The sequence below is a fragment of the Schistocerca gregaria genome, chromosome 3, assembly GCF_023897955.1.
Source record: "Schistocerca gregaria isolate iqSchGreg1 chromosome 3, iqSchGreg1.2, whole genome shotgun sequence".
NCBI classification, from domain to species: domain Eukaryota; kingdom Metazoa; phylum Arthropoda; class Insecta; order Orthoptera; family Acrididae; genus Schistocerca; species Schistocerca gregaria.
The window spans coordinates 773,658,526-773,730,614 of NC_064922.1; the positions used below are offsets into that span (position 1 = coordinate 773,658,526).

Here is a 72,089-nt window from a genome sequence, read left to right on the forward strand (position 1 = left end):
CGCTCTTCAAACATCTTCCAGCTTATGCTTTTCAGATTCCTTTAAAGCTCTGCCCTGAATCAAACAAATCTGTGATCATTTGTTCACCACTTCTTTTGTGAATGTTTAACATCACGTGTTGATTGTATTTCTTATGTGACAAAGCTACAATATTCTGGAATGGATCTAACGAGTTTTATAAGGAATTTCCTTTGTAGGATGATTATATTTTCTCAGTATCCTGCCAATGAACGAGAGAGCACCAGCTGCTTTATCTACGAACGATGCTGAGTAATCTATTCAGTTTGTATCCCCATAAATTGTTGCACACAGGAAATTGAATGAGTTGACTTATTGCAGATGACACGCATTATAATAGTGTAGTTTATACATTTGTTAAGTTCAAAAATTACCAGTTCTGTCTATTTACAGCAAGCTCCCAGTATATATAATACTCTGAAATGTATCAAGTTGACATATGATTTTCCGTCAGCTATTGTCAGATAGTACCAGGTGGATGTAATTGAACTGCAGCTACTCAAGGAGGTTCAGTGTGGTGAAACGTGGTAGATATGCTATTGCATTAACGCGGAACCGATTTACGCTAAAAAGAAGAGTTCCAATGTTGACCATCAGTCTTTCTCACTTGTTTGATCTTTCCCGCCCACGTACCGTTCCTAATCCATTACATATGGAAAAATTTCTATGTATCTTGCTTGCATTCACCGGGCCAGATTTGCACCTAGTGGCCAAAATTGGAACAATTTTTTTCAGCGTAGATCGGTTATGCTTTAAAGCATTGGAATGTCTACAAAGTTTCGCTGTCATACGATATTTACAGCTCGTACTGTACATCTGTGAGTAGCTGCAGTTTAATTATAATGATACATTACTACATCATCTAGAAAAGATCCGAATCGCTGTTCGTACTGTCTGCCAGCTCATCAGTGCAGAACTTAAATGGTAAAGGTGCTATCACAACTCTCTTGGACACGCCTGAAGTTACTGATACATCTGTCGATATTTGGCCAATCAACATGGTGCACCCTCCCTACATCGAATCCTCAGTGGAATCACAAATTTCCTATTGTTACCTTTGTTAACAACTTCCCGTTAGTAAACGTGAGTGGTTTAACAATGGACGCAGGCACAAAGAGTTTACTGGTATCCAAATCTACACCGCTGATCATTTGAACTGGAACATGACGAAGGTAGCATGCAACAAATTGGCATGATGTGCACTACTCGCATGGATAAGTAACCAATTATCATTTCAGCGCAGCCTTGCAAATTAGGAGAAGCGCCATCAACATTATGTGTATAAGGAGAGTTTAATAAGCAGATTACTCATTAAGAAATGGCATTGTAATTTTGTTCGTTTGTCAGAAGATGACATTATAGCTCGTTTAATAAGGAGAAGCGTTGCCTAGTACGTGCCGGAAGTCGTTAGTAGTAGGATGACGGTCTCGAGACTGCTCTGACCGTTCCACGATAATGTCGCGTTGGTTTGTATCACAAGACTATTGTGCGAATATGTAATTAAACGAAATGGTGAAATTAAATGATGCCGGAGATACTTATAAGACGCCATTATGGACCCCGGATGATCCACACGACTAGCGGCGGGCATGATGCACACATTGCTTGCTCGGCCGTTCAGGACTGCACAGCCATTTCACGTGCTTTGAAACAGGGAATGGGCTTGTTTACGGCAAGAGAAGCGTGCACACACGGGCAGTGGATAGGCTATATTAACAAGCTCATCCGAAATTTTTGCCAAGAACCTAACGGTGTTCCCAAAGAGTAGGGTAGATACAGTTAGTAGTGGCGTGTTTGTTGCTATTAGAAGTGGTTTATCTTGTAGCGAAATTGAAGCAGATAGTTCCCGTGAGTTAGTATGGGCAGAGGTAATTGTCGGCAACCTGAATAGATTAATAAATGGATCCTTTTACCGACCTCCCAATTCAGATTATACAATTTCTGAAATATTCAAAGAAAACTTGAGTTTGATTTCAAACACGTACCCGACTCACACAATTATAGTTGGTGGTGACTTTAATTTAGACTCGATATGTTGGCGAAAATATATATCATCAGTTGTTTATGTCTACCAACAGTTATTCTGACACAATTCGATGTGGTGCACAGTTTCTTCGGAATGCTGAACACTTAGATCTTTTTGTGCGGTGATCGACTAAATTTTGATTTTTTGTGTTCACTTGCAGCCCAAAGTTCTCTTCGAGCTGTATTTGAGTCGAAGCCTCGCAGTCCTTCGCCGATTATCCATGAAGGTGACCTAGATTTTCAGGCTGTAGGTCTAAGATCTTGTTGTAAGGGAGTTCTGCGTTTTACAGTATTTTACATACGTTTTGTGGCTAATGGTGGTCGCCTAATTCCAGAGCGCTCTGTGTTTGCTAGGAGGGGTAACAGACACATGGGGTGCCCCGAGTGTTCTAGAGATTATCCACATTGTATCCTTCAATCGGACGTCCAATTTAGCTATGGGTGCACATCTCATTCAGACTGATGAATAATATTCAGCCTCCCTATAAATTGGGACCATTGCTGAAGTCGTCACTGTGCATGCCCCACAACCCCACGTAACTTCAGTTACTTTTGAAAGGGTAACGTTGCGAGACTTCTGTTAGGGTCATCTCGCAGATGTGAGCAATACGTTACAGTGAAATGTAGTTTCACTCCAAAAGTATTTTTTAGGCTTATCGTCATTCCTAATGAATTTTCTGTTTGTATCGGTATTACGAGGGGCGTTCAGTATATAAGGCAACTGATGTTTTTCTGAAAGTAGGTTGATTTAATTCCCCACTTTTTTTAATTACAAAACCCTGTTTTTCACCATAATCTCCATTCAGTGTAAAGGCCTGACGGCACCTTATTGGGAGGGCCTGTATGCCCGCATGATACCACTCTACTGGTCGATGTCAGAGCCAAAGTCTTGTTGCATCAATAACCTCCCCATCATGCACGTACTGCTTCCCGTGAAGGCCATCCTTCATTGGGGCACATAGATGGAAGTCGGAAGGTGTGACATCCAGTCTGTAGGATGTGTGAGGAAGAACAGTCTCATGAAATGTTATGAGAAATGTCTCTCAAAAAGTGCCAGCCTCGTAACGGTCAAACAATTCCATACATATAGTCCTTTGTTGATATTCATGGCGCTGTTAGTTGGCGAGGAACCCAGCAGGCGCACACCTCTGTGTACCAGACCTACTGTCACAACAGCCAGGAAAGACATGCAGTTGAGCAGCGAGGTGTTTGATTGTAATCCGTCCATCACCTCGAATGAGAGTGTCCGCACGTTCCAACATGTGCAGGAGTCACAGCTGTGTGCGGTCGGCCGGCTTGTGGGAGGTCACATAGGAGGGCGCGACCTTGTTATGATGATGACAAGTACCACGCCCACCGAGTCACCGTGCTTTTGTTCACTACCGGGTGTCCGTAGACACTCTGCAAGTGCCTATGACTATCTGGGATGTTCTGGTTTGACGCGAAAAGAAACTCAATGGCAGCTCTCTGCTCGGAACACGCGTCCGCTATTGATACCATTTTGAAGGTTACGTGTAGCACAGCTACTATTGGAACTTCATGAAAATATGGAGCTTGTAGGGAAAACAATCGACGATCTCCCACAGCAAATTTCGAAGTTTTTTGAACCGAAATTAATCTAGAAAAAAAGAGTGTTACATTACTTACTGAGTGTCCCTTGTGCTATTAGGAGATGAAGAGGTTTGCCCAGGACAGACTTCCGTGGAGGTCTGATTCAAACCAGTCTTCTGACTGAATACCACAAAAACGATAACAACAACATGTATATTTTTAAGGTGCATTACGGTGCTGGTCAGTCTGCTATGGCTGTGAGTGTTCAATACTTTCAGATCTACCTTCAATATTTTGTCGAGTTAGTAAAAAATTTTGCCATTTATGTGATGGCCAGGTTGTCTGCGGATACATATTTACGTGAACTGGTGTCTGTCGCCTGAGCCGTGTAGAATCTGAAAAGAAGTACCCTGAGACCATTCTCTTGGCTATTGGTAAGGTGAAGTGAAATTTTGATTTTCCTATCCTTGAACCTAATAATTTTTTTACTAAAGTGGCTGTTTGCATTTGATAACTCTAGTTATCTTCAATAGAAGCCCCTTGAACCAAACTATGATTGATGAATTCACCGGCTTCAAGTTGCAACGAACGACATATCCTAATCAGTTATCCTAGTTCGACTCGAAGCCCGTTAGGGTTAGAGCCTCTGTCGCCGACAGAAATATCAGCTTTGTATACGAAATTTTGCACCCTGTACAGTCCAGAATTATCTTCAAATTGAATCATGCATTCCTCTCGCTGTACTGTGTTGGGGCAATAAGGAAATTTTCGGTAGGTTCTATCCTCCCTGTCGGTGCATTTTAATGCCCAACAGCAAACATAAGATACGACCAAGTAGTCGAGCGCGTTAACGCGCCACTTCCAGGATTCTGGGAGACGGGCCTGCTCCTGACGAGATCCGCCTCGTGGACTAGCGACTCAGACGGATGAGGCAGGCAACGTGGATGCCGTTATTAGGCGGTTTCCTGCATCCGACAAGATAATACTGGGCTGGTATCCACGTTCCGCCTGATATACTAGCAACGTAAACATTTATAAAACGTTCTCACATTTGAACATCAATTAAAACAGCTTTTAACAAGGAGTGCCGCTAATATGGGGTCAACAGATAACATTGTTCAAAACAGATGTGGTACAACACTAGATTTTGCGGCTTTTCTGCCCTTGGCCTTGTCTGCACAGGGGCAGACATAGCGGCCCTGTCTGGAAAAACAGCAGCCACACAGTGCTGGCTGATACGCAACAGTATCAAACAATGTGGATTAATACCGGCGCAATCAAGTCCTCTCCAGTACTGGCTACCTGCCCTAACCCGCATCCCACCTTCTAAACTGAGGAGAAAGAACATTTTCTTGGGGGAATGTAGGAAAATCTGCAACAACCAGTAGCTGCAGATATGTGCTGTCCGAATCAACAGATTCTTCTGCAGATGTCGGCCACTCAGAACAGCGAGCAACTTGGTGGACCATAATTTCATGCTTCATGAAGCCTGGACGCAAGAATGGTATAATAACACTTTCATAGAGGTCCACAGATTTCTCCAAGCCAGCAGCAAACCAGGGGAACTTGATATGCCCAAGAGACCATAGAGTACACTCAACAGGATCCGGATTAACCGTGTGAGTTGTGGTGATTCGTTATACAGATGGGGGAAGACTACAACTGCTAAGTGCACGTGTAGATTTTTAAAACAAGCTGCCAGACACTCTGCTGAAGACTGTTCTCGAAATTTGTAACATGGAAATCTCACGGACCTCTGGGAAATTGTAGCGAAATGCAGGAAGATCTGCAGCGGATAGGCATTGGTGTAGGGAGTGGCAACTGACCCTTAACATAGACAAATGTAATGTATTGCGAATACATAGAAAGAAGGATCCTTTATTGTATGATTATATGATAGCGGAACAAACACTGGTAGCACTTACTTCTGTTAAATATCTGGGAGTATGCGTGCGGAACGCTTTGAAGTGGAATGGTCATATAAAATTAATTGTTGGTAAGGCGGGTGCCAGGTTCAGATTCATTGGGAGAGCCCTTAGAAAATGTAGTCCATCAACAAAGGAGGTGGCTTACAAAACACTCGTTCGACCTATACTTGAGTGTTGCTCATCAGTGTGGGATCCGTACCAGATTGGGTCGACGGAGGAGATAGAGAAGATCCAAAGAAGAGCGGCGCGTTTCGTCACAGGGTTATTTGGTAACCGTGATAGCGTTACGGAGATGTTTAGCAAACTCAAGTGGCAGACTCTGCAAGAGAGGCGCTGTGCATCGCGGTGTAGCTTGCTCACCAGGTTTCGAGAGGGTGCGTTTCTGGATGAGGTATCGAATGTACTGCTTCTCCCTGCTTATACCTCCCGTGGAGATCACGAATGTAAAATTAGAGAGATTCGAGCGTGCACGGAGGCTTTCAGACAGTCGTTCTTCCCGCGAACCATACGCGACTGGAACAGAAAAGGGAGGTAATGACAGTGGCACGTAAAGTGCCCTCCGCCACACACCGTTCGGTAGCTTGCGGAGTATGAATGTAGATGTAGATGTAGATACTACAGTAGATGTGATTAAATACACAAATAATAATATGACTAGAAACTTGTAAATTATGTATATAATTAATTTGTATCTCTAAAGTGATCTTAATTGTCCTACGACAAAAAATAAAATAATAATGATAATAAGACGGCTATTGCGATTGTCCAGTGTCTCCCGGCGTACTTGTTGATCGAACAATCCATGGGTGTTCTGGAGGTCCATAGTGTCTAACGGGAGTATTACAGTATTTCACCTGCAAGACAAGTCGCCGTTGCCAGGTGCGCTGACGTACTGTGCGCCCTCTGCAGCTCAGTTCGTCAGCGCAAGTTGTCGACGGCAACATGTCTCATCTCCGAAATATTGTGCCCTGTGCCCGTTCCGAAATAAAGAAAGAATGATGTCACCGTTTGTTTTACAATACTATCCATGTTTAGTTACCCATCTGGGTAGCCCAAATGTTCGGTAATCACTTAGTGCACAAAAGTACGAATAATCAAAGCACCGAAATGGTGAATGTGTGACTTTCTTTAGCCCTTTCTTCAACCAAACGAATCAAATCTGCGCTCACAATACTCGGTCGATGGCGATCCTTTTTATCATGGACACTGGACAGCCCGTATACTGCATCATTGTCTTTCATTACCTTCACTGGTTAGGTTTGGCCCATAAAATTGACTAATTTTGCGATGGGTATCACTAGCTCGAGAGATTTTGCTACAGGAAACGCTATTACAGAACATAGCTCACAACTTACAGGGTTGGTGATTGCAGCACACATTCTGAAAGCAAGTGGCACGTAGAGGAGCGGTGACTTTGATTATCCACTGCTCACAGCATACTGGTTGAAGGTGCATTCCACCGTGAGAACGGCGCCTTTTTTTCCTATTTATACGCGTGCTACACCAAAGCGCAAGTTACTTTTTGAGTAGGCCGCTTGATTATAATAATAACGATAATAATAACGATAATAATAGATTTACATCATTCATAAGCTATATACTATTCTTGTTCGGGAATTTGTGTCGCCAATTCGTATTTAGAATCGATTTTGTAAGTCGAAGAGTGTTATATTCAAATTTGTGTGAATTCACATGGGATTTAACTGCTGAGGTCATCAGTCCCTAAGCTTACACACTACTTAACCTAAATTATCCTAAGGACAAACTCACACACCCATCCCCGAGGAAGGGCAAGAACCTCCGCCGGGACCAGCCGCACAGTTCTTGACTGCTGCGCTTAAGACCGCTCGGCTAATCTCGAGTGGCAACACTGTTATTTCAGACGCCTCTCACATGGGGTACAGATTCTGATCAAACGCCACCTAATACGGGACCAGACGCATTTGTATTTTAATATGTGGCTCTTGTGCTATCCCTAGAAACAGGGTTGTCTATTCCTCTGTGCCTAAGATATTCATCTCTTATCTTCGCTGACGTAAAGATTTTCACCATTTGCCCTGGCGACGGCCCCTCACGAGGAACTACCACCCGGGTCAGATGAACCAAGCTATAGAGGTGTTACTCCTCTCCCTCTTCCTTCCACCGGCTACGGTGGAGCGTTTGGACAGAAATCGAGAAACAAAAGTGACATGAAATCAAAAAACATCAATGACAAGCACAAATGAAGTTAATGGAGATGTGATAGGGATGGAAATAATGGAAAAAGAAATGTGAGAAAGAGAAAAATGTTCAGAACAAAAGTACACTACTGGCCATTAAAATTGCTGCACCACGAAGATGACGTGCTACAGACCGAAATTTAAACAGGAAGAAGAAGCTGTGATATGCAAATGATTAGCTTTTCAGAGCATTCACTCAAGGTTGGCGCCACTGGCGACACCTACAACGTGCTGACATGAAGAAAGTCTCCAATCGGTTTCTCATACACAAACAGCAGTTGACCGGCGTTGCCTGGTGCAACGTTGTGATGCCTCGTATAAGGAGGAGAAGTGCGTACCATCACGTTTCCGACTTTGATAAAGGGCGGATTGTAGCCTATCGCGATTGCGGATTATCATATCGCGACATTGCTGCTCGCGTTGGTCGAGATCCAATGACTGTTAACAGAATATGGAATCGGTGGGTTCAGGAGGGTAATACAGAACGCCGTGCTGGATCCCAACGGCCTCGTATTCTAGCAATCGAGATGACAGCCATCTTATCCGCATGGCTGTAACGGATCGCGCAGTCACGTCTCTATCCCTGAGTCAACAGATGGGGACGTTTGCAAGACAACAAGCATCTGCACGACAGTTCGACGACCTCTGCAGCAGCATGGACTATCAGCTCGGAGACTATGGCTGAGATTACCCTTGACGCTGCATCACAGAGAGCAGCGCCTGCAATGGTGTCCTCAGCGACGAACCTGGGTGCACCAATGGCAAAACGTCATTTTTTCGGATGAATCCAGGTTCTGTTTACAGCATCATGATGGTCGAATCCGTGTTTGACAACATCGCGGTGAACGCACATTGGAAGATTGTTTTCGTCATTGCCATACTGGCGTATCACCCGGCGTGATGGTATGGGGTGCCGTTCGTTACACGTCTCGGCCACCTCTTGTTCGCACTGACGGCACTTAGAAGAGCGGACGTTACATTTCAGATGAGTTACGACTCGTGTCTCTACCTTTCATTCGACCCCTGTGAAACCCTACATTTGAGCAGGATAATGCACGACCTCATGTTGCAGGTCCTGTACGGCCCTTTCTGGATACAGAAAATTTTCGACTGCTGCCCTGGCCAGCCCATTGTCCAGATGTCTCACCAATTGAAGACGTTTGGTCAAAGGTAGCCGAGCAACTGGCTCGTCACAATACGCCAGTCGCTACTCTTGATGAACTGTGGTATCGTGTTGAAGCTGCATGGGCAGCTGTAACTGTACACGCCATCCAAGCTCTGTTTGACTCAATGCCTAGGCGTATCAAGGTCGTTATTAAGGCCAGAGGTGGTTGTTCTGGGTACTGATTTCTCAGGATCTGTGCATCCAAATTGCGTGAAAATGTAATCACATGCCAGTTCTAGTATAATATATTTGTCCAATGAATACCCGTTTATCATCTTCATTTATTCTTGGTGTAGCAATTTTAATGGCCAGTAGTGTAAAAAGTTTCCAAGGTTTCGAGGAGAAAACAATGGGAAAAACACGTTCAGTAAGGACAGAAGAAAGATGAGAATAACGTATGGTGGGAATGAAACAGTAGTGGAAAGAAAGAAAGGAAGGAAGCAGAAAAGAAAGAAGATATAAATAGAACATAAACAGTAACAGGTTTATACTAGACGTCCTCCGATGGAGTACACAGATTTTTATCCCGCTGGAACTATGACGTCAGCAAGAGCATCCAACCACCACCTTATCACTAACATTAATTCAGCACACACAATAATGACGCCCCCGTGGATAAATGGGAGAAGGAAAGAAGTGTAATCAAAAACAAGTTTGAGGAAACGGGCTCTACACTGGCCGCGCTTTGGGATGGGCACAGCTGCTGAGTCCTGGGAAGACGGGCCGGCTAGCTCCGCGGCCAGAGCCACCCCCACCCGGTGGCTCTCTCCCGCCCCCTCTCTGCGGCCCGTCTCCTTGACCCACAGCTACGCGATTCGTCCGCAGCGCCGGGAACGGCGGCAGAAAAACCTGCCGTCCAGCCGCGGCCCAGATGCGGCGCGCAGCTTGAAATAAGGCGGCGCCAGTCTCACGCAGGAGCGCACCGTCTCAGCAAGCAGCTTCCTCCAGCCGAGCGACGCCACTCCAGCAAGTAAGTAGCGGGCGCGCCGCTCGGGGGCTGGAGCTGCGCCGACAGGTACTCTGTTTACTGGCTCCCCAACCGCTCACTCACCACCGCGAAACCTTACAGTCTACTTCGGAAATACGATCGTGGCCTCTCTTAGCGAGAAACAACTGTAAGGTATAGTTTTATATCTATTTAATAATAGGAAGTGTGTTAACACTCTGTTCATGTTATATGTTAATGACTTAATCGGCAATATTAATAATAACCTCCCATTATTACTGTGACTTAAGCGTAGACACAACGAAATTCATTGATACGGTACAAAAGGATGGGTTTAAGTCATTATTTTATTCTACCTTTAACATCAGGGATCAACACATTTCCCAGTATTCGGACTGGAAGTCAGGTATCAGTGAGAGTTATTTTTCTTCACTGGTTTTTCCTTCATTCTCATTAAATGTCTAAGTTACTATATGGCCCACATAATTTTGGCCAAGTATTTCTTCGACAAATACCGAAACCCAACTGACCGATAGAAATTTTTATCTGGAAAGCTACCACAGGGGGGAGATACTATCAATTCTAATTTTTTCATATGTTTACCTCAGTATTTCAGTTGTTATGTACAATGAGTGTAGCCCTTCCGAGTGGAATATAACAACAAAATGTGCCCAATTTTCCGGCAAAAATTTGAAGATGTGAGCACCTAATAAGATTCTTTGTATTAGAAAATTGAAACATTTTAAGGTAAACGAGTGTGTGCCATTTATGGTAAGAATGAATGCATCAACTGTTCCCATTGCATGTGCCATCCCCCAAATCCCTCACCTACTCCCCTTTGGTCACAAGGTATATTCTGATCTGAGAGGAACTATATTTTATATTATAGCAAGCATCCCTGTAATGAATGTTATTTACTTTTCGTATTGTCACTGTTCCACATGCTTAGCTCATTTACATAAGTTATTTACTCCAAATACAATACTTACGTCAATACAATACTTACTTCAAATGCAATACTGAAAGCTTGCTATAAAAAGCTTTATTTCTGAAGGAGGATATTGTAGTGGTGTGGATATTTCCCATTCTCTTACAGTCAATTTTAATGCCGAAATACGTTGACAAGAGTGGCCGAGCTGTTCTGGGCGCTACATTCCAGAACCGCGCGACCGCTACGGTGGCAGGTTCGAATCCTGCCTCAGGCATGGATGTGGGTGATGTCCTTAGGTTAGTTAGGTTTCAGTAGTTGTAAGTTCTAGGGGACTGATGACCTGAGAAGTTAAGTCCCATAGAGTTCAAAGCCATTTTTGAAGAATTCGTTAGTCAGGAAACAGATATTTTAATCACCCATTAAGCAGTCGGGAATGATGAACTATTTCTTGCTCGCAGAAAGTTACGTACTTTTCCACTAATTGTCAGAATCGTCAATGACTGGCTCTGTCATCCGACTTCCGATGATTCTGTGATGGCAGTGGTATTCTATTTGCCACGCGCAATATTTCCCTGAAATCTGCAGCTCAGCAATACATTTATGTGACTAAGCAATACATTTAAGTGATTTGTTGGTGCAGGGGCCATGATATTCCAAAGCCAGACGTTACATATCTTAGACATTTTTTCCTTGCATTAAAAAAGTAAACTTGTTTTTTCCATCGTACCAAACCAATTTTAAAAAAGATTTCAACAACTCATTGGATCTTAGACTACATGTGAAGGCCTATAAAAGACCCATGTCTTACGTTCCTGTTCCTCTTGGAATTAATATCCCAAATTCTTTTCAAAAGAAACCTTTCGAGTAACCTCATGAAGCTGCACGCACACGATTACAATCTATTTCGCCGTGGAACATATTACACATGAAAAGACGATACTGATAGCTCCGAATTATCATGCAAAGTAGTTATACTTTAAAATTTTAGATGCTATCAGGGTATCTTGTAGGTAGTAATATGTGTAATTGTGTATTTCGGCAGAAGAAACAAGGTTAGAATAAATGACCTTTCGACATCTCTGAAGGTGCAAGCCTGGATCAGTTCGAAGAGTTTCGTAAAGCAGATCGATAATGGCTTTGTCGTACAGTCGTCCCACCAATCAACTAAAATCATTTGAATAAACTACAGAAACGCCACACATAAATGTATATTTGCCGAAAAAGTGTTAAAACCCCCTTACTTCAAATAAAGAGTCGTGCTAATCGGTTGCAACATCTCTGGACGAAAGTGAAGTGGCTTAGGCAGACCACAAGGAACAAAAATTTTAATAAATATTGCTGAAGAAGGATTCGAACATTAGTCCCCAGATGAAGGTCTCATTCTCTTAAACGGTCAGTACGTCCTTGAGGAAGCTATAATAATTTTGGAAAACCACGAGAAACCTGTATCAGTATGGGCGGGTGGGAATATGAACCGCCCATTCCTCCGCGTAACGGGTCCGCTCTCCTAGCCACAGCAACAACTCGCTGCGAAGGAAGAGTAGCATGCTTGAGTACCTAACGAGTGTGTTTCACGGTTATCGCTCAGATGCTTTGAACAGCGGAAATAATCAGGGAATCGAAATGATGCTGCGAAGAAACGCTTGGTCGTTGGTATTTCCCGAGGGCGAAAGCCTCCACTGGCAGAACTCGGCCGGTTGCTTTCGAACTAGTCCCGAGAAACTCGCAACGAGGTTATTAAGTGGCAAAGTTGTGCAACGGAGAGCGGCGGAGGTGGGCGCGGGCGACCGATGAAAGTGGTTTGTCCAGACGAACCGGCTGGACCACGGCGCTGCGCAGCGCCGGCGAAAGCAGCGGGCGAGCCGCGAGTGCGAATCGCACGCGAGCAGGCGCTGCCGAGGCGAGCAGCAGTCCACGGGGGGAAAGGCTTCCTCCGCGCGGCCAAGGACCTCCGCACTCCCGCACCGCGACCAGGCGGTGCTTCCGGAAAAGCGTGTTGCAGAAGTAAGACTGCGTCGTTCCAGGTAACTACCAGCGTAAAGGTGTAGGCTCTATTTATGGGAAAGACTGTGGCCTCTGGTCCAAGTGAACCGATCATTGACTAGAAATGGTTAGTTTGAATACTAGGGCACCATATTCAGCCATTAATGTACTTCACGTACACAACGATGGAATTTTTATGGATGTCAATGCACCACGCCACCGGGCCTCAACTGATCGCGACTGGTTGGAAAAACATTCAGAACATTTCGAACGAATGGTTTGGCCACCCAGATCGCCCGACATGAATCCCATCAAAAGTTTATGCGACATAATCGAGAGGCTAGGTCGTGCACAAAATTCCTGCACCGGCGACACTTCAGCAGTTGTGGTCGGCTATTGAGGCAGCATGGCTCAATGTTTCTGCTGCGGCCTCCAGCATCCAGCTGAGTCGACGTCACGTCGAATTACTGCAGTATGTCGGGAAGACGTAGGGCCAAAACGATATCAAGAAGTATCGTTAGTAATGGCTAGTGCATCGACCAGTGACCCTAAATGCGCCACCTGATTCTATCAGGGAGGTGGTAGTGTCTTAGTCCTGCAAAAAATTCTCGCAGTCGCACTGGTTGTTCTCTGTGGTGTGATAAACTACAGCTACACTATTTTTTTGGGCCATGATCGCAGTATAAAAAATCAGGCAGATAACCGGTTTCAGTTGTTGAACAACTATCTAAGACGTAAGAAAAGTCAAGGGAAGAATTGCCAATTAGATAAAATCACATAGCTGAAAGCTCAAGATGTAAAAAGGTTAAAAATTTTCTGGGATTAAAAATGACACAGGATAACGTACCACACTAGTGTTGTTCACTGAGGTGACAAAAGTCGTGCGACACTTATTAATATCGTTTCGGACCTCCTTCTTCCCGGCATACTCCAGCAATTCGACGCGACGTCGACTCATCGTGTCGTTGGAAGCCACACCAGAAACAAGGAGCCATGCTGCCTCAATAGCCGACCATAATTGCGGTGCAGGATTTTGTGCACGACCTAACCTGTCGATTATGTCGCATAAACTTTTGATGGGATTCATGTCGGGCGAACTGGGTGGCCAAACCATTCGTTCGAAATGTCCTGAATGTTTTTCCTACCAATCGCGATCAATTGCGGCCCGGTGGCGTGGTGCACTATCCATAAAAATTCCATCGTTGTTTGGAAACATGAAGCACATTAATGGCTGAAAATGGTGTCCAAGTATCCGGACTAGCCATGTCCAGTCCATGATCGGTTCAGTTGGACCAGAGGCCACAATCCTTCCCATGTAAATATAGCCTACAGCTTTATGAAGACACCATCATCTTGAACAATGCCTAGTTGACAGCTTGACTCCATGGCTTCGTCGGATCAGCGCCATACTCGAACGCCGTACTCGAACCCTGCCATGACATCTTACCAACTGAAGTCGGGTTCACGTGACCGGGCCATGGTCTTCCAGTCGTCTCGGGACCAACCGATGCGGTCACAAGACTAGGAGAGGCGGTGCAGTCAATGTTGTGTTAGCAAAGGCACTCTTGTCGGTCGTCTGCTGTCATAGCCCATTAACGCCAAATTTCACCGCACTGTAAAAACGGATATTTTAGTCGTTCTTCCCACATTGATTTTGAGGTTGTTCCAAACAGTGCTTATCTATCGGCACTGACTACACTACGTAAACGGTGCTGCTCTCGGTCATTAAGAGAAGGCCGTCGGCCACTGCAATATAAATGGTGAGAGGTAGTACCTGAAATTTGATATTATTTGCACACTCTTGACACAATAGATCTCGGAATATTGAATTCCCTTACGATTTCCGAAAAGGCTTTGTCATATGCGTCTAGCTCCAACTAGCATTCCACGTTCAGAGTCCGTCGGTCCATGTCGCCACAATCACGTCAGAAACATTTTCATACAAATACCTTGAGTACAAAATAGACCTCCGCCAACGCCTGCCCTTTTATGCGTCATGCACGTCTTACGTTGCTGTGCCATGACTTTTCTGAACTCAGTGCAATGTACACTGTGAGACGCAGTAAGGATGCATTGTGGACAGGAGAGCGCCAAGTGCTCAAAACGTGCCCGAAAGCAATGTCAGCATTAAACGCAGCTACCACGAGACTGAACGCTGTGTGACCTTTTACGCTGTCTGCAAGAGGTTCCAAATCCAACAAATTCGAGAAAGTCATAAAGTTTTAACTATCACTTAAAACAGTAAAGTTACATCATTAATTTTCTGTTTATTTGTAGGCACAGGTCTTCAGTCTTTGCAAACACTGAAATTCATGCACTGCAGTACCGTAGCGCATCGCCAGACAAGCCAAAAGAAAATGGCGAAGCCTACCGATAAAGTTTATTATCGTGCTGTAATTTGCGTCAGTTGCAGTGGCTGTCCAGATGCCTTCTGTATTAGCCTGACAAAAATGCAAAATTTCCGCAAGAGCCGAAAAAAATACCACAGTAAATTTCAGTTATTAATTGACTGTGCTATTTCGTATTGACTCGTTTTCCGGCGTTTTAAATTATCTTGGTGCCACAACTTCAATGTGGTACACGGCTGCAGGCAAGTAGCCGCAAATAAAAAATAATTACCTGGGAAACTTTATTTTATCGACACGTAGCTAGTCACACAGGGAAAGCGAAGAGGTCGTCGATTATTATCAAATAACAAATGGGAAATAACCCTTTTACTTTTCCTAGATCTCAAATCGTCGTTCAACGACTACGACCTATTCTTTATACAACGATGGAGGCAAATTGATAGTGAATTATATCGGATCGCATATCTTCGTGACTGACTACGCCAAGTGTCAAAAATGTTTGGGAAGCTAGTGAGTTCGTCAAATAACCAGAATCAGGCCCGGCTGCATGACGCAGGATTTTCCACGACTTCACAGTCTCGAGAAGCCTGAGTTATAATTCAGGGCTCTGCTAACGACAGTCCGTTCTAGACTACCTGAAGACTGTTCTCGACACTGCCACTTGTCGAGCAGCTACGGGTCTTCCTTTGGGGAGCCGCCACCACCATCATGGCTGAGTAATGGTCGGCCAGACCTGTTCTCTTTTTTCCGTTTGATTTTATTTTATTTCGAAGAAGAAAAGTTAGGTTTTAAAGTCGTATCGACATCGACATCAGCAGGCAAAGAGCGAAATTTCGGTTTGTGAAAATGTGGAAAATGAAACCAGGTTCTTTCCGAACGAAACGCCTCGACATAAGCCTTAACCGAACGGTGACATCAAATAACCTACGTCGGGTGGTAGTTGGATGTGATTTTGAATAGCGCTCGCACAAAAGACTTTTCTGGGTCGTTTAGGCTAAATGTTGACGAAACGTGTTGGATTCGTTGTAAGAAAAAAATAAGTTTCGAAAAACAACCTTTCACTGAAGAAACAAAAGGACAGGAGAAAAGCACGAGCAGAAGAAAGAAGATGGAAAACTGACGGGTCTAAAGTAAAGAATATCTTGATTCTAAGTAAAGTAAACAGGTAGGATTTATATACGATGATGACCAGGTAACAGCACGAGAAGGAAGACGTAGCAATGACTTTCTGTCGCCTCGTTGGCTACTTCCGCTTGGTGTGTTAAAAGGAACAGGGAAGAGAGATCCTTGGTGCGTATTATATGAGCGGAGGGATTCGTATGCCCTGACGGCAGCTCGCAGTGTGGCACTACTCATTCATCATTTCCCGCCGCTTTCCCAAGAGCAGTTTCTAACAAATTTATTACGTAGTTTCTCTGCTGTCGTCACTCCACTCAGGAACAAAGAAGCAGACTCGTAGAGAAGACATTCCCTGAGAAGATAACGTGAAAGAGGCTAACAATGAACTTCCTGGCACAGATACGCACTTAACGCAACCACCGCCATCTCAGACTAGGCAGAGCTCTTTGTGATACAGAGTGTCTCAGTTCACAGATGCTGCATTTCGCTTAAAGGACAGAGCTAGATTGTTCTGTAGTTAAAATACAGTGGGTTGGCGCTATGGAGGAACTAGGTTCAGATCCGTGTCAGACTGTTTTGATGTGGGAACTGAGTGAGTCCTGTAAACCACTTCTTCAAGGTCTCTCGATAAGTCATCATCGTGTAATCTATTTAGCGAATAGCCTAGAATGGCCTCGTTGTCGACCATGCTATTATCTACGACGGCTTGCTGAAAAGTAGTGCCTCCTAATTTTATGTCAAAATTTTTAATGATTATTAAATAAAACAACGTTACTAACATTCTGTGTCTTAATTCTCCAAGTCTACGCATTTATTTCTCAATATAGGCACCCTATCAACGAACAATTTCTCCAAACGAGTGACCAGTTTGTTGATACCGTACTGCAGAATGTTAGAATTTGTTGACGGAGGCTCAGCGTCAGCTCTGCTTGCACCGCTTCATCACTATCAAAATGAAATCCCCGAAAGTCCTCTTTAATTTTTGGAAGTACATGAAAATCGGATGGGATCAAGTGGGGGCTGTAGGGCAGATGATCGATGACAGTGGACCCAGGGCGACGCTCTGTTGCAGATGTCTCAGCGTATGTGTGTGGTCTGGCATTGTCATGTTGAAGGATATTGTGTTTCATGCGGGGACCAATTTTCCGAATTGGAAATTCGCTTACGGTACGCCGTTTCTCATGCACGTTACTCACCACCATGCTACACTCTGAAATTCGGAGCAGTGTAGCGGCAGAGGGATCCTAATAGGTGGACATACAGAACAAGTATGTTGAATCTTATTGACGTTTGTGCTAATTAAAAATGGTTTAAGAGCTTTCTCATAAAACATTGCGAGGCATTACTGTTCAGAACGTCGGCGTATTTCATACACTGACAAAAGGAATCCAGAAATTATGTTTCTCTTTAGTTTAATTGAGCAACGGCCTTGCCACAGTGGATACGCCGGTTCCCGTGAGATCACCGAAGTTAAGCGTTGTCGGGCGTGGTCGACACTTGGATGGGTGACCATCCAGGCCGCCATCCGCTGTTGCAATTGTTCGGGGTGCACTCAGCCAATTGAGGAGCTATTCGACCGAGTAGTAGCGGCTTCGGTCAGGAATACCATCATAACGACCGGGAGAGCGGTGTGCTGACTCCACGCCCCTCCTATCCGCATCCTCCACTTGAGGATTACACGGCGGTCGGATGGTCCAGGTAGGCCACTCGTGGCCTGAAGATGGAGTGCTTTTTTTTAGTTTAATTGATTTGGACGAAGAACAAAGGGAGATCCTCGCCGCGCTCTGAAGATAATTGAAATTCACTTTCAATTGTACCTCCCACCCATATTCAGGAATAAATACAACGGTCACAGCCACAATGACTGGAGATAAACACATGCAAATGCTTCGTGATTCTTTTAGTGTGCTAAGGTATTAGCATGTAACGATACCAAAGATTTGTTTTCTGATTCATTAGGAATTTATACAGAGAGATACAAGATAGATCAGGAAGCGGATTACTAGGAATTTGAGAAAAATCGAAAGCTTTTCAGATGTAGACCGAGATAGTCGCACTGTTGGTGTACAACGACATTTCGTGCTAAAATATCGAAAATCACTCTTTGTCAACTTCCGGTTCAAAAAAAAAAAAAAAAAAAAAAAAAACAACATGGTTCATATGGCTCTGAGCACTATGGGACTTAACATCTTAGGTCATCAGTCCCCTAGAACTTAGAACTACTTAAACCTAACTAAGCTAAGGACATCACACAACACCCAGCCGTCACGAGGCAGAGAAAATCCCTAACCCCGCCGGGATTCGAACCCGGAAACCAGGGCTTGGGAAGCGAGAACGCTACCGCACGACCACGAGATGCGGGCAACTTCCGGTTAAAAGACTTTTATATATATATATATATATATATATATATATATATATATATATATATATATATATATATATATTTTCGAGAGACAGAGAGAGACGGATAGCTTTTGTCCGAGCCATCACAGTGATCAGTAGCCTTTTCGTCTTCGTAGCCGAATGGTCACCGCCACTGACCGGAATACAGTTACCGGCACTGCCTGGGATTTTTCCATGAAAGAAGAGTGGAACGATGTGTACATCACCTCCTAATATCAACTGAAGGGACACTTGTATAAGATATAGCGGCTCTTATGTGTGGAAAGCCTACAACGACCGGGATAGTGGTGTGATGACACCATGGTCCTCCATACTGCAAACGCCTGACGCCACATGGCTGAGGACAACACTGCAGCCTCTCGACATCGCGTGGATCATGATTTTTTTTTTTTTTTAGTGGTGGTCTCCGTAAGGAATAGAGAGAATCTCCCGTCATGATAAACATTCCGGTGCAGACTCAGTGGCCCAGAGGCTTCTATATTGTCGAGGACGTATTTAATGACCAGGTCTGCCGTTTCAAAGAAATGGGATCCTAAATACTACTGGTTAACACCAAGGAGAAGAATAAAAGACTGATGAGTGCAATATGCTCGGATGTGTGAAAGTTGCTTGTCCTGAGGAAGAGCTGACGTGCAGTTGGCAAGAAAGGGAAAGCCGTAGATGGCGCTGTCGTAAGAGTCCGTATGAGCTGCGCGTATTGCACCACGGCGAGTTGCGCAACCGCTACCCCGCCCACCTGCTGCAGGACGACGCCACTACCGCCGCCCTCGGCCTTCGCCCACTTAGCACCGAACTCAACCATTTTTCCGCTCTTCATGGTAGCTACTATTCTTCACACTTCGTGGATGGTACTCAATGGTAATTTAATAATGGTGAACTGATACGGAAAGTGATCTGTGTCTCTTGCTAAACTTCATTACTTAGGATTAGTTTCACGAATGCTGCTGCTATGTAACAGAACTGACGCAAATACCTATTTGGAATTCGTAAGAAGTTAAAAGACACTGAAAGAGCATTGAGGGAGGTAGAACATTGGGCAATAAACAGTACAACTATACGGTCGACGAGTGAACTTATATTTGGAGGAAGCGGGGAGCCAGTTTCGACTCGGCCTATCCTTCTTATGATATCTGTTGGTTTTACTTCAGAAGACTGTCCAGAATGTTACGTGAATAAAGCCGGTTCTGTTGCAGTATTTTCTGATTACAAGGACCAAAACGTTGACGTGTCACACCTCCTACTCTCCCCCATTGTCATAAAGCTTCTCCTTATAGGAACTTAAAGAAACAAAGAGAATGGAGGTGGTGATTACTAAAGGGGTGAGACAGTATTTAAGGTTTACAAAACTAAAGGTAACTAGTTATATTATCCATGATCATAATTTTCAGCAACTGTAGGATATATTTCAGAGTAAAATTCAGTTGACAGTAGGTAATATGTTATATTTCGCTTTACCTGTTTATACAAATTAATTTGTCAATTTCAGAAGTCTACAAAGTTAGGGATGTTATAAATCTTCAGACCTTGGCTATACGCTTATGGAAAGCTAAACCAGTAGTGACTACGTTTGTGTAATAAACTTCTTATACTGTGAAGCTAAACCAACATCAAATAAGCTGCTGTAATACACTTCTTATACTTTACATATGTGTACAGCCAAAGTCTAAAGAATTTTAATATTCATTATTGTGTAGGATTCTGAAGATGAGAAATTAATTTGTTGAAACTGGTCAAACAAAATAAAAATAAATTTACAACAGGCGCTGGATTTCGTTCTGAAAGCTAAGTTACTCTCATGGCGCTAACACACTTTAACATGTACATTTGCATCGTAATAACTCACATTTAATTGGGAAAGATTTTTGCTTTCTCTTCTCCATTTTACTTCCTCATTCACAAAACAAAAGTCAAATAGAAGGAATTGTACCAAGCAGTCGAACAACCTCAGACAGTGTCTTCCAGCTAACAATGCAATACGATTATTTTCATTTTTACCGTTTATTCTCCATGAGAGATACCCGAATACTCGATACACTCTGTGATTTGTGGTAGGCTTTAGCAGTTTTTGGCAGTTGTAATCAGAATTTGTCCGTAAGAGCCTATGTTAAACCCGAGCTAAAAATTAAGACTACTCTGTAGTCAAACAAGGAGCATGGGCCAGTATCCACATATATTACAAAAGTAGATGTACATCTACATCTATGAGTGTTTGTTACACATCTCCTCCTGAACCACGAAACCAATTTCAACCAAACTTGGTACATGTATCACGTACTGTCTGGAGAGAATCCGCTGTGGGGTAAGAACCACATACTTAGCTATCAAAGGGGTGGGGTAGGGAGGCGGTGAAAAAGAAATGTATCGGCCGACAACGAATTACTAGATTTTATTCGCCCATTATTTGAGACTGAGAACAGTTTGTGACTTGGAACGAGCTTTACACATAAATTTAAAACCTTTGCGAAACTTTATCTCGGCGAAGGAAGTTGAAGTGTAGCAGGTAGTGAGGAAGAAGGAGGAAGGGGACAGAGATAGGGAGAAGAGGAGGTGGACAAAGGAAGGGGGAAGAGGAAATTGACAGAAAGGGGGAAGAGGCTGAGATGGGCAGAGAAACGGAGGAGGAGGAGATGGACGGAGTGATGAGAAGATTGATAGTTGGAAGGGGAGGAAGTGGTTAACAGAGTCATGGGGGGGAAGGACAGAGGGAGGAAGGATGAGAAGACTTATTTCTAGAGGTAGACAAAGTTAGAGTGGGAACAGGAAATGAATTTTGGTGACAGAGAGTGAAGGGGGGGGGGGGGGAGGAGTAGAAGGACAAAGGGGAAAGGAGGAGTTGGACTAACACGATACTGGAAAAAATGTGAAGAATTAATATGGGAGATGGGGAGCGATAATTTTGATTCTAAGTACGTTGAAAGACATGACGCATGAGCACTGTAAGACTTTTTTTTTTCTCATCAGTCTACTGACTGGTTTGATGCGGCCCGCCACGAATTCCTTTCCTGTGCTAACCTCTTCATCTCAGAGTAGCATTTCCAACCTACGTCCTCAATTATTTGCTTGACGTATTCCAATCTCTGTCTTACTCTACAGTTTTTGCCCTCTACAGCTCCCTCTAGTGCCATGGAAGTCATTCCCTCATGCCTTAGCAGATGACCTATCATCCTGTCCCATCTCCTTATCAGTGTTTTCCACATATTCCTTTCCTCTCCGATTCTGCGTAGAATCTCCTCATTCCTTACCTTATCAGTCCACCTAATTTTCAACATTCGTCTATAGCACCACATCTCAAATGCTTCGACAATTAATGATAATGAAATACTGTCTAGAAGACCATTCCACTGACAGTACTGACGTGTTGCGTAGACAGTTGCAGACGTCGTGTGGCAGCAAGCAGCACTGTTTGTGACGCGGTGGTGTGTGTGTTTGTGTTGCAGCATGAAGGGATCAGCGAGGTGGGCGCTGGTGGCGCTGGCGGTATCTGCGTGTGTGGCAGCTGCGACGGCTGCCCCTGGATCATCCCGGCAGCTGCTGCAGCTGCAGCTGCAGGAAGACGCAGCGCTGCAGGTGCAGGTCAGTCTCAGCACGCTTCTCCGCTCTCGTTCTTCGTTGTTTGATCTGTAATTGTTTCCTCACAGCTGTCTCGATGACGCTGACTTGACAGTTCACAGATTTCGATTATTATGTGTAATTATCATTTTACGAAAGTAACACACCAAATAGCCATCTACCGCTCATCATGGTCTCCTAAAATCAAATAATCGAAATGCGATGTTTTTAAGTGTCAACAACTGTGTATTGCTTTCAAAACAAGGTACAGTTTCTTCTGATGACTCAAAAGAGTCGAAATAAGTCTTCTGTCATATGTCAGCCAAATGTAGCTAAGTCAGTTGTGGATAAAAACGTACTTTGCGACGTACATCGTGTGTTTTAGTCTCATAATGTAAAACTGCATTGAAAGTTAACAGTCTTATCTGTTATTTTTAATGTTGGCGCTAGGAACGCTTTAACCTCCGATTCCTAATGAGGCGGGGAAGTACCTCCGTCTAGTAGAGAATTTACTTCAATGAAAGGATAGACAACAGACAAAGAAGGCCAAGTATTGGTAGACACTCTTACGAAACGTACGTCCTGTCACTGTTTTCCATTGTCAATTTGTCGTTGAGGTTAGGTAAAATGTCGTAATAAAAATAATGAGGGCTCTAGAATCCTTAGTGCGTTTAAGAAAACGATAACTGCGGAAGGATGTGAACACATGTAACAGTACTATGTACAATGGAGGAACAGTTCGGAGACGATTATTGTATCAACATGGCAATGAATTCTGTCATAGCAGATGTTTCTCCTAAGAGGCGTCAGGAACGTTTCCACAGCTCGTCACGTCTCTCATGTGACGCTTTGCGCCAGCAGAAAGTGTTGGTTTGTTTCCTACTGCAAACAATATTATTCGTCAATTGGGATTTTACTTGCCCAATCGATAGAGCACTCCAAAATTACTCTAGTACGATATTCGTTTTATCAATATGTGTTAACAGGGGCAGCAAAATGCGAAGAATAAGCAGGAACCCAACAGCGACTGAGCAGGGCTGCGTGCTTGGCGGTAGCTGTTGGCGCGGGCCAGAGTAGTGCTGCCACTGGTGGGGTACTGGTTATTCTTCGAGCAGTCACTATTAACACATAGCCAAACATCGCACAAAACTAATACGGCATCGCTACATCGAATAGACACGTAGAATTACACTTTAAAATTCATTTTGTTTATAACAGGAAACAATCTCACGCTTTCCGTCACTACTAGGCATCTCGTGAAAGACTTGATGAGCACTATATGTTTGGGCTGACTCCAGCTAAGCAATGCGAAAGCGAAATTGCAAATATCTGATGAAACACCAGAGAATACGCCTGACAACTATTAGGAGAGGCACGCTGTAGAGCAGCATCTGTGAGGAAATTGTTTTTGGACAACGTTCCTATAATGAATTGGCCTGCCCATTTAACCTTATCCGAACCCAACTAAGCGCCTTTGGCATGAGTTATAACGTCGATTTCGCTCCAGAACTCCAGCGTATAACATCAGTAAGATTCGGCTCTTGAAGAAGAATGGGCCGTCATTCCACCAGACGTGTCATTAAGGGTATCCCAACAGAGTTCGAGCCGTCATAAAGGAGAAGTGTGGGGCACCTCATATTTACGTTCACTAGTAAGTGTCCGGATACTTTTGATCATATTCATGGGCAGTTCCATTCATTATACGTGGATCCATTTGAAAATGTTCCGTACCTCCCGCCAGGTAATGATCAAACTTCCTTCAGCCCACTCAAAATTGGTCCGTATGGCCCAAGACAGAGTGATTACAGCTAATCTGTAGTGACACCTTGCATAAAATAGGTCCATAGTGAAACATAAATGTTAAATGCTAGCAAACTGTCGGTGATAGGTACTTGTCCAAGCAGAGGGCCCTGCGGCGCTTGTAAACGGAGCACCGTACTGAGCTAGTGTAACGCCGTGGTGCTGGCCTGTGTTGCAGCCCGAGCTGTCTCCTGAGGCGGCCGCAGCCGCGGAGAGCGACGACACCCCGCTGGACCGCGAGAAGCGCAAGATCCTCGAGCTGAAGCTGGGCGCCGGCTTCGGCGTCAAGCACTTCCTGATCGACCTCATCTTCGGGGTAAGTCGTCCCACACGTGCTGGCTGCTCCCCAACAACGTCGTATTGACGTGGTATTCACAGCACAGGGAAAAGTGGTCTACATCATTATTCAATATCTGTCAGCTATGTTACGTACAGAAACCAGATGGCAGTTATAAGAATCGAGGGACATGAAAGGGAAGCAGTGGTTGGGAAGGGAGTCAGACAGGGTTGTAGCCTCTCCCCGATGTTGTTCAATCTGTGTATTGACCAAGCACTAAAGGAAACAAAAGAAAAATTCGGATTAGGTATTAAACAAACAAATAAAAACGTTACGGTTCGCCGATGACATTGTAATTCTGTCAGACACAGCAAAGGACTTGCAAGAGCAGTTGAACGGAATGGACAGTGTCTTGAAAGGAGGATATAAGATTAACATCAACAGAAGCAAAACGAGGATAATGGAATGTTGTCGAATTAAGTCGGGCGATGCTGCGGGAATTAGATTAGGAAATGAGACACTTAAAGTAGTAAAGAAGTTTTCCTATTTGGGAAGCAAAATAACTGATGATGGTCGAAGTAGAGAGGATATAAAATGTAGACTGGCAATGGCAAGGAAAGCGTTTCCGAAGAAGAGAAATTTGTTAACATCGACTATAGATTTAAGTGTAAGGAAGTCGTTTCTGAAAGTATTTGTATGGAGCGTAGCCATGTATGGAAGTGAAACATGGACGATAAATAGTTTGTACAAGAAGAGAATAAAAGCTTTCGAAATATGGTACAGAAGAATGGTTAAGATTAGATGGGTAGATCACATAACTAATGAGGAGGTATTGAATAGGACTGGGGAGGAGTTTGTGGCACAACGTGACTGGAAGAAGGGATCGGTGGTAGGACATGTTCTGAGGCATCAAGGGATCACCAATTTAGTATTGGAGGGCTGCGTGAAGGGTAAAAATCGTAGAGGAAGAGCAAGAGATGAATACACTATGCAGGTTCAGAAGGATGTAGGCTGCAGTACGTACTGGGAGATGAAGAAGCTTACACAGGATAGAGTAGCATGGATAGCTGCATCAAACCAGTCTCAGGACTGAAGACCACAACAACAACAACATGTTATGTATAGAAATATGCGCCAAAACATGTGGTGTACGGCAGGTAGTCATAAAGTTTCTGTACAAGGAGTAGAGTCAATCTACCTCATAAAACACATTGCTTGATACACAACTGAAGTACCCAGAAAACATGGCCGTATGTCCCTGTACTCTGCACGTGTCTCAAAGTAATGGGGGTTACCTGCAACATTCTGAGTGTGAGATTAGCAGCAGTTAGGTCATTGAACTACCGCAGCGTAAGAAAGTTGCCCTTAACATTACTAAACGAACTATGTATTTGGAATAGTGCCGCGAATGTGTTCAGCGGTAAATCGCTGTTCACCCCAGGTGACCATCTACGTCTAGTATGGTGGTGACCTAGGGAATGGGCCCATTCTTCAAGTGCTCAAGAGAGACGTAGCAGTGTTACTCCTAGCCTCATGGTGTGGGAAACCATTGGGTATTATTTCAGATCACGGCTGGTAGTGGTTGATGGAAATCTTTTGACACAACAGTACATCAAGGACATCCTGCGTCATCATGTGCTACCTCTCATGCGGCATATTATGGTGCGGTTTTCTGAAGGATGATGCCCATGCACACAAGAGAAGAGTCCGTACCAGTTTTCTGCGTGATGTTGAGACACTTTAGTGGCCAGCAGAATCCCCACATTAGTCCCTCATAAGACATGTGGGAGACCAACTCGGACGTCTGCCACGTCTCATCACCAGCCGGCCGGAGTGGCCGAGCGGTTCTAGACGCTGCGGTCGCAGGTTCGAATCCTGCCTTGGGCATGGATGTGTGTGATGTCCTTATGTTAGTTATGTTGAACTAGTTCTAAGTTCTAGGTGACTGATGACCTCAGAAGTTAAGTCCCATAGTGCTCAGAGCCATTTGAACATTTCTCATCGCCAGTATCGAGGATATCAACTACCAGTTGTAACGGTCGTTGGCCAGCTAGGCTCGGGCAAGGAAACGACTGCTCTGATACTCTTGCGAATCGATTCAGTGAGTGCGTCCAAGACAGAGTGGGTCCAACGTTATTCTGATAACAAGGCTCACACTTCCATGTTCTTTGTAAATTTAGTTCTATATTTCAATCACTGCAATAACATCAAATACTCTCAACCAGTGACATTTCATTTCGCTTTCTTTTGCCTTTTGAATGATTCATTTTTTTTCTCAGGCAGTGTATAAACTGAGAAATGAATGCTCAAACGATCAAGCATAGTGCTTTGCCTTTTTATGGGCTCTAGAAGGGTTGTTGTTGTTGTTGTTGTGGTCTTCAGTCCTGAGACTGGTTTGACGCAGCTCTCCATGTGACTCTATCCTGTGCAAGCCTCTTCATCTCCCAGTACCCACTGCAACCTACATCCTTCTGAATCTGCGTAGTGTGGTCATCTCTTGGTCTCCCTCTACGATTTTTACCCTGCACGCTGCCCTCCAATACTAAATTTGTGATCCCTTGATGCCTCAGAACATGTCCTACCACCGATCCCTTCTTCTGGTCAAGTTGTGCCACAAACTCCTCCCCAGTCCTATTCAATACCTCCTCATTAGTTATGTAATCTACCCATCTAATCTTCAGCATTCTTCTGTAGCACCACATTTCAAAACTTCTATTCTCTTCTTGTCCAAACTATTTATCGTCCATGTTTCACTTCCATACATGGCTACACTCTATACAAATACTTTCAGAAATGTCTTCCTGACACTTAAATCTATAGTCGATGTTAACAAATTTCTCTTCTTCATAAACGCTTTCCTTGCCATTGCCAGGCTACATTTTATATCCTCTCTACTTCGTCCATCATCAGTTATTTTGATCTCCAAATAGCAAAACTCCTTTACTACTTTAAGTGTCTCATTTCCTAATCTAATACCCTCAACATCACCCGACTTAATTAGACTACATTCCATTATCCTCGTTTTGCTTTTGTTGATGTTAATCTTATATCCTCCTTTCAAGACACTATCCATTCCGTTCAACTGCTTTTCCAAGTCCTTTGCTGTCTCTGACAGAATTACAATGTCATCGGCAAACCTCAAAGCTTTTATTTCTTCTCCATGGATTTTAATACCTACTCCGAACTTTTCTTTCGTTTCCTTTACTGGTTAAGAAACGTTATATAGCTTAACGAAGAACGGCAGTAATGCAGACCGAGAGTAGAGTAATATTATGCTCTTTATGGAGACTAAATCATCAGAGGTGTTCAGTTACAGAATAACAAAATTCTAATCTATATATTGAAAAACAAGAAATGGACAGTAGTCCTCACATGGATTAAACGTCACACAGGAACACACGAAAATCAGCCTGCAGACCAGCTGGCAAACAGGCATTCAGGTCACAACAGGAAGTTAGTTCCACCAAACATTTCCAAATCTTTTTGAAATGAATGTCACAAACAGCGTCTCTGCAAGAATGGGAAAGAAGTGGCAAAAGACCACAAAAGGAATCATTACAAAAGAATATTCACCAAAGACTGGTGATCATATTACCGATCTCTCTTAATTTCACAGCGATGTTAACGAGGCTAATCTGAAGTCGTACTAAAGGGTGTCCCAGAAATGTAGCGACACACTTATAGAGTGTGTCCTAAGGAATAAATCGAGGATAGAAACCAGTGTGCGGGTACATCATGCAAAGAAGCTACAGAACGTCGAAGTTATAGGTGACGACGCCCGCTTCTATGCCACCTATAAGGCAGCAAACGTAGCCTCACGGACCGTAGATGAAACGTCTCGAAATGTTGTTTCTTATTTAGTGATCGCGCATGGTTGCCACTGTCACCAGCGGAGAAGCTGAGATTAACTGCTGCCTTGTCTCCTATGAATGCCATGCCACTTCGTTACTGTGAAACATATCTCTGCTTCCCCGGTGGATGAAGGTTTGGGACACGGGTTTCCATCTGCAGTTTATTTTCCTCCTGGAACCCTTTTAAATGTCCAAATTTTTTCAGTACACAGGAGAAAAATAAACTGCAGATCCCGTGTCAGAAAGTGCCATCCACCGAGGCAAAAGAGTGTAGCATTCATATGACACAAGCCCTTTCCACGCAGCAGCTAACTCAGTCTATAATTTCGCTCTCCGTAGCGTCGTTGTATGACCTTCCCGGAGACGGGTTCCTATTCTCAATTCGTTCCTCAGGGCACCCTCTACAAACTCTCAAAGCTTCTCGCAACATTTCTCGGATACCTTGTATAGCCGGTTCAGAATAACCAACAACCCATTTCAAACTGCGGACAACATGTTACAGTAATGTAGCTTCTTGGAAAAGTATGAATAGATATTACTGAAAAGTGGAGTAATGAAAGGTGGAAATTGGCCAACTAGCAATAATGAACTGGCGCAACCATTATTAAAAGACTTATAGAAATTCTGTAATTCATTATAGATTACAGACGTATGAATTTGAGTTACCAATGGCAAAACAAACTTTGCACTAATTTTAAGGCAATAACCAGTCTTAAGATAACTTACACAATATACAAAATATACATTTGTGTCCACACCAATTACGTCAACTGACACATAGAGTAACACTACACCTTGTGGGGCATGTCATTAATAAAAATAATATACTGAAAAAATATTACATTACTGATAAACTGGAGAGTGCTTGCGCCATTATATTTTGTCTCTTCTAGTGGCGTGCTACGGTATTATGGCGGAGGGATTTTAGTGTGTATCCAAACTGCAGTCACCCACCTTCGAATAAACAAAAACAGCTACGTAACGTTATTTTCTGAAGGTGCTAATTTAAATTTTGTTTACCTGTTGTTCTTAATTATTCCCTGGCTACCTGTGTACCCAGACTGTAGACACCCACCTTCAAACAAACAAAACAAAAATAACTTCAAAATATTAATTCTTGAAGCTGATAACTGAAACTGTTTCCACCATTTGTACTTGGTTGTCCCCTACCCACTAGTTACATTACGTGTAGAAATGATATTAACCCCATCTGAAAAAGTATCTATTTCACTGTTCCATACCTGTTGGTATACCTATGATACATATTATTATTAGATAGATATTCAGTCCTTACATGTCCTCTTCAATACATGTCAAATTACGACATTCTCTCTGTGATTTCATCAGCTACGTCGGGAAATAACTCATTAAAAGCTATAATTTATATCTCTACTTATTTCGGCACAACTAGTTTCAAGGCCGAACTCTGAACAACAGCCACCCACCGTCATTGGAGCTAGACATTACTTGCCATCCTACTCAACTAATATTTGAGTTCAGCAGCCATGATTTCATAATGAGGTTGCAATCTTGAAATGAATAAATAAAATGTAGCTGTAGAAGAGTTAAGTCCTGTTTTGTTATCAGCCACAGACCAGTAAGAATATTTTCTCAGATAAAACGGAAATAACGTGAGGCTCTTACTGAAAGAAATTTCTGCATTCATGATACGAAACGAAAAACTGACAACTGAGGATGCTGAGAGTAGTAATTACGTAGAGGTGAAAAGAATAGCAGAAAAGAGGGAAAATTGGGCAACAATATCAAACCAAACGAAAGACCTATGACATAGAAAAATTTAAAACCGAAGAAAATTTACGGTATAACTATTGCTTCGTACAAACGCAAAATGTGATCAGCGACCACTGTGCAATAGTTGAAGACATTAAAAGTATTCATAAAGACCTTACATTGCAATGATGAGGTTGAAGGTAAAGAATTAGGCTGCACAATGTATTTAAGAGGTTCACCGATGTTTCTAATAAGGAAAATGGCTTCATCTGAAATGTATACACATGTTGACAAAAGAGTACCATAACAATCGAAAACGTAGAACTCAGAAGACAGAACTGTTACATTGAAAAATTGGATCAGAATTAATATAAACAATTTTGCAACCTAGAGCTTGTACTGACTGAAATTCATTATTTGACTGTCTAAAGGAAGCAGGGATAAAATGCAGGGAGCGAAGGGTATCTACAATTTGTGTCGTAACAATACTTCAGTTACAAGAGTCGAAGGACAAGAAATTTGAGAACCCAACCACCAAGCTTTTTACGTACATTAAGAAAGAAGTAAAAGGATATGAAGGATGAATTTGGAAAAGCAGAATAAACAAAATCTTTGAGGATTGGCTGTGATTTTGTAATCCTGGCAAAGACAGGTAGGTACGTATACAATGATCTGGACGAGGCAGACTGTGTTTTGAAAAGAGATAATGAGATGATTTCAACTAAAATGGAAAGGTATTGGAATTTAGTTAAAATAAATGAGGTGGTGATGAGATCATTAAATTAGGAAGCGAGACAGAAAGAACAATAGATGAGTTTCGTTACTACTTCAGCAAACTGAAGGATGTTGCCCCCAGTAAAGACAAAGGACAGACTGACAGCAGCAACAATTTTTTTCTGGAAGAGAGAAATTTGTTAACGTTTAATACTAATGTAAGAGTTAGGGAGTCTGTTCTGAAGGTATTAGTCTTCTATGAAGGTAATTCTCTTGTGTGGTGATGAAATTTGGGTGATAAACAGCGCTGACAAGAAAAGAATATAAGCTTTCGAAGTATTATGCTGCAGAATAAGATTAAAAAAATAGATAGGTAAATCGGATAACTAACGAAGGGCTACAAAATCAATTTGGAGGAAATAAGCTGATGACACAATTTGACTGAAATAAAAGTATCGATTGGAAGGACATGTCTAGGACATCCAAGAGCTGTCTATTCGGTAATGGAGGGGAATGTGAGGTGCAAAAATTGTAGCGGGGAAACCTGGGCTTGACTATATAAATCAGGTTCATATGGATGTAAAATGCAGTGATCACGTGGAAATGAAGAGACTTGTTCGGAATAGACTAGCTCGGAGAGTACAACAACAACAATCATCAATTAAGTGGATGGCTGAAACATTATATGAACAAGTTTCAAAAATACCGAGAATTAAGTCTACAGGAAACCATGATGTGTTGTTAAAAATTCTAGTAAATGGTTTAGGACCTTTTGCTTAGACAGTGAGGCAGGCACTACAGGATATAGAAAGGAATGCACAACAAGAAAATTACATAGTGAGGCGCGCGTTACCTGATATAAAATAGAGCAAATTCCTAGAGTAGCATGAAAAACTAAACTAAACTACTTAATCTATCCAAAACTGATGAACGGAAAGGAAGAGTCCAATTAATTGTGTTGCTGAATACATTTAAATGTTCAGAGTTTTTGATCGTACAATAACCTAATTCACATTTCTTGTCATTTACTGATCTCACAAATGCCTTCCCAACGTGTCAAGATGTCTATTGCACTCCTCATTTTTTGCACAAGGTTATTGAGAAGTGATTAAAACAACTGTTTCGCTTAACTTTCTGACGTTGATTCCAGTATACCAGGACTCTCTTTCCAGCTTGCCCTTCGCACACGTGTTAAACCCAAATAAATACATGTATATACCCGCAAGTAAGCAAGCGTATTTATAGAAGGCACTTCGGACGAAAACGGTGTCTGTGCTGATATAAAACTCTCAGGTTTCACCCGAGTGAGTTCGTCGGAATGGTGCGGCGTTTGACGAGTGCCACGCCAATCATCTTCTGGCGATGTGTCGAGGTGAGTGTCTCGGACATCCTTAACAGTCGATACAGTACGGCGTCTCGCACGCTCCCCTTAAGACAAATGATGGCCTCATTAACAGCATGGTACTACCGATTGGCTTCTGCTTGCGACCCGTTACTAGACAAAGTACGTTGCAAAACTCCGTCTCACTTGCTGTACGGATTCTTTCGTATAGTGACCAGAAACTGGTCCCAAGCAGTCCTCGTAATGTACCATCTCTGTTTATGAGACTACCACGAGTCCTAAGGCGTGGGAGGGGGAGGGCTGCGCCCCAGCGCCTTTTTATGAATAACCAGGACGCCTCGATAATTAACCAGGAGCTGATAGAGTGACACTCGGCTGGAGATTCGATAGCATTGTATTAGTTCAATTAGCTAAGAAAGACAACGGCGTCTTATCTAGTAGCAGTAGTGCTAAGCTTAAAACATCTCTCTTACGAAATGGAAATTAGTGACCCTGATCGTGTGTGTAAAGGGATAAACTAATCGGACTTTAAAGTTCTTTTCAAAAGATAGTATTTCACTAAAAGAGAGAATAAAACTGAAACAGGATTCGAACCTAGGTTCGTTAAAAAATAGGTATAGTGTTTGACCAGATAAACATAAACGTTTGCCAGTTCAAACCTGACTCGTAATTTCAGCGTAGGTGTCAGTGACCTATTCTCTCTTTACGTTCAGAATTTACAAATAAAATGCAACCAATTAACATTGTAATTAGACGGGAACTAGTTAGCATCATCAATCACAGTTTCTATACAGTTCGCTACCGCCAAACACGAAAAATACAATAAAACTTCCCACACTGTAACAATTACAAACCAAACAGATTAATAAACCAAAATACCTCTTTAACGAAACTTAATCAGTCACTAATCAAAACGATTTTTCGTGTATGACAACCCTAGAGCTGCTATGCCATTCAAGATCACTTTTAGCAGCACCCTTTATGCACAGAGATGCAAAACACAAATGTTAAATTTTCTGTCATTGATTTAAGCAAACGAAATTTCAGTGTAGTATGCAAACTGCATAAATTTGATTTTCGCGTCATGTGGAGCAATTTATGAACTTCAATACCTTTCAAATTGATTTGATAATTGGAATCACGTCTCTGAACACTTTAATTACTGATTATAGAAAAAGCAATTAACTTCAAATTTGTGGATAATCAGAAAATGTTGGGGTGAGAGTCAATGGTGATGGAAAGTATTAGATAACTATGGTTCTGCATATGAACTGGTCTATTAAATTTCTTTATTTCTCTGTGAGACGTCTTAGAGCATTCCACACCATGCCCCGTTGCATTATGCAGGTAGTAGTTCCAACAGAAGCACTCTTGTAAAAATGGTGAAATAATTCTGCTTCAGTTTCCACCCGGCATGGTCACTCTTCGGCAGCTTGCTGCTGACTCTCTGAAGTCCTCTTGACGAGCTAAGTCCGCACCCTCATGTCTTTTACTTCGGCGGGCTAACAGCTACAAAAGGATACAAGGATTCATCTACATCTTTCCCTCCCTATTAGAATTCCAACTGTACATGAATCTACGATATGACAAATTGCTTTGTACATTTGTATTATAAAGTAATCATATTTATTAATATTACATTAGATCAGAGGAATACAGTGAGATGACGTAAGTCATGAGATACCTTCTAATATCGTTTTTGACCTGCTTTTAAAGGGAGAAACGCAGTAGTTCGACTTGGCAGGGACTCAACATGTCTTTGAATTGATGGCATATTGAGACATGCTGCATCTACATCCGTCGATTAATGACAAATATTCCATGAGTAGGATTTTTTTTTTCACAAACTGGCCTTTTGATTATGTCGCATATATCTTCGATGGCATTCATTTCGAAACAGTGGCCAAATAGTTCGCTCAAATACTCCATAATGTTCTTCAAACCAGTTGCGAACATTTCTCGCCCAATCACATTTTGGGAACATGAAGTCCATGAATGGCTGCAAAACGTCTCCACATAGCCAAATGTAACAATTTCCGGTCTATGATCGGTTCAGTAGGACAAGAGGACCCAGTCCGTTCCATTTAAACGCAGCCAACAACATTTTGGAGCCACCATCAGCTTGCACAGTGCTTTGTTGACATCTTGCGTCCATGGCTTCGTGGGGTCTGCGCCACAATCGAACCCTACCATCAGCTCTTACCAGCTGAAATAGGAACTCATCTGACCAGACCACTGTTTTCCATTCGTCTAGAGTCCAGTCGATATGGTGACGAGCCCAGGAGAGGAGCTGCAGGCGACGTCATGTTGTTAGTAGAGGCCCTCGCGTCGGTCGCCGGCTGCCATACCCCGTACCGTCAAATTTCGCTCCACTGTTCTAACAGATATGTTATTTATTCTTTATTTATGCTGATGTTAAATGCTGTGGTGGATGTCTCTTAGCACAGACTACTCTACGCAGTCGCCGCTGATCTTGCTGGTTAAGTGAAGCCTGTTGGCAACAGCGTTATCCGTGGTGAGAGATAATGCCTGAAAGTTTGTATTCTCGGCACACTCTTGACACTGCGGATATCGGAGTATAGAATTCCCTATAGATTTTTCAAACTGAATGTCCCACGACTCTAGCTCCATCTGCCACTCAGCATTAAAAGTCTGTTAATTCCCTTCTTACTACCATAATCACGTCGGAAACATTTTCACATTAATTACATAGGCCAACGATGGATAAACTCTTTTGCTGAAAATACCTTTTTCTTATATTTTTTAGGGTGGGAAATCCAAAAATGACATTAAAAACTGTATCACCCACAATTTCCACACAATTTAAAGTTAAGTTTATTAGATTAAGCGATTTTTTTAAGAATTTAACGGCTTTTATATAGTTAAAATAGTTTATAAAGGAGGTGTAATGAATGTAGATAGCGTTGTTAGCACTGCTGAAACACATTTGCTTGCCAAAAAACGTCGACTCTATTTTTGTGTTAACAGATGGTGTTTTGTTTACTGCCAACCTAACCTCACTTTCCCGTTTCCTGGGCATGTGCTCAGTACAATGTATAATCGTGGTTGTAAAAACTGTGCTGACAGTTTTTGTTATATCTCTGGTGAATTTGTGATTAAAAAGCACCAAAGAAACATTACAGGCTTTGTGAAAAAGCTTCATCTATCATACTATGGATCTATACTTGGTGATCAATATAAATCTTGGACGGAGCATAAGGTATGTTATGTGAGATTTTTAAGATATGGGAAAAAGATATGAGCCAAGAAATCATTCCGATGACTGCTACTTTTGCAGTGTTGACATTACTGGTCATAATTCGAAAAACAAGAAGGTTATAAGCTACCCTAACTTTCCGTCCGCTATCCGACCAGTAGGGTGTGGTGTAGATTTGCTGGTTCCTGAACCAACCGATGATTTAAAGTCTGTTCCAACAGAAGTATTTTATGATGTACAAACTGATTTAGATGAACCAGATGATGATGAATTCCATTGTAATACAGAAAGTCTAGGGCCCAAATTGTTGGCTCTGACCGAGCGTAACGATTTGGTTAGGGATCTTGGCGTAACGAAAGAAAAAGCTGAACTGCTTGGCTCTAGATTAAAAGAAAATAACTTATTTGCAGTCGGAAGAAGCATATACCTGTATAGAAAGAGAGAGAGCAGCAATTTTCCAAGTTTTTTCAACAAGAAGGTGATTTAGTGTACTGCCCGGACAGTCCCAGTCTGATGGGTGATTTTGGTATAGAATACAAAAGGGAAGACTGGAGGCTGTTTATTGGTTTATCCAAAACTAGTGATGCAAAGACGCTATCATGGATGCTGGAACACTATCATGATGAGGGACTAATGTTGGTCACTACACCGAGAACTTCAGCAAGCGACTCATCATAAAAAAGAGCTACACAAGAAGCTTCAAAGAAAAAAGAGAAAGAAAATACAAACCAATTCCAGCTGACAAGTGAAACCTCTGTTAACACATATCATTGTTTTAAGTAGCTTATTGTAAATATAAAACCATTGTCATGTTGCAACAAAGCGTTTCATTAATTTCACCGTTTACCTTATGCCACAGGATTTTTGTACTACGAGGGTCGGTCAAAAAGTAATGCCTCCCATTTTTTTTTTCTACTTAAAAAAATTAAGTTAAGTGAAAAATTTGAATTTGGCGCCATTCCTCAAACCTTCTTCTGCAATCCACTGCAGTAGTAACTTTCTGTGTCAATAGGTGGCAGCACAGCAGAAGTTTGTAAGATGGCCGACATCGATGTTCGTTTGAGACAGCGTTGTGTGATTGAATTCTTGAATGCAGAAGGTGAAACGCCCATACGCATTCATGAAAGACTGAAGAAGGTGTATGGTGTTGTGACAGTGGATGTCAGCACTGTTAGACGATGGGTTCGTCGTTGTAAGGAAGCTGAAGGGCAAACACCGTTGACTGACGAAAAGCGGAGCGGCAGGCCGGTGAGTGCAGTGACTCCACACAACATTCAGCAAGTTGATGACATCATTCGTGGTGACCGTCGGGTGACTGCAGATGAAGTGTGTCGCATTATTTCTCTTAGTAAAGGCAGTGTGATCACGATTATTAAACAATTGGGGTACTCAAAAGTTTGTGCACGGTGGGTTCCAAGAATGTTAACCGATCAGAATAAAGAGGCAAGGAAAACAATAGCCTCCCAACACTTGCAACGCTTCCGTTTGGAGGGAGATGAGTTTCTGAAAAAAATTGTGACCGGGGACGAAACATGGGTGCATTTTTTTGAACCCGAATCAAAGAGGCAGTCAACGGAGTGGCGTCACACAAGAAAAAATTCAAAACTGTGCGATCGACAGGGAAAGTTATGGCAACAGTTTCCTGGGATACAGAGGGTGTGATTCTGGTTGATTTTTTGGAGCAGGGATGCACAATAAATTCTGTTCAATACGTCACAACCCTCAAAAAACTTAAAGCACGTCTTCAGCGAGTTCGCCCAACAAAATCAATGGCAGATGTTCTTCTTTTGCATGACAATGCAAGACCACACACCAGTCGTCACACCTCTGACGAGATTGTCAAAATTGGATGGGATGTTTTGCCTCATCCCCCACACAGCCCTGACCTGGCACCATCAGACTTCCATCTGTTCAGGCCACTAAAAGAAGCTCATCGTGGGATTCATTTTGAAGATGAGGAGGCCGTCAAAACATCCGTGCGTCAATGGCTTAGGAAGCAGAGCTGTGATTTTTACCGTGCTGGGATACATGCCCTTGTTCAAAGATGGACCAAAACTGTAGAGATGGGCGGAGATTACATTGAAAAATGACAAAATGATCCTCAATGTTGTGGTTTTCAACCTATGTAATTGCATTTAAATTTCCTGACAATTAAGCGTAGAAAAAAAAAATAGGAGGCATTACTTTTTGACTGACCCTCGTATATAGTAAAAAGCATATTGCTCGAAAACTGTGGGTGATGCAAAAAAACTAAGGCTAGATTTGGATTCAGCTAATAAATACCTATAAAGATCAGCTATCAAAGTAAAGAAAGTATTCCAAAAAGAAATTTTTCCTTGGCTTGTGTTATCTGGGTACAAATGACAGCTCCGAGAATGCACTGCCATTTAACACTTGTGAATGCGGTAATACAATCTGAATATGTGCTTATCGCTATTCGGTGACTTTTGTCACATCACTGTTTAGTTATTAATTACATTCAGTGAGAGAAATACATACATTTGCAAATAAACAATGACCATAATAACAAATCAATATTTAGCTGCTTGGCGCAAAAGTGTTATTGTTGCAACGTCTGTTATGTAGAGGATTGGTGCTACAAATTAATCAGCTGATAGAGGACGTGACTGACGGAGGCACGCGCTGTGTTTTGCTTGCAGAAGTTAAACCAGGCGCTGGAGCTTGGGACACGCAAGGTGGCGCAGCTGGACCGCCTGAACGTGGCCAAGAACCGCGCCTTCGGCATCGGCGTGCCTTGCGGCCCCTGCTCGGTAGGCTCCTCCGGCAGCGGCGGCGGCGGCGGCGCGGGGGCGGGAGCCGGACTCTCCGCCTCCTTCGGCGCCGGCCTCTTCGGATAACTCTGCCCTTCTCTCCCACTCTTCTCCTCACTGTCCGCGATCCCTCTAAGATCCGTCTCGTGACTCACTGTCCGTTGTCAGCACAATGAGCTGTATCCTGTCACATCGACTCCTGTTACATCTACCACGATGCTCAACATGGCGAATCCTGATACGTGCTCTTGTTGGTTTTGTACTGCACTTTGCCTAGCAATAGCAATAGCTGGAATCCATTTCAGGAAGCATGACAGTAGTTTTCAGCACGACAGCCACTGTCACATTTGGTGACGGACCTTATTAAGCCTCATGATGTTCACACCGCCACTTTTTATGTTCAGGAGCTAATGTAACACACCAGGAGGCACACAGCAACGTGTCATAACAGAAACGAATATTAACAAAGAAAATCAATGTTATTTTACTCATAATCTTGTTGAATTCTGCGCCGTTAAGGATTTTTGACGGAAAACGCTGCCGTCCACAATTAGTTGTGAAAGATCATTTCATGCCATTACTGGTTTCAGGATATCATGCCCATCTTAAGGTGGCTAACATTTACACTTCCAGTGAGGTATTCGTCAAATCCATGTCACAAGCTCCTGCCATGCGCAAAAACATTTCCGGATTTAAAGCTGGTTTATATTCATAAAGATAGCAAAAACATGCTCAAGTGCTAGCATTGGATATGACATTGAGAGAGTAATACACTTATATACTTAACAGTCGACAGCCTCTCGTCTTACTTCGGTCATTATCCCTTTTTAGGATGGCGGAACAAGTGTTAAAGTGCACAGTGCATGTCCATGTATTCTGAACAAACGATAGTGGCAAACAAAGACTTCATAATATTCCTCATATATACACGGTGAGGCAAGAGGGAACGTACATGCTTCGAGGGGTGATAGTATTAGCGATTAAAAAAAAAAGAAAAACAACTTACGTACGTTTTTATGGAATAACTCGATAACCCCCCCCCCCCCCCCCTCAGCGTGACCGTGCCACCGTATAGAATTTAACTACATTACATATCCTACAAAAAAGGTCCTATTCATTTTTTTCTAGGACTAATAGTTTGCGCGAAGAGTGCACGGGAATACTACAAATATCTTTCGACGCACATAACGGTGTAGCTTACTTTCTGTAGGACCTTTCGAGGTAGCTTCCCAAATTGATAGACCAGAAGTGTGCGGTATCAAATTGTGGGTCTTAGTTTCCTCTACACTACTGTTATACGTTGTAAACAGTAGCAGTATGTGAATAACACAGAAAACAAATAATAGCGTACATTAAATATATACTATTTCGGGAACCATTCGGAATAGTATGAACTTTTTCTTCAGAATCACTGAACTATCACCCCCTCAAAGCATGTGCTCTTTGAACATAGAAATGATAGCCCTAAATTAGTAATGGCATAAAATAAGGCCTTCTAAAAATATTCGTGGTTGTTTGCCTTCTTCTCGAACAATTCACACCAACAGAAAATCTTGATTCGAATTTTTACGTCAGTAATCGTATCTGCCATGGGTTCATATTTTGCTGCTTAGAACTACTATTACACACACTTCTGTTGAATCTGAAATCAACGGTGCACGGTATAGACCTAGATGGTGAACAGCTAGTAGTCTGAACAAATCAGTTAACGATTATAGCACTTCAGCATATAGAAAGATGGTCTGTTGTACGTCTTTTCATTTTTTATGCAAAAGAGTATGTTGACGAGGAGTATTTCGTTTGAGACTGAGCTCCATATATTTGCCCATTAGCAAAAGAAGCAAGTGGAGCAGAAAAAGCCTGTAAATATCAGGAGTCTCGAGACGATCAAGAAGAACTTGTTGGCCCTTTTACGCAAACAGTAAATTCACATATACATGGACAGTGGTGGTATAAATTATGTTCTAGGTCCACAGTACACGAAAAAAATGACTGTAAAAGGACCGTATGATTTCTTCTCAAATATGTTTCTCTTACTCATATTTCTTGCATAATCTTATAAAACCATGACTATCATGTCCTGTCACTGATTCCTATCAATCTTGCCTAGTAAATAAGTTACTTCTATTCTCCCTTCAAGAACCATCAGTCATAATCACTCAGCAATACATTTTTATGAAGAAATTTTTTTGTACTCAAGAAAGATCAAAATATATGCATTAGCCTAAGACATTTTGTACCATGTTGTAATAAGACTGTACTGAAGCTCGTATTTATTTAAGAATAAAACTGTGAAATCAGAATCACTATTATGTTGTGCCAACTAACCCGTAAGGAATGTATTTGTCCTCCAGTAATACAAACATAAAACCTGCTCCTATGTATTTTGTATTCGTCTTTACGTGAAACACGAAACTTAAAATAACTTAGGTCTGTCTTAGAATATCTTAGCACGCGCAGTTTTTTCTTAAAGAAAGTTGTTGCAAAAGGGAAACATTAAGTTTCATGTAGCCCTCTTTTCTCCGTCCTATACCTGTCACAGTCAATTAGATATTTAAAAACACTATAATCTTTTCACTTTGTTTTTATAAATCCTTCACTGATTTACTTCTCCAAACTTAAAACAATCCCAGCTAGTGCTCCGTTTTAATGACTTCGTTGTCGACAGAAACTTAAACCTTAATCTTAAGGCCGGCCGGTGTGGCCGAGCCGTTCTAGGCACTTCAGCCTGGAACCGCCCGACGGCCTCGGTGACAGGTTCGAATCGTGCTACGGGCATGGATGTGTGTGATCTCCTTAGGTTAGTTAGGTTAAAGTAGTTCTAAGATCTAGGGGACTTATGACCTCAGATGTTAAGTCCCATACTGCTCAAAGCCATTTGAATTATTTTGAACCCTAATCGTCCTTCCTTTCTTTTTCTGCAGATTGGAACTTAAACAAAGTATTGAAACAGTATGTTACATTTATCATCATACCATGTCGTTCCTTTCTAAACATGAATATCAATATAACTTTATTTAATTAAGTTCATTTTATCCTATTTAGCAAACAGATAAAAAACGCGAAAGGACCAAAATACCTCAGAAAATACTAAACGCGAAGCAAGATATTAGAGAGTTAATCGACGATTTAGTCTGTTGAGACGAGAACGAATCAGATCACGGTTACTTGATATATTGACATCCGAAATTATGATTGTAATTTGCGTTTATAGAGTTTCAGTATTCCACTTTTTAGTGACGCAGATGTCATTTCATCTTGTGGATCCCATTACGTTTGTTTCAGGAATATGAAATGTCAGCTCGTCATCAGAATAGAACTTTTACTAGCTTAATTAATTTTGTAAACAAAAGTAAGTCATCGACATTATTTCAATGTATGTACCTCCTATCACTTAAAAAGTCTTTGTTAGAAACACGTTTGAGAACGTTGTTTCACCTGTGTTGCATCATACCGTCTATTACGGTGATATTGGCAGCGTGACGTTCATCCTCCGATTATGACGTCATCATTTTGGGATGCAGCATTTAGAAACTTGTTTTCTACAAGATTGCACGTATTTTATTTTCTTCTCCCGTTTTCTATCCCTAACTTACTCATATGTCTGTAATGGATGGTTCTTGCCAGTAGAATAAATCTGCTCAGTAGCTAAAGAAGCGCACTCACACTAACGTTACGGAATTTAGTGTACCAAAATATATCGTAATATTTAAAGAGAGGGATTTCCTGACTCGCGGAAGTTCCTCAGTTATGGTAATAAATTTGTGGCCCGACAGAAGAAAACCCTGTATTTTTAGTACTTTGCGGGTAGTTATTTAATAAGTGATAACACGCACATACGCTTGAGTCAGTTTATAAAGCAATATGGCACGCTTTTTTTACTTTTTTAAGAGGAATAGAGAAAGACTTATCGACCTTTAAAAACAACTAGCCGCAGAAGCTTTGTTTTATTGAAATGCTGAGAGCAAGTTATTTTTTGATGGCATCCACAAAGCTTATTCTCATCATATTTGGCCCTAATATAATTTTATACGAATGTAAAATGTGGATTCGAAGGGTGAAGATCATAGATCGTTCCATTTCAGTTGTCACCTAGGCATAAGGAAATTAATATCTGACTTCATCATAAAAGGTGATACCTGCTCACCATACAGCCGTTTATGAGCAGTACTGTATACAGGTGCAATTAGCTATTGCTAGTTGCACATACAGATGTGATGAAATTTTACATTAAAAATTACAATGACATTGAGGGAGGTGATAATTGAACTTTGTATGTTTGAGAGGGCCCTCACGAAAAATGAGGAATGATGGAACAGTGAAACATTGTGGAAACATTTATAAGGACATGCAGAAGAGAAATAACGAATAAACTGTTGAAATAAACACATTTTAATTTCCACATGAGAGGCTAACATCTTTTAATTGCATGCTGTGTTTACGTTCCAGGTTACTAACGTCACTCAGTGTGACGACTATCAGCATACGTGACAGTCTGGAACAGCACTAGAGATTGTTCTACTGCACCCAGAAATGTCTCAGACGGGATGTAGGCAACATCTCTCGCTATGATCATCTTCTTTTTGAAGATTGCACGTTGTCTCCAGCATTCCCAGCCATAGTAAGAGTAACTTCTTCAACAATTTGTGACGCAATTGGACTTTGGCTTCTTCCCAGAGCAATTTCCAATTCACCAGTTAATGCGATCTTCCAATCTTGTTCTTAAAGTGCAGAAATATAACCTCTTCATATTGCTTTAATACGTCGACATTCGCGAAGAGCAGAGTAGTATTGTTATTGTTTGGATGAAACAGCTTAGTGGGTAAAGATCTGCTCGCCTTGTCCATGCCGCTGATGATTGTCTCCAGCTGTAATGCACCCTGATGCCTGTGTTTCAACAAAACGCGCCGTACCAATACCGGCACCTAACGACAATTCATGACAATAACGGTGCTAACAACGCAAATCCTGGCGTGCACAATCTGAACATCATTCCTATAAAGTTAGTTACGCGTGCAATAAATGGATTTCCGTCTATAGTGGTTGAAACAGCGAAAATTTAATTATAACCACACTGTAGATAGTTGGAATTCAATGAGAAATATTGTAAGTTTCACTGAGTGAACTCACGCTTCATCTTTGCACTAGCTCACCGATTATGCAGATGTATTTGTGGTATTTTTGATACTTGTCCATTATTTTGTTTCCACGCGTTTCAGGCCTGGATAGCTGAAACATTAAACTCAAGAACAGCCCTTACTTTCGTAGTGTCTTGCGGCGTGACAGTTTAATAATCATGATCATCATGATCAACATCACCCACAACTACTTCAAGCATTAGGCCTCGCAATATATTAGGAGTATATTTCATTGATACTAGTTTTTACATCTACTGCTGAGACTGGTGAGTTTCCGAGGCATCTATATTGATATTTGTATACTCATCTTGGCAAACTTCCAAGAGGTAATAATTCACCTTCATTTTGTCGATAGAACCACTGCATACATTACTGTAAATTCTAATGCATCTGACGCATGGGGATATTTAATCGACATCAGAGTGGCTCAAAAGAACAACTAGTTATGTATCTCCTTCTGTGTTCCATTTACATAATTATATATACTAGCACAACCACTACACAACTAGTCTTTATAAATCTGTCGTAGGTACACTGAAGACGCTCATGGTATACCATCCTCCACTAGAAGGTCACTCAGCATCAACACTCAAGTTTAAAACGTACAGGCAGGATTCAGTTTAACATAATTTGTTTGCTTACTGTAGCTACACTGTAGAATTCCTTTCTTAGGTTAGCTACAATATCAGCAACATTCATGATTCGGAAAATATATTTTCCTCTTAAAGATTTCCCTCATTCAGAAACAGTTTCTTGTGCTTACTTTGATGTAAGCTTCATATTATTTTCAACAAATTACAAACCATGTGAAACGTAAGTCTTGCTTTATTTTATGTTGCTGAAATATAACTGTCAACTCACAACCATTAATTGCTCCTTCATGGGCGTATTTTTAACACAACTGCTATATATTTTATTAAACACACTTACATAGCTGGACAAGTATGGGCAAAGAAACCATTAGTAGTCTATTCAGAGAAACCAATCACTGTTGTCTGGAGCGATGTACAGATATCAAGGATTTTAAATTTGGATATCCGGTCAGGGATTTGAACGCCAGTGTTTTAGAATGCCAGTTCAGTAACAATGAGAGAAATTTCGCACATAACAGCGTAATAGTAAATAACCCAGTTACACACTTCATGGTAATAAAAAATATTCAGTGCGAGCTTTATGTTTAATAGATTCTTGTACCTTATAATTTTTGATTCCGGTAAATGAGTGGTAATTCTCAGTCATACTCTAGGCGGTTTTGTATTAAGCGTAAGGCACTGCGTTTTCACGTGATAAAAATGTCATAACTACAGTTACTTCAGTGTAGGTCATTCATTTTGTCTACCTGGTTTTCAGAAGCAGAATGACGTAAAAAAGTTGCTTGAGAATCAGCTCTCATAAAATGTGTGGCAGAAATATTACAGTAGCAAGCAATTTTAAATTTATGATTACGTATATTTGTTTATCTGATATTGTCCACATGCTCACGGAGATTCTATGGAGCCAATAATACATCGAATTCTTATTACTCATTTCCAGAGGCAGCCATAGGCTCTACAATTGCTCACAAATAAAGGTTAGCTTTCGGCCTTCGAAAGAAAAATATTGTACCACTCCCGTTCCCAAACTTTAGGGATTAGTGGAGTACTTCTTATTTGGATCTAGGGTTAAGGTCTCTTTTGCTTGATAGTTACAATATGGTTCACAGATTCATTCAACTGTACCCAACCTCAACGTACCTTCCCATCTCGTCCAGCCCATATGTCCATCTCGAACATAAAGCACAATTGCGCCATTGTAAATAATATTTTGGTGTACTTGAAAGGGTTCCATACACTACTTGTCATCTTCAAGAGGTATCGTGGTGTCGGAACAGAAATATGACTTCTGAGGTACGTGTTGAATCGCATGTCATCTCCGAAGCTTAGTGAAACGATGATAACCATTCGGGTACAAATTATTGGATTATCACTATAGATACGTGGCAAAATAAACGAGAAGAGACAGACTACTCACATACAGCTTGACATCAGAATAACATCACTTAACAAGCAGTTATTTTCAGCCGTACAAGCGACGTTAACTATTGGACAACTGGGGTAAGGACTTAGTAGTCACACCTACGACTTCAGTTATGGTAATTCTGTCTTATATAACGACACTACGAAAAACTAATGAGATTTCGTTTGCCATACTTTCCACAAAAGACCAAAGGAATACAAAGGATCTGATCCAGCAGCAGGCTAACATGAAATAATAACAAGAAAAGAACTGATTTTCTGGATGATGGCTGTGAGCACTATGGGATTTAACATTGGAGGTCATCAGTCCCCTACAACTTATAACTACGTAAACCTAACTAACCTAAGGATATCACACCCATCCTGATACCACAAGGAAATTATTTCGCTACAGAGGGAGCTTTGTTTCCCAGAATGAAGCTATGAGATCGTATTGGGAGTTTTGCTTGGACAACGCAGTTGGTAAGATCATTGGACATGGAAAGCACGATTCCTGGTTAGAGAGCTGATCCAGAGTACAGGTTTAATATGCCATGAAGGTTTGGAAAAGCACACATTCTGCTTTTTGAAATACATATAATTGTAATTCTGCGAATACAGTTAGGTAAAAGGTCAGATTTAGTTTTTCTGGCACAGAGTGCATGCTCCAGAACAAAATACCAAAAATTAAATCCCTATGTGAGCCACAGTCTGCTGCAAAATCATGAGATTGACGAGCATAAATCTCCGCTCCACCATCATCATTGTATTTCCGAAGCACAAATCTAGTACAAGATGAGAACGAATTGTATTTTGAATTAGACTTTTAACACTTGTCGTACCATTGAACGTGTACAACAATGAACAAATTTCCAGGAAAAAAGGCTGCATAAACAATGAGGAACACAACTTTGTCAGCGATAAATACTTTTAGTTTCTTCCGAGTAGGTAAAGCGTAAACAACTGCAGACTAGATTTCGAAACTAACTGAATGTTACTTTAATCAGACAGTTATTACATTACATTTGATTACTTTTTAGTAACAACTCTTGCGATAATGAAACGTCTAATTTTCACTTCCTCCACAATAAATTATACGTTTGATTAGTAAGAATAAGCTGTAAATAACGAAGATAGTCAATGAACTAGATTAGAAAACATCTTGATTACAATTACATCCTCCTCACTGTTTTATTAATCGAGCTACAAGTATCAAACGCTTCATTTTCTTATTTAAAAAATAATTCGCTTGTTAGACTGTTTGTCGACCACGGGAAATCTGATTTTGCAGTGATTTTGTTACATTCTTTCTTTCTGGAAGTCTCGGTATAACTTTTTAATCTTCACTATCGATAGTAATGTTTATTTCCTACTAGTTTTGAGTACCATGCGAACATCTTGAGTGGAGTTTGCAATTAGTCTTTTCTTCAACGTTACGTGGGCAGCAAATGTTGAAACGCTATAAGTTATGAAAAGGTATCGATCTGCGTCTGAAGCAGTAACGATTATGTAGCTCTTAATACGACACAGAGCAGGCAAGACCCATCAGATAAGAATGAGCAGTAATTTAACTGAGCAAGTAGCTGGACACTCTTACAGTCACACTGGTGACCCAGACAGGCAGTGCAGAGATGTCTTTCACTGGTTTTTATTGATTGTAAAATCTCCACTTTGCTGTATCTCCATATCCTACGATAACAGCTTGATTGCATAAGTGTGCAGCCGTATGGTTATTTAGTAATGAGTACCTGATATTCCCAGCCAGTGCAAACCGTATTTACATTTTCTCCTTAATTAACAATTCCTCGATATTTTTCACAGTTGCTGTAAGTTAGATTCATGTGTTAAAAGAACAACGTAGCTCTGTTAGCATAGCATGTAACCCTCATAACTGAAAATCGGTGCATTTGGTTTTCCAGCCTGAAAGTTCGCTAAGAGATGAAACAGTTATATAAACGAAAGTACGATTGAAAATGAGTGTATAATAATTATTGAAATAAACGTTGATACAACAGAAGTGACACACGTCTAGGAATTTGAAATGTTGTTTGTGCCACATTTCTGCAATATCTCCCTTGTGGCCTGCAACGACGGGTCCACTGTTATGTAAACATGGAATTAATAACCTTCTCAGTTTTATTTTGGTAGACAAAGAATTATTCATTTTATTCCTTCTACATTTTAGAAACACGCCTTTGATATCAGCATGCGTGTAATGTAACATTTTTCACGTAGGCGTATGAGGTCGTAGTTCATATATGGAAGTTCCCATTCTCATAGAAAGACATGGTATTGATATTTGTAGTTCATTAGAAATACTCACAGCTTATCTACATAAGGGAAGTAAAGCGAAGTTTTTTGTCCAGTGGAGTCATATTAAAAGTACCAATACTGTACATAAAGATATAAAGTCAATTACGTTGGCGCAGAAGGTTTTCTGTTATTCAAAATGCTCATACAACCATGTGATACTGTCACAAAACCAATTCTTCGTGATGTAGTCCGACCAACGCGTCACATTGGCTTCAATGTTGGCTATGTCGTCAAAAAATTGACTCTTCATGTGGATTTCTACACCTACATCTACATTGTTATTTGTGGCAGAGTAATACTGAAGACAGCAAGTCTCGTCACCCGTGGTCGGTTTTCCAGAATTGAATTGTCCACAATTTCCATTTTAGTCAAGCCTTGACGGCATGCACATCTCACTACTTTTGTTTCGGGAATCAAGGTGTACGGGACAAACTTAGCACAAACTTTTCTCTTCTTCAGATCATTCTACAGAAACTGTAGAGCACTTGATTGAGAGATGTACCTTCACTGCGATTTGCGGCACAACAACGTTGTCACCCTACATTCGCATGTCCACTACTTACCATGGCCTGCTCACACTGCTTACCACTACTCGAGGACACATCTGTTGTTTGCAGTTGTATGTTCGATTTGCTACCATAGACACTGCACTGAGGTTGCTTTTAGGCCAGGAAGAGAATCAATCTCGGCACATCTTAGATTGACTAGATATTGAACAATAACTATATCTAATTCAATCAGCTTTCAGTTTCGTAGGCCGTGTGCTCGTACAGCTCCTTCAAAACAGGCACAGTTATGCACTTCATTTCCGATTGTAAATTTCCAGGTGTCTCCAGATATACGTTGCTTACAGATATAACATGATTCTTTCCTAATTATAGCGAAATCTCCAGTCCACTTTCGTTTCTCCCTTCTACGCTGTTCAACACCTCCGTTTATGTATTTCATATGTTGATGTCTTTATCTGTGGTATCTGTGCTGTTTAATTTTTTCCTTCACATCAGAAGTAAGTGACCATAATTTAGAGTAATCGAAGTCAGCGTCGCTTTCTCAGTTATCGTGATTTGAGACTTGAAAACTCCGCGTTCCTGATCACCGGCTGAGCTGACGTGAGTGTTGCGTGTTGCAGGACGGCAGGGGCACCGCGGCGCCTCCGCGCTCCACCACGCCCGACGAGGTTCCCGAGTTCCCGCGCACCCGCGTCAGCCTCATGATACCAGACGAGCTGTTCGGCGGCAGCTTCACTCTCATCACCAACATCTCCAAGATCGCCGGCAGCCTCATTACGGTACGTTAAACCGTTTGTTAATGAGAGGTGACAATGTCAAACTGCGGCACAATCTGTTTTGGAAGAGAACCTTTGTCCACAGCTGTCTTGATTGCAGTGGCTTACTTATAACAGTCTACTGGTTTCAAATTTCAAGACTCATTTTAAAGAAGTATTACAGAAGTAACAAGTCGTACAATCGTTGATGTGACATCAGTTAGTTAGTCAATTACTTACACTACTGGCCATTAAAATTGCTACACCAAGAAGAAATGCAGATGATAAACGGGTATTTATTGGCCAAATATATTATACTAGAACTGACATGTGATTACATTTTCAAGCAATTTGGGTGCATAGATTCTGAGAAATCAGTACCCAGAACAACCACCTCTCGCCGTAATAACGGCCTTGATACGCCTGGGCATTGAGCTGAAATGATCGTGACTATAAAACTTATGTGCGCTAAGACTTTATGAGGCACCATTTTACGAACAGCTAGTCAGAAAGTAATGCCTACTTTTTGTTGTTATTGTGATATTCAGTGCCAAGACTGCTTCAATGCAGTGCAATAGTCTATTTATCCATTCTCTTCATCTCTACAAATTTTTATTGTAACGTTTATTCAATTGAACCTGCTTGTTTTGATTAAGCTCTAGACTTCCTATAAAACTTTTACATCCCCCACATTATCAAATTAATTATTCCTTGTAACCACAGAATTTATCGTATCGATGAACCGCTTGTTTAGGCCAAATTATACTAACAATTATTTTCTCCCCGCCTCGACTCAATAAAAATAGGGTCTTTCGCATTGTCATCTTTCTAATGCTTTTTTCTCTCTTTGCGCATACTCTTTATCATTCATGTTTCGCTTACATATAAGACTATGTGACGACCCTTCTATTAATGCATAAAACAAGTACGTGTTTGAACTTGAAAAATGTTGTTAATTGTTTTTTGAATCAACTGCAATTTTAGCAATGACAGCAGCCAAAATGAGTGAGAAAGAAGACCACGGAATGAAAATCTCATTCTCATCTTGTTATAGTGGTTCCTCGACGAAAGCGTGGCTCATTGGAGGAATAATTTTTAAACAAGATGGTATGACATGCGATAGTAGAATTAGAGTTCATAAGGTTTTTGTTAGTTATGTAAAAACTCTGCGCGACCTTTTCCGTTACAACTATTTTTCTCAGTAAATGTTAAGAATGACTCAAGCAGCTAAGAGTTAGGCCACTGGAGACAGCTAATTGGCTATCTCAAGGTATTAGCAATTAACAGTCTACGGATGCTTGCGTTTTAGTATAGCAGAACATCTTAGTTGAAGTCTACGCCTCCAGGAATATAGGCAGGCAGCCATAAATTTTGTACATCTTTCCTTAAACACACTGAAATACATAAAATTTTGAATTCATATTTTGGAAAGTTAAATATTAACAAATAATATATACAGGTATTTTCCCTATATCTCACATTACTTTTTCGTGACTGCATTCGATATTATATCGGTACATCGCTGCGCCTTGCCTTTTAATATAACAGCTACGATCCCTTAAATTCTCCGTTTAATAATAATGCAGAAAAATGGCGGATTCTGACCTGTTCGCTCACATGCAGACACCAGAACACGTAGAAGAAGACATCGAATATATGAACATGAAATAAAATAATTGAGGTGCACAAATCCTATAGATGTTGCATAAAAGCATACTAACTGTTTCTTAGCTTTGTACGCGGGGCTCTGTACACAGATGAATGTTTTAATTAAGCTATGGTTGGGTGTTACAATAAAGCAAGTCACCAATGTGTAATTACACCCGCAAATTTCATGAGAAAGAATCATCTGAATTAAATTTCAAGAATAAAGCCATGAAATTAGAAGTATTCTATACAGAAGAATGCGACAATAATTACGTCTTGTTCCTGCCACCACCGTACCTATTAACTAAGATTGTGTATACATCAAACAAAGTATTTTAGATAACAAATGACTTACTCATTTATAGTCCTGTTTGATGTTATTCTGAAAGTTTATAATTAACAACTGATGCCTTCTTATGTAAATATTAAATAAACAAATTTCGAAATAAATCCATAAGATGAGAAACAATGACGTTATTTGAAAATAACGAATATCATATTATTCATGTTATTACAACTATATGAATGGTAAAATAATAATAATTCTGAATTTTTTTTGTTTTGTACGATAAGTTTATAAAGGGTATTGGGTGATCCATTGCTTAAGTGCATTGACAGGTTCTACGTGTAGCGAAAGATGTTCCATTAGAATTATTAATACTTTCAGAAAAGAATTCCTCACACTTAAATTTATATTTATTATTAAGATATTTCTAACTCTCAGAAAAATAAAATTCTTGAGCTACCAAGCCTGTACTTTATATCTTCTTTATTTCTGCCATCGTCAATTCTATTTCTGCCCAAATGTGTCTAATATGTTCATCTGATCACGTCAGCATTAAATTATTTAATAATTAAGAATTATTCTTCTGCGCTCCACAACCATTGTTTTACTTCTGTTGACATTTATCTTAGAGCGACTCTTCTACTGACAGTGGAACTCTTCTGTCGCCAGAGACTGATCTGCTGTTTCATCGGCTAAACATAATATTGTTGTTTCTCGTGCGCCCACAGAACGCAGCAGAGAGGAAGCAGCAGCTGGTGGAAGCCGCCAAGCCATTCGTTGCTGCCAAACTGCGGCTGGACATCAACGCTCCAGTGAGCACGACAGAGCCTATCGAGCAACTGGTGCCACGTGTTGGTCCACCTCTCGGCGGAGGGTCATCAAACGGGGGCGCAAATAACTCCTCTTCCTCCTCAACCTCCTCCTCGACCTCCTCCTCCTCATCAGCATCTTCTTCTACCATGGAAGACGAATCCGCAAACAGAATAGAGCGATCTGGGTAGACCTTCTTCTCATCAACAGGTTTCCGTTCCTATTTTTCCTGCTCTCTTTAAATCTGCAACCGTCTTCAGAAATCTGCAATCTTTTATTTACGTTTTAGTTAGCAGTCATAGAAAATTGACTGTTTATTAATTTCAGGGTGCAACTCATACCTCATACTGAAATAAATGCCCGTTTTTCCTATGAGTATATATATATATATATATATATATATATATATATATATATATATATATATATATATATTTAGGGTACACCATATGTCATACTACCACTTCAGAAAACTTAACAGTTCATTCACCTATAATATACACAAACATTTTACTCACTTTTTGTTCATTTTCACACAAATCTATCAGCATAGCAATTATTTCAGTTTCTTATCACAACATAACTGGTGCTAAGTGGAAGTTCCTACACAAAAATCTGGAAATGTTGGAAATGAAATGTCTCAGTTAGTATCATTGTTAGAGGTGGTTGGTGAGAAGCTTCTGACTGTCCTTTCGGAAAGGTTGTACATGTCGTGATCGGCTGGAAGATATGTGGTGAATCTTTTGTGATACTTGCCATTCAACTATGAATCAGATTCGATTTTCTGAGCAATCACAGCAAGTATTTTACTTTAGTCTGACAGTGGTGGCAGATAATACTAAATGAACGTGGGATATTTCGATACATGATATATTTATGTAAGTATATGTTATAGTCTCAAATGTATTAAGAATTTTGTAAAAATTGTTATTGTTAAGTAAAATACAGTCCGTTATTATTTACCACATTTAGTTTTAAGTTGTAAAGTGAATGCATCAATAAAAGGCATATCATCATTATGTGGCAGAAAAGTTCGTTCATACAATAAAAAGGAATTTAGTTTGTGTCGTTAATAGTTAATGTCCATGTATCTTGCGAATTTCAGTTGAGCGCAATGATAAAGCGTGTATGCATATGGGACTGTACATCAATAAGTTTTACATAATTTATAAATAAAGCTCTGTTGTTTTCCAGAATTGTCGACATTCCGGTGAACAGTCTGAGAGATCCATGACAGTTCAATGGGCATTCACATTACATCAACCACGTGAGTGTTGCAACTATAGGACACTGTATTTGAATTCACAGAGGGCCTGTTTCAGATCCCAAAACTGCCACACATTCAGGTTTACTGTGATTTTTTCAAATTACTTTAATAAATATAATGACAGATTAATACCAGTCCTTTCAACTATCTTTTTATTACAGTTATTTTATCCTTGTGATTTCCACTTTTGCTAACAGGAAAGCCCTATTTGGATCTTGCTATAAATGTCCACAAATGGTCGTCAATAACTGTAGACTTCTATTCAAACTTTGAAACACTGACTAGAAATATAATGCAAGAACACTGTAATCTTCTTCCATACATCTCTTTACTCGTGGACACTGTCTTTATGTACAAATACTTCTCGTCTTAAATTAATAAATTTTTATTGTTAGTTTCTTAATTTTTTGAAGGAAATACGGTTTTGGCTGATATCTTATTGTTACACTGGGCGTCTCTGATGGATACTTTCAGGCAAGGAACGGTTTACACCTTTCCATAACATGATATTAAGTTAACTTTTTTTAGAGAGTAATTCAGGACTGACTGTGTATGGTATCAATTTGGTAATTTGCAAAACAGAAGACGAAATTAGCAGCTAATTTAACGCAATAGTCTGTACTGAAATATCCTATTCAGAGCTGAACCCATAGAAAAATACCATATGTTTCCTTACATGATGGTATCCAAGTACATTGCCATTAGCTTAATGTATACTCGAACTATAATAACGCATATATCAATAGCCAACATTCTTCCACAAAATCGCTGTTAAAGCTATAAACGTTCAACGTTAAATAATAACCATAAAAAGTAATAATATAAATACCTGACACATGTTATCCATGAACCCCTCAATGTCGCAACATATAAAAGATAAATTAAATTAACATATACATGCAATCGAGCAAAGCTCTGCAGTTGTTTTGGACTTCGCGAGGATCTTCTCTCTCGCCGACGAAATGTAATTTTTCCGTGTTTTCCCCCAATAACTTTGTTCTCAACAACATGGAACAGTTTAAAAACGACAGTGATTTTCATGATTATAATACCAGAAGAAAGAAAGACTGTAAGTAGGCTGTTTAGGTTTTCTTGTTGGTAACGCCACATAGCGCTCGGTATGAAAAAATCACTGGCTGTGCTGTGTGCAGTCTGTGTTTAGTCTGCATTGTTGTCTGCCATTGTAGTGATGGGCAGCGGCAGCTGGATGCTAACAGCGCATAGCGTTGCGCAGTTGGAGGTGAGCCGCCAGCAGTGGTGGACGTGAGGAGAGAGATGGCGGAGTTTTGTAATTTGTAAGACTGGATGTCATGAACTACCATATATATTTTGACTATTAAGGTAAATACACTGTTTGTTCTCTATTAAAATCTTTCATTTGCTAACTATACCCATCAGTAGTTAGTGCCTTCCGTAGTTTGAATCTTTTATTTAGCTGGCAGTAGTGGCGCTCGCTGTGTTGCAGTAGTTCGAGTAACGAAGATTTTTGTGAGGTAAGTGATTTGTGAAAGGTATAGGTTAATGTTGGTCAGGGCCATTCTTTTGTAGGGATTTTTGAAAGTCAGATTGCGTTGCGCTAAAAAATATTGTGTGTCAGATTAAGCACAGTCGTGTGTAGATTGTTCTAAGGGGACGTTTCATATGGCGACCCTGCCAGGATACCTCACTGGAATCTTCTGATTTTTTTCTTGTAGTTTGTGTAATTAGTGTAGCTTTTGTTTATTGCTAGCGCGTAATCATAGCATTTCCTTTGTAGTTGCAGTCTTTCATTGTTGTACTGTAAAACAGTTGTGGCATGCATGTAGTTTTGCACAAAGTATTTCGCAGCTGCGCTTGCAATTAACTAGATATTATTTTCAGTGATATGTTAAAGTGTTCTCTTATTTTTGCTTTTCAAAATGTGCTTTTTTTGTGTTGTCGTGTGAAATATTGTGACAATAATGGCGTGTGGAAAACGTAATACTAGGCTCCAAAGTAAACTGAGAAATGACAGTGTAGACGAAAGCAGTGTGTTAGCGCCACCATGTAATGAATTAACTAATGTTCAAAGTAGTAATTTGGTAACTGTGCATAGGGAAATGGAGCGGGTTGCAAATAATGGTGTAGGGAGTGAAACAATTAGTGAACAGGAAAGCGTTATCGATCGATCGGTCGGCAACAGTTCGCCTCAGGATTCCGAAATGACAGGACACAATATTGCAAATACTGTACATTCAGGTTTTGCGTCCTCACCGTTTTCTCAAATAAGTCAAGACACATTTTCTGTTTTTCAAACTGCGAATATTGCCGGTGTAAATGCATTGCCGAATAGGACTAAGGAACATGTTTCAGACACCAGTGCATTGTTATTACAATTAATGCAACAAATGGGACAAAAGCATCAAAAGTTAGACATAATGGAACAAAATCTTCATAAGTTAGACACAATGGAACAAAATCAGAGACAAACACAGCAAATGCTTCAAAAGTTAGACACAATGGAACAAAATCTTCAAAAGTTAGACACAATGGAACAAAATCTTCAAAAGTTAGACACAATAGAACAAAAGCTTCAAAAGTTAGACACCACGCTTGAACAAACACGTGAAGATTTAACTAATGAGTTACATAACATTGAATCGAAATGTCAAAAAGTCTGTAATGACGTAAAAACACAAATTTGTGAGCATTTCCAACCTATTTTTTCGCGGCATGAAAATGCATTACAGAATCACGAAGTAGCCATAAAAGAACTGCAAACTATTGTTCATGAAAATCATGATACCTTGCAAGCTAAAATTGACTCAGTTGCATCTACCGATTCGGTTACGCAACTTGCAAAAACTCAAGCGAACTTAAAGGACACAGTAGATACTCTGAAAATTGGTTCAGAAAGACACACAGAGGAAATAATTTCACTGTTGGATAAAGTAGCCGAACTTTCAGATCAGTTCACTAACTTATCTACGAAGGTAGATGATGATCTGAATGACACAAAACCTGTAGCCTTCACTGACACTGAAGAGTATGAACAAATTAGGAAATTCAAACAGAATCAAAATCAAATCAACACACAGTACAAAAGAGAAATGCGGGAAGTACAAGATCAGTTGGCTCAAGTAATACAAGAATTACATATTTCAGAGGACACTCGCGCAACAGTATGGGAAGAGGGACATAGCAATACAGAACAACCACAAAATAATAACACAGGGCATTTCGGAAATCATGAAAGTAATTGGAAAAGTACACCGAATTTTGAGATGGAACCGCCGAAACGACCTAACAATGACCGATATGCGACCCGCCGACACGATGATTTTGACTATAAGCTGTTCATTACTACACGTAAATTCAAAACATTTAAGAATTCTGGCAACGACATTCATCCACAAGCGTGGCTCCATCAATTCTTTCATTGTTTTCCTCCCAACTGGTCACTAGAGCACAGATTAGAATTTATGTGTGCCTACTTAGAGAATGAACCAGCTGTAAGAATGCGATCGGTCATTCACGATTGCCACAGTGAAGGAGAATTTTACCATGCCTTCCTCTCAGCATATTGGTCCCAAACCACACAAGACCGAGTAAAACATGGCATCATAATGATGAAACATTTCGAACAATCTGAATTTTCCAGTCTTGTCAAATATTTTGAAGACATGTTACATAAGAATCAGTATCTTTCAAACCCATACAGCCCCTCAGAACTCATCCGCATTTGCTTAATCAAATTACCTGAACATTTACGACAGATTATTTTAGCAGGACGATGCAAAGACGACATTGAAGCTTTTCAGGGACTGTTACAAGAACTGGAAATTGACACTGACAATCGAACGCGAAAACAGGAACACAACAATTACAGGTCACACCTGTCACAATTCCGCGATGACAGAAATAATACACGACAAGGCTATTCGTACAACGTAAATCGTGACCAAAACGGACACCACCCGTATGACAACCGTTGGCAGAGTAGTAATTATTACAGGGAAAGATCACCTCTCCGCGGTAATGACTATCACAGAGACAATCAGAGAAACAGACAATATGGAAACCAAAATAATTATTATCAAGGGAGACGGAATAACTTAAGACGCAATGGTCCAGCGCGCAGTTACGATTCAGGGAGAAATTCTCCACCACGTGACCGACAAGAAAGAAACTACAGGAACTACCGACATGACGACAGACGATATAATCATAACGACAGACCGGAATTTCATCAGAACTGGCGGGATTCCAACAGGACAGGGCCCTCTCGGCAAGGTGAATTTGTAGAAGTTAGGTCTCCTAATCCCAATAACGACGCCCGCCAACAAAGAGGTAACAGACAATGACACGCACCGCAGGCAGCCACGTGCGTCGGCTGGCTCAGAGAAAAATAACATAAGACGCTAACCTTGAGAAAAATTTTAGCATTCCTTACCGACGTACACAACATGGTAATTGCTTTGAAGTTAAAACTTTGCGAACTAGAAAGCGTAAAGAATGGCACCACATTTCACATGTAAAACCGTTTATTGAAAGATAATCTGCTTTCTAACTTTGTCTTTGCCATAAAACATTTCACTTCACATTTCTAGTATGCTTTGTCACACTGAGAAACTGTTAACATACAACAATGTCTGAAGTTTACTATCCAGTCTAGAACCTACGGAACATATTTAGACAGTATTTACGAGTGCATTGTTATAGTGAACAGAAATCACTGTGTTATTGCGTGTTTACATTCTTGCTTGTTAGTTGCACGATTACGTAACGACTATAAGGCTGACATACTTAGAACAGTTACCAGTACTGCTAATGAGATTTTAATGCAACATTTTGGTTTACTTGAAAATAAATTCTGGATTTAAAGTTCTTTCTGTGAGATTAAAGATGACTTAGCATTTGGTTTCTTTGATAGCTACACGATTATATCACGACGCTACTAATATGTGAAATGATTTACATTGTTGCTTTTGCGGTGTATCTGTTTTATATGTGTACAGTTTTTCTGTATTATTCTGGAAAGTAAAATATGTTTTAGTAGTAAAGTTTGTGGTATAGCTACAATGAGACAGCCTTTTCTGTAGCACAACAATACGTTACAGTACAGTACTTACTTCATCACAGCAATAAGCGTAGTAATACGATATCTATACGCAAAGCATTTCACTTTTATTTATCATGAGATAAGTACATTGACTTCTGCAGAACGTAGCTTTTGGCGGACAATAACTACGACACTTCCACAGAGATTGTCTTACAGCAAGACGCACATTTAGCGCTACAGGACACGCATTAAACTATTTATTTTTCAACATATTTGAATTACAAAGAAAGTTTTCCGTGATACATTTCATTCCATTGCTGTAATCTGTAACACCTGAGGATATAATTACATTAATCCTCAGGGGGGTACACGCTTACTTTGTGTACCATGTGTTTGGCAAGCACAAGGTGCCCTAGCTAATATGGTATTTGCTTATACAACTCTACACATCGGTTCCATATTTATCCAACACATAAATTACACAGCTATCTGATCATTTAACTGAGAGAAACAAACATTTATTATACTACATCAGTGACAGATGTTTACGTAATTACACAGTTGGATAACTTCACACTTACGAAATTGTATTCTTTTCTGTACTTTGTGAACTGTTCATATTTTTCCAGAACCATTGTGATACTATGAGAGCTTTGAATGACGCATTTGGTATGGGATCATGATTTTTAAAGTACGTTTGACGTAGATGACACTTTTGACATGAGCAGCGAATTTTTTTTAGGTTTTGAAATTATTGGAGGAAGCTACGGAGATTTTGAGAATTTGACTGTGGTGTTATGATGTTATTATTACGACGACGATGTGAATTATGCTGCTGAAGTATGCTTAAGCTGATGCTATATGAGTTATTTGGTTATGCTACGTATCTGTTATGATGACATATTGAAGAAGTGTCGACGAATATACATATGTGTAATAAGGTAAGGAATAATGAGTAGTGGTTAGGGATTCTGGTTTGTGAAAAAGGATGTTGGAAACCAAGAATCGTACTTTAAGAGTTATGAAATGTGTGTATACGTGTGAATGTATCACAAGGCCGCCAAAAATTTTTGGACACTGTTATATTAATAGAATTTTGTTTCTACAGATGTGTAACGCAAATTCCTGACCTGTGAAATTTTTATATGAGACTGCCACTGTAGCGGAAACTGGAGTCGTAAATATTTCGGTAAGACGGTTAAGAGACCACCTGCGCGTAATGCGTCGTGGGCACCCAGCTGGGAGACAGCCACCAGGAAACAAGCCATTAGTGTGTGCCTTTCAGAGGCACAGGTAAAAACAAAAAAAAGAGGCCATTATCCTCGCTACTGACATTCCTTTGTAGAAAGCACCGCAAATACGACACGCTCATTACTGAGAAAGATACATCTGACACCTGATTATAACAAACGTCTTTCTACGACAGTTGAGAGAATTCTACTAACTTATGAAATGTCACCTGACTATTGAATGATATTTTTATGCTTTGTCCATAGTTGCTTATTTCATTTGATATCTGTTTTCCAGCTGTGTTGCATCAATGATTTTATAAAATAAAAGTAAATGCATTTGCTAATGTGAAAACTTTCTGTCAACTGATCTGTTAAATAATAATTTTATGATCCACATTCTTCAAAAGAAGGAGCACTTGGAAAGGAAAGAACAATAAGAAGGGACTAGTAACAGGAACTGCATACATAATTTTCTTTTCAAGTACTTGGTAATTTATTTAATAGAATAAGTTGTGGTTCACCACTTTAATTACATAGTCATTAAGATGTGATTATAACTTTCCCTTATCTGCATTGTTGTCTTTAGTGTACTATTTTTTCTGCTTGTGGGTTTGTCATGTTTAGGTATAAGTTATTACATTTATTGCTGCTTGCTATGCTTACTTGCATTTTTTATTCATTGCTGTTTGTGTTAATCGTTTTGTGCTGCTGCATTGCGTCGTCCCTTAGTTTAGTATCTGAGCTCAGTAGATTTAAATTAGCTTAAGAGGGGGTAGACTATATCAGAAACTAACTATGATGAATTGGAAGAAAAGCATTGAGAAGCTATAAGGAAATGGTTTGGCCAAAAAAGTAGTGTACAGTGGAGAAAAACTATTTTTGAAAGAGGATGTGAACAGAATACAGAAAGCAGGTTTAGATAGGACTTTTTGGGAATAATGATGAACTAAGGGAGATCTCTATGCAAAATACTGCAGTAAAACAAACCCTGTCCTTTCCTTTCGCATTATCTCTCTATGTGTTTATGTACCATTGTGCATTTGTCTTTTTCCTGTCTTTATGTGTTTAGCTAATAAGATTTATGTTGTAGAATTTTTCCAATACTATGTTATTTTCTTTGTAAATATGTTCAGACATTATTTATTGTGTTTTGTTTAATGCTCATGTGTGAAGTTGATGTTTCAAAAGTTATTCTGATCGTTTATGTATGTACTTATGTCGTAATTTTTGTAACACTGATGTATTTGTTATTTCGATTCTTTTGTAAAGCCTGTATTATAGCAAAATGTTATCTGTCCTATTATGTTCTTTAAAGATGTATTTTGTACCTTTGTTATTGCATTCTTATGTTAGAAAATTGTAATTGACACCAGTTCATCAAATTAAGTAACTTGTAAATTACATTTCACTGCACACATTTCTGTTGGTCATAGTTGTTGTTGTTGTTGTTGTTGTTGTTGTCTTCAGTCCTAAGACTGGTTTGATGCAGCTCTCCATGCTACTCTATCCTGTGCAAGCTTCTTCATCTCCCAGTACCTACTGCAACCTACATCCTTCTGAATCTGCTTAGTGTACTCATCTCTCGGTCTCCCTCTACGATTTTTACCCACCACGCTGCCCTCTAACGCTAAATTTGTGATCCCTTGATGCCTCAAAACATGTCCTACCAACCGATCCCTTCTTCTAGACAAGTTGTGCCACAAACTTCTCTTCTCCCCAATCCTATTCAATACCTCCTCATTAGTTACGTGATCTATCCACCTTATCTTCAGTATTCTTCTGTAGCACCACATTTCGAAAGCTTCTATTCTCTTCTTGTCCAAACTAGTTATTGTCCATGTTTCACTTTCATACATGGCTACACTCCAAACAAATACTTTCAGAAACGACTTCCTGATACATAAATCTATATTCGATGTTAACAAATTTCTCTTCTTCAGAAACGCTTTTCTTGCCATTGGCAGTCTACATTTTATATCCTCTCTACTTCGACCATCATCAATTATTTTACTCCCTAAATAGCAAAACTCCTTTAGTACTTGAAGTGTCTCATTTCCTAATCTAATTCCCTCAGCATCACCCGATTTAATTTGACTACATTCCATTATCCTCGTTTTGCTTTTGTTGATGTTCATCTTATATCCTCCTTTCAAGACACTGTCCATTCCGTTCAACTGCTCTTCCAAGTCCTTTGCCGTCTCTGACAGAATTACGATGTCATCGGCGAACCTCAAAGTTTTTACTTCGTCTCCATGAATTTTAATACCTACTCCAAATTTTTCTTTTGTTTCCTTTACTGCTTGCTCAATATACAGATTGAATAACATCGGGGAGAGGCTACAACCCTGTCTCACTCCTTTCCCAACCACTGCTTCCCTTTCATGCCCCTCGACTTTTATGACTGCCGTCTTGTTTCTGTACAAATTGTAAATAGCCTTTCGCTCCCTGTATTTTCCCCCTGCCACCTTTAGAATTTGAAAAAGAGTATTCCAGTCAACATAGTCAAAAGCTTTCTCTAAGTCTACAAATGCTAGAAACGTAGGTTTGCCTTTTCTTAATCTTTCTTCTAAGATAAGTCGTAAGGTCAGTATTGCCTCACGTGTTCCAACATTTCGACGGAACCCAAACTGATCCTCCCCGAGGTCTGCATCTACCAGTTTTTCCATTCGTCTGTAAAGAATTCGCGTTAGTATTTTGCAGCTGTGACTTATTAAACTGATAGTTCGGTAATTTTCACATCTGTCAGCACCTGCTTTCTTTGGGATTGGAATTACTATATTCTTCTTGAAGTCTGAGGGTATTTCGCCTGTCTCGTACATCTTGCTCACCAGCTGGTACAGTTTTGTCATGACTGGCTCTCCCAAGGCCGTCAGTAGTTCTAATGGAATGTTGTCTACTCCGGGGGCCTTGTTTCGACTCTGGTCTTTCAGTGCTCTCTCAAACTTTTCACGCAGTATCGTATCTCCCATTTCGTCTTCATCTACATCCTCTTCCATTTCCATAATATTGTCCTCAAGTACATCACCCTTGTATAAACCTTCTATATACTCCTTCCACCTTTCTGCCTTCCCTTCTTTGCTTAGAACTGGGTTGCCATCTGAGCTCTTGATATTCATACACGTGGTTCTCTTCTCTCCAAAGGTCTCTTTAATTTTCCTGTAGGCAGTATCTATCTTACCCCTAGTGAGATAAGCTTCTACATCCTTACATTTGTCCTCTAGCCATCCCTGTTTAGCCATTTTGCACTTCCTGTCGATCTCATTTTTGAGACGTTTGTATTCCTTTTTGCCTGCTTCATTTACTGCATTTTTATATTTTCTCCTTTCATCAATTAAATTAAATATTTCTTCTGTTACCCAAGGATTTCTAGCAGCCCTCGTCTTTTTACCTACTTTATCCTCTGCTGCCTTCACTACTTCATCCCTCAGAGCTACCCATTCTTCTTCTACGGTATTTCTTTCCCCTATTCCTGTCAATTGTCCCCTTATGCTCTCCCTGAAACTCTGTACAACCTCTGGTTCTTTCAGTTTATCCAGGTCCCATCTCCTTAATTTCTCACATTTTTGCAGTTTCTTCAGTTTTAATCTACAGGGGGACGTTTCAAAGAAAGACTTACACTATCCTCTACTTAACCTATCTCTGGCACAGAAGGCAGCAAAATAAGATGCTGTGAAACTTTGCGTTAAATTATCAGATGAAATGAAATGTCTGAAAGACAGCAGTAACAGTTTTGAAAATAAATTGAAATCATATCTCCTTGAAAATTCTTTCTGTACCATAGATGAATTCTTGAATATGAATAAATAAATCTATAGGTATAATATACAAATTTTGTGCCATTTAAGGGGATGGGGAGGTAATAAAAATTCTAAGCAAAAAAAAGGCTTTATTCATGTGTGTATTTTTTATGCACTTGACATGTTCAACATCATAAAGGTTACCGCGAGATTGATCGGTGGAACACGTAACTAACTAACTAACTAACTAATTTTGGCCGAGAAAACTCCTTGTTGTAGGTGATGATACGGTGGTTTAGTCTCATTCTCAACATGAATAGACGTCACAGTGATCATTTAATTACAAACACATTTCATCTTTCATGGCCTGTTGTTTGTAAATTTCTCACGCACAACTTTGATTCAAGGGTGTGCAAGAAACCATTATTGTACTCCTGTTGACCAGTGACACCTACTGGAGACCATGTGTAGTTCGTGCAGCTAGCTGTTCTGCAAAATATTCAGTGGATCTACATCTACATCCATACTCCGCAAGCTACCTGACGGTGTGTGGCGGAGGGTACCCTGAGTACCTCTATCGGTTCTCCCTTCTATTCCAGTCTCGTATTGTTCATGGAAAAATGGATTGTCGGTATGATTCTGAGTGGGCGCTAATCTCTCTGATTTTATCCTCATGGTCTCTTCGCGAGATCTACGTAGGAGGGAGCAATAAACTGCTTGACTCAGCGGTGAATGTATGTTCTCGAAACTACAACAGAAGCCCGTACCAAGCTACTGAGCGTCTCTCCTGCAGAGTCCTCCACTGGAGTTTATCTATCATCTCCATAACGCTTTCGCGATTGCTAAATGATCCTGTAACGAAGCGCGCTGCTCTCCGTTGGATTTTCTCTATCTCTTCTATCAACCCTATATGGTACGGATCCCACACCGCTGAGCAGTATTCAAGCAGTGGGCAAACAAGCGGACTGTAACCTACTTACTATGTTTTCGGATTGCATTTCCTTAGGATTCTTCCAATGAATCTCAGTCTGGCATCTGGTTTACCGACGATCAACTATATATGATCATTCCATTTTAAATCACTCCTAATGTGTACTCCTAGATAATTAATGGAATTAACTGCTTCCAGTTGCTGACCTGCTATTTTGAAGCTAAATGATAAGGGATCTGTCTTTCTATGTATTCGCAGCACATTACACTTGTCTACATTGAGATTCAATTGCCATTCCGTGCACCATGCGTCAATTCGCTGCAGATCCTCCTGCATTTCAGTACAATTTTCCATTGTTACAACCTCTCGATACACCACAGCATCATCTGCGAAAAGCCTCAGTGAACTTCCGATGTCATCCACAAGATCATTTATGTATATTGTGAATAGCAACGGACCTATGACACTCCCCTGCGGCACACCTGAAATCACTCTTACTTCGGAAGACTTCTCTCCATTGAGAATGTCATGCTGCGTTCTGTTATCTAGGGACTCTTCAATCCAATCACACAATTGGTCTCGTGGTCCATATGCTCTTACTTTGTTCATTAAACGACTGTGGGGAACTGTATCAGAATGCCTTGCGGAAGTCAAGAAACACGGCATCTACCTGTGAACCCGTGTCTATGGCCCTCTGAGTCTCGTGGACGAATAGCGCGGGCTGGGTTTCACACGACCGTCTTTTTCGAAACCCATGCTGATTCCTACAGAGTAGATTTCTAGTCTCCAGAAAAGTCATTATACTCGTACATAATACATGATCCAAAATTCTACAACTGATCGATGTTAGAGAAATAGGTCTATAGTTCAGCACATCTGTTCGACGTCCCTTCTTGAAGACGGGGATGACCTATGCCCTTTTCCAATCCTTTGGAACTCTACGCTCTTCTAGACACCTACGGTACACTGCAAGAAGGGGGAAGTTCCTTAGCGTACACTGTGTAAATCGAACTGATATCCCATCAAGTCCAGCGGCCTTTCCTCTTTTGATCGATTTCAATTGTTTCTCTATCTCTCTGGAAGGTACTCGTGGTCTAGGGCTAGCGTCTTTGATTCATAATCAAATTTTCTTCGGTCCCGGGTTCGATCCCCGCCAATGCCCACATTTTGATTATCAGCATTGTCGGCCGAAGACTTCCGGCATAAGAAGTCAGCCTCATTCTGCCAACGGCCTTTTCAAAGAGGGCGGAGGAGCGGATAGAGGTTCAAGGCACTCTCTTGTCGTAGGGGTGGGAGATTGCACCTAAAGGCGGAAGAATCAGCAATGATCAACGATATGAGGATGCAGAAGGCAATGGAAACCACTGCATTAAAGACACGTAACGTGTATCCACAGGACATGTGGCCTGTAGTTGAAGAAGTGTGATCTCTCCATTGGCAAAAGATTCCGGAATAGTCCCCCATTTGGATCTCCGGGAGGGGACTGCCAAGGGGGAGGTACCATGAGAAAAAGACTGAATAATCAACGAAAGGATAATGTTCTACGAGCCGGGGTGTGGAATGTCAGAAGCTTGAACGTGGTAGAGAAACTAGAAAATCGGAAAAGGGAAATGCAAAGGCTCAATCTAGATATACTAGGGGTCAGTGAAGTGAAGTGGAAGCAAGACAAGGATTTCTGGTCAGACGAGTATCGGGTAATATCAACAGCAGCAGAAAATGGTATAACAGGTGTAGGATTCGTTATGAATAGGAAGGTAGGGCAGAGGGTGTGTTACTGTGAACAGTTCAGTGACCGGGTTGTTCTAATAAGAATCGACAGCAGACCAACACCGACAACGATAGTTCAGGTATACATGCCGACGTCGCACGCTGAAGATGAACAGATAGAGAAAGTGTATGAGGATTGAAAGGGTAATGCAATATGTAAAGGGGGACGAAAATCTAATAGTCATGGGAGACTGGAATGCAGTTGTAGGGGAAGTAGTAGAAGAAAAGGTTACAGGAGAATATGAGCTTGGGACAAGGAATGAAAGAGGAGAAAGACTAATTGAGTTCTGTAACAAGTTTCAGCTAGTAATAGCGAATACCCTGTTCAAGAATCACAAGAGGAGGAGGTATACTTGGAAAGGGCCGGGAGATACGGGAAGATTTCAATTAGATTACATCATGGTCAGACAGAGATTCCGAAATCAGATACTGGATTGTAAGGCGTACCCAGGAGCAGATATAGACTCAGATCACAATATAGTAGTGATGAAGAGTAGGCTGAAGTTCAAGAAATTAGTCAGGAAGAATCAATACGCAAAGAAGTGGGATACGGAAGTTCTAAGAAACGACAAGATTCGTTTGAAGTTCTCTAACGCTATAGATACAGCAATAAGGAATAGCGCAATAGGCAGCACAGTTGAAGAGGAATGGACATATCTGAAAAGGGGCATCACAGAAGTTGGGAAGGAAAACATAGGAACAAAGAAGGTAGCTGCGAAGAAAGCATGGGTAACAGAAGAAATACTTCAGTTGGTTGATGAAAGGAGGAAGTACGAACATGTTCCGGGAAAATCAGGAATACAGAAATACAAGTCGCTGAAGAATGAAATAAATAGGAATTGCAGGGAAGGTAAGACGAAACGGCTGCAGGAAAAATGCTAAGACATAGAAAAAGATATGATTGTCGGAAGGACAGACTCAGTATACAGGAAAGTCAAAACAACCTTTGGTGACATTAAAAGCAACGGTGGTAACATTAAGAGTGCAACGGGAATTCCACTGTTAAATGCAGAGGAGAGAGCAGATAGGTGTAAAGAATACATTTTAAGCCTCTATGAGGTTGACGATTTGTCTGATGCGATAGAAGAAGAAACAGGAGTCGATTTAGAAGAGATAGGAGATCCAGTACTAGAATTGGAATTTAAAAGAGCTTTGGGGGACTTACGGTCAAATAAGGCAGAAGGGATAGATAATATTCCATCAGAATTTCTAAAATCATTAGGGGAAGTGGCAACAAAACGACTATTCACGTTGGTGTGTAGAATATATGAGTCTGGCGACATACCAACTGACTTTCGGAAAAGCATCATCCACACAATTCCGAAGACGGCAAGAGCTGACAAGTGCGAGAATTATCGCACAATCAGCTTAACAGCTCATGCATCGAAGCTGTTTACAAGAATAATATACAGAAGAATGGAAAAGAAAATTGAGAATGCGCTAGGTGACGGTCAGTTTGGCTTTAGGAAAAGTAAAGGCACGAGAGAGGCAATTCTGACGTTACGGCTAATAATGGAAGCAAGGCTGAAGAAAAATCAAGACACGTTCGTAGGCTTTGTCAACCTGGAAAAAGCGTTCGACAATATAAAACGGTGCAAGCTGTTCGAGATTCTGAAAAAAGTAGGGGTAAGCTATAGGGAGAGACGGGTCATATACAATATGTACAACAACCAAGAGGGAATAATAAGAGTGGACGATCAAGAACGAAGTGCTCGTATTAAGAAGGGTGTAAGACAAGGCTGTAGCCTTTCACCCCTACACTTCAATCTGTACATCGAGGAAGCAATGATGGAAATAAAAGAAAGGTTCAGGAGTGGAATTAAAATACAAGGTGAAAGGATATCAATGATACGATTCGCTGATGACATTTCTATCCTGAGTGAAAGTGAAGAAGAATTAAATGATCTGCTGAACGGAATGAACAGTCTAATGAGTACACAGTATGGTTGGAGAGTAAATCGGAGAAAGACGAAGGTAATGAGAAGTAGTAGAAATGAGATCAGCGAGAAACTTAACATCAGGATCGATGGTCACGAAGTCAATGAAGTTAAGGAATTCTGCTACCTAGGCAGTAAAATAACCAATGACGGATGGAGCAAGGAGGACATCAAAAGCAGACTCGCTATGGCAAAAAAGGCATTTCTGGCCAAGAGAAGTCTACTAATGTCAAATACCGGCCTTAATTTGAGGAAGAAATTTCTGAGGATGTACGTCTGGAGTACAGCATTGTATGGTAGTGAAACATGGACTGTGGGAAAACCGGAAGAGAAGAGATACGAAGCATTTGAGACGTGGTGCTATAGACGAATGTTGAAAATTAGTTGGAGTGATAAGGTATGGAATGAGGAGGTTCTACGCAGAATCGGAGAGGAAAGGAATATGTGGAAAACACTGATAAGGAGAAGGGACAGGATGATAGGACATCTGCTAAAACATGAGGGAATGTCTTCCACGGTACTAAAGGGAGCTGTAGAGGGCAAAAACTGTAGAGGAAGACAGAGATTGGAATACGTCAAGCAAATAATTGAGGACGTAGGTTGCAAGTGCTACTCTGAGATGAAGAGGTTAGCACAGGTGATGAAATCCTGGCTGGCCGCATCAAACCAGTCAGTAGACTGATGACCCCAAAAAATAAATAGCCTCCTTACAAGTGTTTCGGCAAAGTTTCATTGTCCTACTATCGCTCGTTTTTTTTTGGGGGGGGGGGGGGAGAGGTGCTCTCAAACGGCGAAAGTTTAATTGTAAGCACCCTGCAGAAGTAGCCTGAATCCATTTGGAGCAGGTATCGTAAATGCAGGAAACAAGACGGATGAAACGTCGTGGAGTACAGAACTTGTTCTTCAGAGAGCTCTGTGAAGGCTGGCGACAGTTTGGAACCGGTTGCTGTGCCACCTGTCACCTCACAATAAGCGTCGAAATACAGAAAATACCACTTCGATGTGTTATAAGAGAACAACTTTACGATAACAGGTGGGAAATACACTGAGCAACAAATTAAACTATCACGTTTTCGAAACGCCGTAGCTGTTTCCCTTTGCGACATATAATTTTGAAATCTGATTAAAGGGTACTGTAACCTCCCATTGTAACGGTGGAAAAGCGTGTCGCCCTGCTATGTCACCCACAGACACGACAGCGCTTGAAACAGCAAGGTGTAGACAAGTTCGAAAAGAAAAGGCCACAACTTAGAAGTTCATCTGACGTGTAAGGTGGGACAACGATAAAACATTGGTAGCAAATTTCACTAAAATTCCGTTCAGCGGCACGCTGGACGTACCAAACGATGGGAATGACGTAATACTCACTCTTACCCATATTTCACTCCTTTTATTGAAGCCTTTGATGTGGATATCAACACCACGACGCTCTACATTGAAATAATGCTATTTTCGTATGTGTGGCCGAGGAAAACATTTCAGACACACCCCTGCTCAGGATCAACTCAAAACGACCTCAGAGGATGGCGTAAAGGGCATCAATGAAACCTTCCTTTTCCTTGGCTCGTTGATTCCCATACATTTCGCGATCACAAACGACAGTTGGCAGTGTTATGAGCAACAGGAAGACATTCTTGACAATGTGTGAAACTTCTGACACCCGGAGACGTTTCAACCCTTCTCTAACAACATTGAGGGGTTGCGTCCCATTGAATGTGATAGTACCTCTTTGGGGTGCAGCGTGACCGTAATTTTTGCTATCGTGTACGGGCTGTAACCATTTGGGACCAATCGAAACCATTTGACGAATTATGAACGTGATCCAAAGCAGCAAAAGATGCTTAGGCATTTTCGGCACTCCTGTGAGGTTATTACGAGGAAGGGGGGTTGTAAGATATTATTTTAGTGACACATGCTTGTATAAAACGTCCAAGGATCCCTCGAAGAACCCCCCGTTCGTCGCCAACACCCTCGGTTGCAACCGTCCCCCTTTATTAAGAACTTTAAAAATGTGCCTTTATAGAGACAGTCTGCGAAGTAGTTGAAGCTGCACACAGACCACAGACAACTGCTAGACATGCTCCGATTCCATATGTCTTCCACGCTTTTGTACAATTACAGAGGAAAGCAGGAGGTACCTTTGAGCCTAATTTCAAACTTGAGCTTCCTAATGGAATGCAGTTAGATGGTTTCGAAAAGTGAGGCTTTAATTGTGTTGTCCAGTAGCTTTTGGCTAAGAGATCCTACATTTTTTCTACAGACACTTCCGTAGAAAGCGACATCCCGTTTATTGCTGTTATTTTGACGTATATCCCACGAATTAACACATGACGGCTACAACAATCCATCCACGTCCCGTATTGAAATTTCATTCTGCATCGGAGTGTGCGCTGATTTGAATCCACCTGGAAGATTACAACTGAGGATGTGGTCGCGATTTGAATTTGGTGCCGTCGATTTTCACGGGCAAGTTCTGTACTGACGCGCCTCACAACCAGAACTCATAGCTTCACTTCCCCCATCATCTCACCTCCTCCCTCCAGAACTTCACAGACGTTCTCCTGCATACCTTGAAACGTCCCCTTAGAAAAATAATACAAGACTGTGCTTAAAGTGACACACAATATTTTTAGCGCAACGCAATCTGACTTTCAAAAATCCCTACGAAAGAATGGCCCTGACTAACATTAACCTATACGTTTCACAAATCACTTACCTCACAAAAATCTTCGTGACTCAAGCTACTGCAATACAGCGAGCACCAATACTGCCAGCTAAATAAAATATTCAAACTACTGAAGGCACTAACTACTGATAGGTATAGTTAGCAAATGAAAGATTTTAATACAGAACAGACAATTATTTACCTTAATAGTCACAATATATATGATAGTTCATGACATCCAGTCTTACAAATTACAAAACTCCGCCATCTCTCTCCCCGCGTCCACGACTGCTGGCGGCTCACCTCCAACTGCGCAACGCTACGCGCTGTTAGCATCCAGCTGCCGCTGCCCAACACTACAATGGTGAGTATTACAACAATGCCAACCAGCCACAGACTGCACACGGCACAGCCAGTGATTTTCATACAGAGCGCTACGTGGCGGCGGCGTTACCAATAAAAAAACCTAAACAGCCTACTTACAACCTTGCGGGAATAGGACTCCTGGGATAAAGAACACTGTGGTGAAATGGCTGAGCTGTAGACTAGGGCATTGCTTCCAGAACGAATTTTCATTCTGCGGCGCAGTATTGCTGAAGGAAATTGGGAGAAAAGGTACTGGCGGAAGTGAAGCTGTTAGGGCGAGTCGTCAGACGTTCTTGGATAACTCAGTCGACAGAACACGTGTCCGTGAAACCCAAACTACTCCGGTTTCAAACCCAAACCGGCGTACAGTCTCGATCTGCCAGAAAATTTCAAATCCTGCCAGATGCTTTTCCGGTCTGTAAAAATGTGAACTGATGGCACGAACATGGATCTAATACGGGTTAATAAAGTGACAGGAGTGCATATTGTTCCTTTTGGGGAGATCCATGTACTCACTCAACTGGATATTTTAAACAGCTGTAACCCTGAAGAAGTCTGAAGTTACTTACCTTTGTACCGAACGAACTAACACCCGTCAGTAAAATGGTGGGTTCTTCGATTTACTCCTGGAGGTGTTGAGCTGCACTCCGACATATAAAACATCAAATTGAGTCTTTACAACTTGAATAAATACTTACCTTTGTAACAATCAATGTCCATAGGTATGTCGTAAGTACACACCTTGAATTCATTGTCCCAGGAAGGGGAAACTTTATTGACACATTCCTGGGGTCAGATACATCAGATGATCACACTGACAGAACCACAGGCACATAGACACAGGCAACAGAGCATGCACAATGTCGGCACTAGTACAGTGTATATCCACTTTTCGCAGCAATGCAGGCTGCAATTCTCCCATGGAGACGATCGTAGAGATGCTGGATGTAGTCCTGTGGAACGGCTTGCCATGCCATTTCCACCTAGCGCCTCAGTTGGACCAGCGTTCGTGCTGGACGTGCAGACCGCGTGAGACGACGCTTCATCCAGTCCCAAACATGCTCAATGGGGGACAGATCCGGAGATCTTGCTGGCCAGGGTAGTTGACTTACACCTTTGGTGGCACGGGATACATGCGGACGTGCATTGTCCTGTTGGAACAGCAAGTTCCCTTGCCGGTCTAGGAATGGTAGAACGATGGGTTCGATGACGGTTTGGATGTACCGTGCACTATCCAGTGTCCCCTCGACGATCACCAGAGGTGTACGGCCAGTGTAGGAGATCGCTCCCCACACCATGATGCCGGGTGTTGGCCCTGTGTGCCTCGGTCGTATGCATTCCTGATTGTGGCGCTCACCTGCACGGCGCCAAACACGCATACGACCATCATTGGCACCAAGGCAGAAGCGACACGTCTCCTTTCGTCCCTCCACTCACGCCTGTCGCGACACCACTGGAGGCGGGCTGCACGATGTTGGGGCGTGAGCGGAAGACGGCCTAACGGTGTGTGGGACCGTAGCCCAGCTTCATGGAGACGGTTGCGAATGGTCCTCGCCGATACCCCAGGAGCAACAGTGTCCCTAATTTGCTGGGAAGTGGCGGTGCGGTCCCCTACGGCACTGCGTAGGATCTTACGGTCTTGGTGTGCATCCGTGCGTCGCTGCGGTCCGGTCCCAGGTCGACGGGCACGTGCACCTTCCGCCGACCACTGGCGACAACATCGATGTACTGTAGAGACCTCACGCCCCACGTGTTGAGCAATTCGGCGGTACGTCCACCCGGCCTCCCGCATGCCCACTATACGCCCTCGCTCAAAGTCCGTCA

The 72,089-nt window shown here is 41.2% G+C and overlaps 1 protein-coding gene across 1 annotated transcript; it reads left to right on the plus strand.

Annotated features, from left to right (window-relative positions):
- Positions 1 to 12,581: 12,581 nt before the first annotated feature.
- Positions 12,582 to 51,678, plus strand: LOC126354137 (uncharacterized). Its single transcript, XM_050003534.1, has 6 exons — positions 12,582 to 12,807; positions 22,077 to 22,212; positions 24,167 to 24,304; positions 37,781 to 37,891; positions 48,466 to 48,624; positions 51,262 to 51,678. The coding sequence occupies exons 2-6, from the start codon at positions 22,078 to 22,080 to the stop codon at positions 51,532 to 51,534; spliced, it is 816 nt and encodes a 271-aa protein (XP_049859491.1). The 5' UTR covers positions 12,582 to 12,807; position 22,077; the 3' UTR covers positions 51,535 to 51,678.
- Positions 51,679 to 72,089: the final 20,411 nt, after the last annotated feature.

Coding starts and splice junctions, on each gene's coding strand:
- LOC126354137 (XM_050003534.1), top strand. CDS start 22,078: ATGAAGGGATCAGCGAGGTGGGCGCTGGTGGCGCTGGCGGTATCTGCG. Junction 22,213..24,166: donor ACGCAGCGCTGCAGGTGCAG/GTCAGTCTCAGC, acceptor CCTGTGTTGCAG/CCCGAGCTGTCTCCTGAGGC. Junction 37,892..48,465: donor TGCCTTGCGGCCCCTGCTCG/GTAGGCTCCTCC, acceptor TGCGTGTTGCAG/GACGGCAGGGGCACCGCGGC.